Genomic DNA, 72,089 nt, shown 5'->3' with positions numbered 1-72,089 from the left:
TCTTTTACCCTTATATTCAATTTTTGGAAGGTTTCAATGTGCTCCATCATTGAACCCTTTTGTTTGAGATTTATCAATTGGCTAAAAAAGGTGTTTCTTTTTGTATCCTCATAATGTGTTATCATTTCTTTCATAAAAAATTCCCAAGTGATAAATTATTTATGAGAGCAAAGCCATCGATACCATACAAACTGATTTGATGCCAAATATAAAGTTTCAATATGTACCTTTTGTGTGTTTTGCACATTATGGAGATCGAAATATTGCTCCATCTGTAGTATTCATGTTACGGGATCCTTGTCATCAAACTTCCTCGTATTGATCTTTGGAAAATGGTAGATCTTCAATCAAATGTTAGAGTCTATGAAATCATGATTAACATTTCTTTTGTTCTCATCATGAGTTTCCTTTACTACCCTTTCGCCATTAGTAAGCATTTATTGTAGCAACTTTGTCAAATCTGTCTTCAAATCTTCCATGTTTCCTTTCAATTTTTCTTCTATACCATCCATCTTAGCTTCCACGCCCTTTGAATTCCTTCAAACTAATTTTTCAATCAAACTTATCAAAAACTTTAAAAAACTACACACCCTTTTTCACTTTGTAGGAGCTCTATATTGAATCTATTGTATCTATGTAATTTCAGATCTCCAAGGTTTGAAATTGTGTACTATGGTAGCTATCTGCATCCTCTTTCCAACCCTATAAGTCTGATCAAGATTAGATTCTCTAAGGAAGAGTTATGCTAAATCTCCCATGATGACCTGACTATAGGCTGGTTCAGTAGAGCGAACTTGTACGAAGTGCCACGTGTCATTGTTTCAAACTTAGGACTTGAAACCGATACATAGAAAACTACATGTCGTGCTCTTTCTACAACTTTTTATGAAATTTCAATATGATGCTCAGAGAGAAAGTTATGACTATTTTCCCCAAGTCACATGTTTGGGATGTAATTCGGGATCCTGCAAAAACCCTAAATGTCTTGGACCATATCTCCAAAAATGTAGTGAAACACGCTTTGAAATTTGGGCTTGAGCTTCATCAAGATTTCAGCTCAAATGGGTTATAATTTCAGAGTCTCAACCTTCATATAAAAAACATTATAGCGAAAATTCCACGATGCCCTGTTTGAAATGGAATTATGGAGCTTGCAAAATCTCCAACTTCCTCAGATCATGTGTCCAAAAATATAGTGAAACAAGATTTGAAATTCGGACCTGAGGTTCAAAATGATTTCGGCTCGAATGGTTTTTTTTTAGCTTCTAAAACTTCGTAGAGGAAAATTTATATCAAAAATTCCACGATGACATGTTTGGAGTAGCGAAACCCTTAGAATCCAAAGCTCTAATACAAAATGTTATGAAACCAGCTCACAAAAAGATAGAAAAGATAGATCAATGACTTAAAAATCAGCCTCTTCGAGGGGGAAACCTCCTTTACATTACACAAATTAACAATTCTTGGATGATACAAATGACAAGACCTCCTTTCTATATATATGAGTCTAAGGGGTCCCAATACAATTAGAGTCTACGTAACAATAATATTGTAGGGGCACAACAATAACAATAGTGAGCTTCTATGGGGCATAATAATAACAACATGGGGACTATATGGATAGAATAATAAAATAAGGGGGTTGCAATAATAACAATAAGGGGTTACACTAGTAGTATAGGGACCTAACACATTACCAACAGAATAAGGATAGGTGACATCAGGAATCATTTTCTAAGACCTCTAGAACAAGAGATGTTACTGGAGGGAGAGCCATTGACTAATAGTGAAAAAAATTCTGAAGTCACACATTCCATTATCCAGTTGACCACCTCCAATCCTAGTCATATGTGAAGAAGAACGAGTCTAAGATAAGTCCAATGGAATCTGTCAAATGCTTTGTTTAAGTCCATTTTAAGAATCAAAGCATTTAGTTTTCTGGTTTTTATAGTATGAAGGACCTCCTATGCAATCCCAATGGCATCATGAATCTGCGTGTCATTTAGAAATCCAAATTGATTATGGGAAATATTCTGAGCAAGAATATGCTTGATCCTATTTGAGATAACCTTCGAAATGATTTTGTAGACCAAATTGCATAAAGAAATGGGCTTGATATGTAGGAAGGATTTGGTCTTGGGGGTCTTAGGAATCAAAGCAATATAAGTAGCATTAATGTCCTCTGATATTTTCCCAGTGATCCCAGATTCTTCCACCATTGAGCAGAAGTCTGGTCCCATCAACTCAAAAAAGAAGAGGAATAATTCGACCGACCAACCGTCTTGTCCCAAACTTTTGTTATTGGAAAAGTGTTTAAGAACATCTTTGATTTCCTCTAGTGAGATAGAGTTTATGATCTGGAGAGATTCTTCTTGATTGAAAAATCTCAGGTAATGATTAATATGCAAAAGTTGAGTGCTAATATTTGATGTTCCTGGATCTCTAAAGAGTCTAGAGAAGTGTGTAGTAGCATCAATCTTCAACTCTTTTGTATTAGTGACCTTCTTCCCATCTATATTTTCTAGTTCCCATATGGCATTTATATTTCTTCTATGATTAACATATTGATGAATTTTTTTTGTATTGGCATCTCCCTTCTTAATCCATGTCACCCTACTCTTTAGACGCCACCTGTCACACTCCAAGTTTAAAATCATCTTTTTCCTGGATTCCAGGCAACTCATTCGCTTTGCCAATACGACCGAGAAGTTTTCTAGAGGGAAGATCCTAGACAAATGATCATATTCTGACTCAATATATATCAACTCCCCATGGAATTCCAATTTTCTGTTATTTTCCCAACTAATAACAACCTTCCTAAGCACCGATAGTTTTCTAGTCAAGGAGACCATAACAGAGATGAAATTATCATTACTGACTTTCTGCTAGGTATCTTTCACTAGAATTTTGAAGGACTTCTCTCCTAGACAATAGTGGTTAAATTTGAAGGGATAAAAATATTTGTGACTGTCATAATCCATCTCTAGGAAAATAGGAAGGTGGTTAGATAATTTATATTGAACAGTCCAAGATCTCAGCCACCCCATATGACTAGCTAACTGATCTGCCATCAGAAATCTGTCCAGCCTTTTAGAAATTCCCACCTCCCCCAATATACCATTCCTTCAGGTGGGAGCCAAGGGATATGGGGCTATGTCACAGAGAGAATGGACTGTTAGCATATAATTTATCATGGGATCCGATCTAGATTTTTTCCCCCAAGATTCACTATCAGCAATAGTGAATTTTAGGTCTCTCGCCATTAATAAAGAGTGATCCTCAATAATTCCACTTATTTGAACCTTGTCCCAGAAAATCTCTCTATCACTATATGGCCCATAATAGTTCACACGAGAGATAGGAAAATAAAAGCCGCTAAAGTGACCTTTCAAAATGATTCCAACAGAGGATGAGAAAGCTATGAAAGAGGCCATATTAGGATCCCACAGAGAAAGAAGTCCCCCTAATAGTCCTTTTGAGTCAATGGCACAAGAGTGCCAGTCCGAGCAAATCTTCTTGAAAGTATCTCTAGCCTTTTCACTTGATACCATTGTTTCTTGTAGTAGAATGACAAAGGGATGATGAAGTTTAATAAGTCTCTTGAAGGAGGCAATTTTCGAGGTGCCCCCAACCCCACGAATATTAAGGGATAATATGATCATTAAGGTTCGAAGGAAGAGGGAAACTATGCTCTAAGGGCCCAAGAAGAAGTACATGCAATAGAGGTCGGGGAGTGGCTCAATCCACCCAATATACACTCCAAGAAGGGACCCTACCTGGCTTGGGATTTTTTGTTGAGTTTCTTCTTCCTAATAGTTACATTTTGGAATGAAAAGGAGGGATCCAGCGATAATCGCTCATCAGAGGAAATCTCAGGAAAGGTAGGAATCAGAGTAATCATAAGGGAATTCCTATAAGAAGACTGAATGTCAGGACCAAAAGGGGCTGATGAATCAGCAAAAGTGAGGGTAGCGGAAGCTCGACTAGCAGTGTCAAGTGAGGCTTTAAAAATGGAAGACATAGATTTACCATTATGCTGCAGGATAGGGTTATGATAGAGAGTAGAGGCTGAAAAATTAGGACATGCCGTCTCAGGGGAATGCTTTGGATTCACATGAAAATAAGAAATAACAATCTTAGAATCTGAATTTTGTAAAGTAGGAAAAGTGGAGGAATAATTTACAACATTCATCTCTAAACCATCAATTAATGAAATGTCTTATGCCAAAAGCTCTTCAATGTAAATATTAGAGCCAGTTATGGCCTTACCAATTATGTTATCGCTGCCAATAGGAGGGGCCATATGAGGGTTGATGATCTGGTCAGAGTTGTGTTGATCAGTTTCTCTTGTAGCATCCTCTCTAGATGCAGACCCATTAGAAGACCCAAACTCTTTCATCAACCCATGGTTTGAATTAGTTTGCTACTTCCCAGCTCCATTTTGGAATCCATGAGTAGAAGAATACGTAGGAGAAACTGAGATGATATGGTTCTGAGAAGGCTCCCAAGAAGTATTAAGTGGTCTCCTGTAATTTTGATTGCCCAGATGTGAAGGGGGTCTGTCCCTTCTAGAATTCCTAGAACCCGCTCTATTCCTCTTTGGTGTTGTACAAGAGCTTATTAAATGATCAACTCCCCTACAATTTATACATGTGAAGGGTATCTTCCAATAATCCAAGGGATGGAGAATAGTTTTATCTCCCCAATTAATTTTTAGAGTTTCTGGTAAGCCCTTAGTGGTATCCATCTCAACCAGAATCCATGCTTACCTATTATTTGCAGAAAATAAGGAGGCTTCATCGAATAAAATGAGCCTACCAAACGATTGTGAAACTTTCTTGAGGATGTCCTTTGACCAGAGTTCTATAGGAAACCCTGGAAGTAGGACCCACAAGTGCCTGAAATGTTGTGGATCAGTCTTGGGGCAGAAAGATGGAAGCCATCTCTAAAGCCACAACGAACCAATACCTACGACCCATGTTCTCCCAAGAAAATTTTCTAGGTCCATCTCTGATATAAAGTGGAAGTAACGCCAATTATTTACCAAAAGATTGATTATCGACATGTAACCAACTAATGACTTCCAGTTTTCTCTGACTCAAATCTGCAGTTTTTCATAGGACATCTTGAAGTAGCTGAGCTTACTAACTTAGGCCCGCTTGGATAGTGATTCGACTTTTTCCATGTTAATATCTTGACCCAAGGTAATTTCTTTCATGGATTTCGTTTCCTTCGTATGTTTCTGGGCCCTCCTATGCTTGGTGATATGAGTCTTTTTTGTAAATATCTCTCCTCCCACTGCATTCTCCTGACAATGATCCTCGACAGACAGGTTCTGACCTGGACCTAAGGAATCAAGGAGGTCCAGGTCCTGAGAAATCTGTCCCCAATTGTTTATAGTAGAGGTCCCGACCATTTGTTGCCTCGACTCTCAGCATAAGCTTTCGGCTCTCATCTCAGGTTCTTGGCTCTCGGTTGGGCTCCCCATCATAGTTCAAGAACCAAATGTGAAAAGAACCAGAAGACTCAGAATCATACTGTATATCCTCTCAAAAATTACTAGAATAGGAACTGATAAACCAAAACCTATCTTTTAAGATAATTGGAAAATATCCAAGTAAATCATGGTACAACGAAACAAAACCCTAGACGTGTATAATAAAAATACAAAGGCGAATAGCCTTTTAGAAACCCTTGGAGGGGTTTAGCCTACCGATTATCAATAAATTTACAAGTTACAGTTCATCCAATTACAATACAATAAAACATAGAGACTCTCTATAAAAATAGAGCCCTGAAAATTTCGGATTGCCAAAAATCTGAGCTAGGTTCCTGGATATTTGTACTCAATTATGGAAGATAAATTGTTAAGATCAAATTCCATTCAAACCAATTAAGCCCTTGCTTAGGTCGAGAGAAATGACAGAACATGGAAAAATATTTTCGGAGTGAGAACTTGTACACCACAGTAACTATCACCTACAGCCGAGACGAGGTCATAGGGAGCTTAGATGAGATAAGTGAGTAAGACATACAAAATGACCCTAAGGTCGAGACACTTTCTCTGTCCAAACAGTTCCACTTCCTCTGTCGAAAGGGGTGAATGAACCATGTATTTACCGCTTTACAAGGAACCCTGGATGAGAAAAAACCTCCTCGCTGGAAGAGTCGAGTTATAGTGCTTGAAACCCAAACTTCTCGAGTTCCCGAGTGGTGTTGTTGTTAAACACAGCCCTGGTGTAGAAACTTCTTGACAGGAAACACTATATGAGCAAAAATATCCTCACCGGAAGAATCGAGTTGCAGAGGTAGAAACCCTAGCTTAAAACTCTGAGCTCTTGCAGGTGGCCGTTGACAGTGGAAAAAAACCTAGAAAGCGACGACCAACAGTCCTATAGTCCAGACCTCTCCACCTTCACGGAAACCTTGGCACCCCTCCTCTATTCGGCACTTGCCTGGAGCCATCAAGTTTCTATTCACTACTTAATATGGAGATGAGTAAAAAAACAATTTACTTTTTACTACGAGCAAGAAATATAATTTCTTCACTACTTAATATGGAAATGTAAGGAAATAGTATTATTGATGTTACATGATGTGAAAAAAGTAATTTAAATGAAAACAAATTCTTATATTTTCACTTTCTATAACTAGGGAGATGTGCAATTTATTTTATTTCTCATATGGAGTTGATATATTAGATTTAAAAAATAATAATAACAAAGAAAAATTTAATGTAGATTATAAATAAAATCTTTCAGTAAGCAGGTTGAGTAAAATATTTTAACATGAAACATATATAGAAAGAGAAATATTGAGAGAATTTCAATTAATAGTTGCTTTCTAATTCAATGTATGAGAGATATTTTGTAATCCGTTCGATGCTTAATATGGATTTGATATATAATATTTTAGAAAATATTAATAATAAAAATAATTAAATGTATGAGGAAAAAATATGAAGGGACATGTTTTAACATTTTAATGTGGAGAACTTGAATTATAAATAAAATATTTTAATGTCAACTACATATATATTATACTAGCTTAGATCCATCTTAACTCTGGATCTACCAAGCGCAAAGAGATCAAATATCTTTTCACTCTAAAAGATGACTGCATCATAAGAGATTTGATGCTTGGTAGATCCAGAATTAATATGGATATAGGCTGGTTTAGTATTTTTAGAATTATGTTTTATTTTAAATTTTGATATATATATTGTATATAAATTGATTATATTGTTTTAATATTTCATTTATTATATATATATATATATATATATATAGATATCTATCTATATATATATATATATATATATATATATATATATATATATATATAATACTTTTTTTATCATTTTTATATAAATATAATCATTATAGATTCATCTTAAGCAAGAATCTAACATCAGCCGAGAGGGATCAAATTGGGATAAAATTTCTTTAAGTGCAAAATATAATGTGTAATTTTTCATTGTTTAAATTGTATTTTTGAATGCTATACAAAATACTTTAGAATATTTTCTTTTAACAATTATATATGTATAGATATATATGAAGTTGATATGGACAAATATTTTTGAAAGTATGAGGTTTAAACGTCTTTCTCACATTTTTTTGTACTTCTAATTAATTTACATGAAATTATATTATGTCATATGGACAACTAACTAAATATGCATAACATATTCATTTTTGTTTTTTATTATAGCCGACATTGCTTTTCTATTTAGAGAATGTTTTAATTTTATTTTAAGAGGGATAAATGTCACATCCACATTACGGAATTACACATTGCCCTCATATTGGGTTGTAAATGAGCCTCTCCGCTCAATAAAATAAGGAAATATATATGTGAGGAATTATTAGTCCCTGCCAAGGTAAGACTCTAGCAATCGATTTGAATGTTGACCACTTTTAGTTTAGCATTGGCCAATACAACTTATAATGTTTAAATTTGAAAAACAAATATCTATTTTTCAATATTATTACAAAAAACATTTTTCAAACATTTAATTGGGCCATAAACTTGAAGGTGTCATTGTAGCCTTTATGTCATGTGGACATCTGCCTCATATTTTTCTGCCATAATATCTATTTTTCAATATTATTACAAAAAACATTTTTCAAACATTTGATTGGGCCATAAACTTGAAGGTGTCATTGTAGCCTTTATGTCATGTGGACATCTGCCTCATATTTTTCTGCCATAATTTTTGGATACAGTTGCAATATTTATGCCATGAATCTTATATATTTGTGGAGTGATTTTTCATTGTAGGGAAACCAACCAAAATTAAAATCTTTGAAAATTTAAGCAAAATGGATAATAATAAGATGTAAACAAATACAATTACCAAGAGAAATTGCAGACCATTATTTATGTGTTCTTTAGCACTTTAATAAGTAGATGTAAAAATGTAAATGTGCAAATTTACTAGTGCTTACTATGTACCAAATTCATGCAACTCCTTGCCCCTTATTTGGCAATTGATTTTTCTATTTCATACATCAATTTGCAATTTTTATGAAAGCATAATTTCCACTTAAGTGGCAAGGACTAAGTTGTCATGACCATCTGATGCATTTCTCTCCATTAAAAGAGAAATTGATTTTTTTCTCTCGACACTCTTTACTGGCTAAACTTTTTTTTTCCTTGCATGCTCTATTGACTATCCCATAACTAACATAACTGCATAGGAATAACTACAAGTTAGAGTATGGTTGTTCTTATCCATTATGTGGAGAACATGGATGTTAAGCATTGCTTTTAGGTTATGTGCTTATTGAATCAGAAACTTTCTCATTACAAAAGTTGTTAGCATATCGGATACTGCTAAAGGATAGAGCATATAACATATATAGAGAGTGGAATATTAGATTTTTTTTTGCAGAGATTATATGAAGAATTACAAATATATACTTTACATTCACAGTCTTGATATAGAGAGTGGAACTTAAATTTTTTTTTTGGCAAGAATATATGAAGAATAAAAAATCCATAGTTTATATTCACAATTTTGATATTATTTATCTTAATATGCCTCAACTTCAAATTCATTCATTGATGAAATGTGTAAAATTGTATCTACTAATATCCAAATAAACCTGAAATATGGAAGGAGTAGCAAGTGAATGTCTAGGAGAGCATTGTCTAAGAAAGGGTGCATTTTCTTCTGTCAAATTTGGCATATGGGAAGGGCTTCCCATATGCATTGCTATATGTAAATTCTTTCCATGCAGATTGTGTGTATCTAATTCAGATTGTGTATTTGCAAATTCCTTCCACATTTATAATTTATATTGGAATAAAATTATCTTTATAATAAAATAGTATTTGATTTGTTAGTGTGGAGACTGTTTTATTTTTTTTCCAAGAAAATCATTTTATCTATTAATTAGATTTAACTAATATTATTATTTTGAGATAGTTGTTCATGAATAATCACACCATCAATTATACCTGAAAATTTATCTCAAAACAATATGAATCACAGAAGTTTGAACTCAAAGATAATATTATTATATGTTTTTTTGGTTGATTGAAAAGAATTTGCATTCAGTTTCTTTGAATAGAGATGGTTAACTAGTTTTATGGAATGCAGATTATCAACCCACAAGACAATCTCTCGTTTCATCATTAGGTCGAAAAATACAAGGAAAGTTTGACATTTAGACACTTACTAAGTTGTTTTTATTAGCCTTTGTTTTTTTTTTTCAATGAAACAGGTACAAGACTACCCAATAGAACTAGAACTCATTTATATGGTTTTTTTCACAATTTTCACCAGTAGAGCATATCTCGAGAGGTATCCTTGTAGAACTAGAACTCCTTTATATGGTTTTTTTCACAAATTTCACCAGTAGAGCCTGTCTCCAGAGGTTTGAACTCGCCATGGCCAGAAACACAATACGTGTCTCTATCACTTGAACTCAACTCCTTTAAAAATTGTTATTAGTCTTTGTTAATAATGTGTATTGAATAATATTTATAACTTTTCCATTTTAATATGTTAATATGATTTTGGACATAATTTGTTTTAATATTTATTGGTAGTTTATGTATATTTTGTTGTTAATTAATAATTAATAATAATTAATATTACTAATTGTGATGTATTATTTTACTGCCAATTAATATTATTAATTGTTATTATTTAATAAATACTAACTTCTTATTAAAAAATAATAATAATTAAATTATATATATATATATATATATATATTCAAATATTAGCATACATTTAAGTATTTTTATATTTAAAATTATTTGGCACGGACCTGCATGCAATCCTTGTTCTACTAAGTTATTAATCAAGTTGAAATAGTTTTTTGGTTTTAACGTAAGATTTAAAATTGTTTTTAATTGGTTAAGAGATCATATTCCTCTAAAGTAAGGAAATATGTTAATGGCCTAACATATATATTTAGGTGTGTGAGGATTTTTTTTTTTGAAGTTATTATTGAGGCTGAAATAACTTTTTGGTTTTAAAGGAAGATTTTAAATTGTGTTTGATTGGTTAAGAGTTCATCTTTCTCCAAAGTAAAGAAATAGGTCAATAGCCCAAGTGAGTAGAACTCTACCCCCTTACAAACCACTAAAATGTAATTTCATGTGGTATGGTTTTCCTTAAATAAAAGAGGTGAATTAACTTGAATTTGTAAATAACAACCAATACCGATAATCTTTTAAAAATTCTCCTCATTATTATTTAACAAATAACTTAATAATATATATATATATATATATATATATATATATATATATATATATATATATATAGATATATATATAATTTAAAAAATCACTTTTAAACAAATAAATAATAAATATAATAGGAAAACGGGATTTGCCACTAACAACTTTTTCAAGATTCGTAGGTAACTGCCTTGGTTTTTTGTTTCTTAGTATCAATTTTTTTGGTACATTTTTTAGTATTTGGAGGTTTATTAGTAATATTTTACAAAGTTAATAAAATAAGTTTCTATAAGATATATACTTTCATTTTACTCCCTCTTTTTTTTTTTTAACTAGGTTAAGTCTAGGCTGAGGCCAATCCATTTATTGGATGGAAGAATGATCTACCCGTAGTGGGATCTTATCACCAAGATTGTGTAAAGCTTGATCGAGATTGGATGCCCCTTGGGATAGTTTAATTTCCCCAAAAGTGACTTCCATTCTCAATACTTTTCAATGAGGTTTGAACCTGAGACCAAAATGTTTTGTACAACACTTTAAATTTTACGTCATTATAGATCCATCTTAACCCTAGATTTATTAAGCCCCAAGAGCGATCAAATCTCTTGAACTGTAAACCTATTTTAAAGTGTAAAACTTGGAGAAAGATTTATACATAGAGAAATTTTATCCCTCTTCACCCTTGATAAATATTGAGTTAAGATGAATATATGCTGGAATAGGTTACACCTCTTTCATATTGTGCAACACACCAATAAAATGTTTTAACCATAAGAAATTTGTTATTTTCAATTGTGTTATATAATGTATACATAGTTAACATTGAAATATTTTACTTAACATATAGGCATTGAAATAGTTTATGTATCACCCACATTATTTTTATTATTAGTATACATATATACATACATACACATATATATTAACCACAATGAGAAATTTATATTGATGAAAATATGCTTGAAGAGCATAGCAAGTACATCCATAAAAGGCTAAGTCAAATGATAATCTAAGAGATATTATTAGCCATGGAACATTTAGTTCCTCAAAATTTCTTATTTTTAAAGAGTCTAAACTACTATATCAATATGGATATATGTAGTAGAAAGCATTCAAAATTTTACAAAATTTTTAGTTCATAATTCTTCATACAGAAGGAGGAGGAGCATTCAAGGCAGAGATCTCTTTATCACTAGAGTTTCCAGAGGAAGAGTTATCCTTAATGAGCTTGTTAATTAAGATTTAAAATTCTTCCATTGGTTGATAAAGGTTATAAATTTCATCTCCATTCTTATTCATCATGGTTCAAAGGTCAGCTAATAGGTCCATGATTGTTGCTACACTTGATATTGTCTTGGTTACTTTGATTTGTAGGTTCATAACATCCTACTGAAGAGTTGAGATGCACTCCATTAATTGATTTATTTCCTTTCTCAATAAGGACATTGTAATCATCCCTATGCTTGAACAATCACAATAGTCTCATAAGAGAGTGTTAAAGTCCTAACCTAGATTTGTGTCAGGTTGACTATCTAGAATGCTCACAAAATTAAAACTAACCTTCTCCATCACCCGCTGGTGCTTTGTCTCACCAAATAGGAATTTTCAATTTTAACCCAGACTAACCCAAGTATTAACACCTTATCCCTCCTCAACCTAAAGATAAATAAGAAAATGTTAGACCAAACAAAATTATTTTTCCACCATGCTGGTCAGATATAGGAAGGATAAATGGTAAGAAAGTTTACATGCCAACTTTGAATTGACCCCTCAATAAATTGCTTTAAGATGATTGATTTGGAAAAATGAGATCAAACTTTTTGAGTCCTTTGGTCCCCAATTCCCCAAGTCAGGAAAAATATGAACATACAATCACCTCCATCATTTGGACACTTGACATATTCCACACATTCTTCTAATTACTTATCTACCCAAATTCTTTCCAACCTTAATTTGCACACCAGGACACAATTGAAGGCTATTTAACCAATTGGAAAGAGGCTTCCTTTGCGTCAAAACTCCCTTTCTCCTCCCAGATCAAAAATTACACAAGTAACATTTCCATCACCTAGCTTAATAATGCAGACTTCAAAGGAGGACTAGACACCCTGTATCCCCAAATTGGGATCTAAGAAAATGTAGGAAATTGACTAGACTGAAAAACCACAACCATTCTTACCTTTCCAATCAGATAAATTTCCAAAATTAAACTTGTTCCTTTTCCCCCATTTCCTTAAACTTTGGGATTTAAAGATGATGGGCCTATGTGGCTACATACTAGCATAAATGCAAATATCTCTCTAAAGATTAAGCTATTTCATGTCAACTATACTGGTAACCTCCCCTTGGACTTGTTCGCACGGATTCAAGTTGCCCACTCTGGTTCAAGCCTCCTTAATCATGTTGTCATTAATTCTGTTCATTCTTCTTTTATCACCAAAACACTAGGGATTTGACTTGAAATTACAAGTGATGAGTGCCATCACATCCATAATCAACAAACTAGATTGGGATAGAATAAGTTTCATTATTACCGAGTACTGATTATGGATTCAGAGTAATAACTCCAACAATTTAGGCTTGACATATCCATTCAACCCTCACATTCTTCATAATAACTTTGCATACTCTGACACCCACATAGGTACCACTTGGCACTCCATTTTCTTAAAAAAAATTGCTTCTTGTTCTAAGGTAGAGGCCTTATAAATTGCATATTGTTGACCTATAATGTCCCTTGTTCTAACATGGTGGCATTTTTTGCCGATGAGTCTACTAGTGTCAGCCGGATAAATCGTTCTTGCGGACAAGACTGATCTCCCTAGTATCTACAGATATCTAGCGACAAGCAAAACAAGCAAATTCTAGCTTTCTCTAAATATTGCGATTATAAATAAAAGCCAAGAGGTGTTTTAGACCCTACCTTAAGTCCAATGCTAGTTTGTGGCAGCCACGCTTCGACCGTCCAAATGAGTTTCCTTTTGAGAACCTACAAACACAAACAAGCACACATCAAATAATACCTGCATAGCCAATATAATAAATCATATTCATCATGATGATCAGGGAATTCATGAAATAAATCATAGAAGACAGCTTATTAAGAAAAGTAAACTTGATTGTATTAACTTTAAACAAAGAAGAACTTTACAACCTTGGTGCCTTGATGTTGTACAAGGTCCTCCCAGGGTCCAGCAAGAATCTCCTCTACTTTGACAAGCTTCACACTCTTCCTAAAAAGATCAAAAGGTATGTAATCTCTCCTCTCAAGCTCAATTAGGAAGTCTAAATTCCAACAACATTTACCCTAAAACATATTCAGCTTTCAACCTCCTTAGTAACCAGCCCAATGCCTCATTTTATAGTGCAGAGGAAGGAAGTTACCAGGTCCACCTTCAAAGGGATAGAGTCCTCCTTCAAAGGGATAAGCTCCGCACATCAAGGGGTTAGCTCCTTTAGTTATGGGATGCATGAACAACCAAGGAGCAAACTTATCACCTCAAGATTCCCTCTAGAAGCTTCCAGAAATAACCCAAAGTGAGTTTTTAAGAATGTACTTGTGCCTTTTTGACTTTTACAGGGGTCCGCACCCATTACACAGAAACAGAGCGGGCAGGTCTGCAGGGAACATGACCAGGGGGTGCGGGACCGCAGGTAATGCTAAGAGAAAGTACGAAACCAGAGTTTTAGAGATTTTTAAGGACTTTCTCTCATTTTTCAAGGCTTGACATGAAGAGTTGAGGTTTAAGACTTGCATAGGAGGAAAGTATGAGTGGTGATAGACTCACACTGATTGCAGAATGTCATGGTGACAATATTTTGTGCAACAGATTGCCCCCTAAAGTGTGAAATCTGTAATAGATAGTATTTGTCATCTAAAAAGAGTGAAGTACTTTATCATTTCGAGGATCATCTTGTGGAGAGCCTGGTTGGAACCTGTAAAAACATTCAATACAAAATATATATATGTGATCATATCATCGCTGAGGTAGGCATTCCCATACTCAGATCAAAAACTGACTAGAAAACTAACTAAACTACTCTGATATAGGAATGATCTTGTAATACATCACAAGTATAGACATGTGTAGACACAGTATGGGCGCAACCATCTGTTTATGAATAGTCCACTGTATAATGAATAACAAAATTCCTCAGAACCTGGATGGTGGAAAATAGATCCAGGGTCTTGATTTCTACTTCTCGAACTAGTACGATTCTATCCATGTGAATGAATGTGTCGAAGTCGAACATGGTAGAAACCACTTGATTACCAGTCAATGATGTAAACTATTAACAAGTGTGAGAGAAACCACCAGTAATGTCAATGGCTCTCAAAGTACTCAGTACAATCCATGAAATGTGAATAGATGAGTTGATGTCGAACATGTCATGGAATCCTTTGATCGAAGGTCAATGATGCAACCTGTTGTCGAAGGCGAGAAACTTGCCATTGAGGCATGCAGATTTCAAGGTACTGACGATTTCTAGATCATCTTTCTAGATAATGAGCTGAATTCGATAGAAAGCGATCCGTCGTAGGCAAGCCCACAACACGAAATCATAGATCAAGTTTGAAGAAATATATTTGCAAGGACTAACTCAGGGATGGTCAAGATGGATGACAGATATTTTGCAGATGAATGGTTTATTTGCACTGACCTCTTGAACACATAACGACACTGCAGATGGTTTGGTGATAATTGACCCAAAGATAATACCCAGAAACCGGCTGAAGACTTTCAATATGGTTTGATTAACTGTTAGGCAAAGGATTTCCCAACCCAGGTGAACAAAAAGTGTCATGTTCAAGAGTGGTTAAATGTTTTTCTGAGACACAAAGTATAAAAAACAGGTTCATTTTTCTCTCTTTTCCCCCACCATTTTTGGCAAGTACCTCTTTATTTTTTAACAAGCTTGAGGAGGATAACATTTGCTTGGTTATAAGCTCATCCTTCGGATGAGTCCAACTTAGTTTAAATTCAAACCCTAAGAAGGAGTGGTCCGTTCCTGTTTGTAATTGAACAGGTCCTTTACTGTTAAATTTGAACAAGTCCAGTATAGGAGAAACTCGACGTTTTTCAATTTTAGGGAGTTAGAATAAAAACTTAAGAAAACTCCATGGTTGTCCTTTTTCGTAAATTTGTGTCTCCCAAGACCGAAAAAGTATAAAATAATACTTAAGAGAACCACTTGACCATTACGATCAAGGAGTACTTTTCATAATTAGTGTCTCTGATCTGAAAAAGTAAAAAGTGATCAACGACACGTCGTTTTACAACCAATATCGAATTTGAAACGACAAAAATCTGGCAATCTTTTTATTTTTATACGGTCAGAAAAGAGCTGTAAATGGACCGTCCTTTTAATTCCGTTTTAACGAGCTTAAAAAGAAAACTCGGCAATATTTTCATATTTTAGGAGTCAGAAAAGAGCTTAAATATGACTCTAATGTTTTTGTTGAAAATGATCAATTTTTCCTGAAAAATCAGATATTCTGCACAAAAACTCAAACATTACTCATACCTGTTTAAAATAAATAAAAATGCATCAAAAGTTACCTCTTTAAAGTGAAAAATAAACAAATTAAAAATTTATTTATTCAAAAAAGCTTATAAAAAGGGCTTTTGTAAATTCATTTTTATCGTTTGACTTCAGAGTGAGAAAAGAGAGCTTTTGGGTAAGAAACTTCCCGTGAAGATTGCGGAAAATCCGTCCGTTGGAATCGAAAACCGTCACCTCTAGGTAATCCACATCACTTTAATCTTGCATTTCAACCGTTTGAATTTTGTTTTTAGGTTTCTATTTTGATTTTTAGGAAAAATTTAGTTTAAAAGACTGCTTGCGGGGGTCCGCAGGTGCAGCATGCGAAACCTGCAGACCCCGACTTTTTCCTACACAGGAAAGAGCTAGGGGCCCACACCTGCTGTTTGGGTAGAGTGCGGACCTACGCATTGTCTCTAACTGGAGAGTGCGGTCCCCGCGACATAGGTTTTATAATTTCAAATTCTTCAATTTCCGCCCAAAAACTTTGATTTAAAATGTTCTAATCCGCCTTTTCTTTCAATGTAGGATATACACAATGCTCAGTTGGCGAGAATGGGAGCATGAAGATGTGGACCTTGCTGCAATTAATCACCAACCTTCAATAGATGCATTGAAGGCATGCGGGTTATTTAAATTCTGGGCCATACCTGGCATGAGAGCCCAAGTGGACTTTTTGCAGTGGCTGGTGGATAGATGGAATATACAGGACCAGTGTCTCATTATTGGTGGCCACTAGCTCGAAATGGAGCCAGAGGACATTTACTTTTTGACTGGTTTGCCTAGGAGAGGTGAACATTTGACTCTATTCGGGACTAGGCTAGGTGGCCAGTCTGTCAATAGTCTTCGGTTAGAGTTTTGTAATGACCAAACCAAGGACAAAGGGATTGATATCAAAACCATCTCCCGTCCTGAACTCAAAGTGATTGCATTTACTATCACTAGACTCTGCGGAAGCGCAACACTGCATATGGCCACCGGATCCCAAATGCGGATGGTAGTAGACTGTTATCGAGGCACCATCTTCAACTGGTGCAAAGTTGTGTTGGCTAATGTAAAAGGCCAACTGACTAGAGCAAAGAACGGACAACTGAAAAACTTTGGATATGGTTTTTTAGTTGTGAGCTTTGGTCTAGAGAGGGTCCCGATGTTGGTCCCACAGCATCTTTCCGTTGGAGCTGGACTTCCCCGAGAGCCCAAGCTGATGTGTTGGGTTGCAGTTATGGCCCGTCATCCTGAGGAGGGTTCAGAGGTTGTTCGATTTCCTCCTGAGTATTTTCATTGGTTGGAGAACCAAGTTTTCATGATTCAGGATTTTCCTTATGCTGGGATGGATTATCGTGGTGACCCAGACATGGCTTTTCCACCAGGAGAGCAATGGGATGACTCAGGTAAAATCATTTTCAACATTTTCTAATTTAATTTTTTTTTGTTTTTAAATCGTCCCAAAATTGATAGTAAAAAGTTTCAAATGCAGATGTAGGTCCACAGCAACCAGCCACTCTCTGGCCTTATGAGAGGAGACACCCAGCTACAACAGTACTAGCCCCACGGGACGAATTTACAAATACCTTGGCTGAATTGGAAAACCATCTAGAGCGTTTGACAACAGACATTCCAGAGACTAGCATAGATGACATTCCTCTTAGGTTACAACGCTATGTGATTGGGGTCCCAGGACCTTTCAGGAGGTTCCTTTGTAGGGTGGCCCGAGTAGTGGTTTCTTATCATGATCATCACCAGTGATAGGATGATCGCCTTTTGTAGACTCATATGACATTTTTGCTTTTTGTACTATCATTTTTGCCGATCATAAGGTGTTTTTCAACCTATGATCGAAGACGATGTATATTTGACACACTTCTATGCTATGCTATATCACTATTACTGGCTATCTTGTAAAACATGTTATGGAATGTTTTTAAATTTACTGTTTGATTATTGCAAATGTCTACTTAACATTCGAGAAGCAATTGCATCTGCTAATGTATTTAAATATCTTGGAATATGCTGATATTCAATATAGTCAAATTCACGTTCCAAGAGACGAACTCTCAAAAATAACCTTAATAACACAGGATTTCTAATGGCATAAACTCTATTAAGCTGCAATACAACGAGTTCAGAATCTAACCTCACAATCAAACTCTGAATCCCAAATGAAATGGATTCAGATAATAACTCAATCACTGCACTATACTCTGCAATGTTGTTCGTTGTTTGACTGAGGCTTACCCCATGCATAGATACCAACTCATCAGAGGGTGAATAGATAACCCAAGCTGCGGAAGAAATGTTCCGTGTATTACGACAAGCACCATCAACAAAACCAATGTATGTTTGAAGAGACGCCGACATCTGCAATATCAAGAGTAAAATCAAGATAAGCAGGAATAATGACAAACACTCTCTAAACTAAGCACACTTTTCTAATTTAAAACACACCAGCTAGAAAGAAAACTAATCTAACTAAAATCTCCACACCCAGATTTAAGCATAATATCTCTTCAGATAAATACCATTTCTGGGATTACCTAAAGAGACACCGTCAAAATCTACCAATTCATAGGCCCCTTTTGCCAGCTTTCGCTTAACAACATAAGGACCATGCCACATAGGTACGAATTTTCCAGTGCCTAGCTTATCATTTGCTTGGTCGTATAGTAATACTAGCTCTCCTTCCGAAAAATTACGAGGTGTAACATTTCGATCGTACTGAGCTTTAATTCGTTTGGCATGAGTTTCAATTGCTAGTGCAGCATCACGTCGATTCTCATCTAGTTGAGCCAAGTACAACAAACGTTTCTCCTCTTTGGAAGTGGCTGGGAGTAACTCTATGGCTATTTGCAATGACGAGATTTCGCATTCAATGGATAACACAACTTCCAAACCGTAAACTAGTTGGAAAGGAATGAAACCGGTTGATGTTTTTACTGAGGTTTGATATGCCCAAAGCGCTGAAAATAACATGTTATGCCAATTTGACCTATGAATCCCAATGATTCGTCGGATCATAATGACTAGAACTTTGTTGATGGCTTCAACCAGACCATTAGCCTGTGGGTAATATGGATTAGAACTATCGTGACACAGACCAAGTTGATCTGTTAGTTCAGTCATCATGATGTTTCGAAAATGACGCCCATGATCAGTGATAATCGCTTGTGGAACACCGAACCTAGTAATTATATGATTGAAAAAGAAAATCGTAGCAGTTTTACCGTCTGCTGAAAATGTAGGCATCACCTCGGCCCTCTTGGTAAAATAATCTACCGCAAGGATGATATACGCATACCCCCCGGCCGAGTGAGGGTTACATGTAATAAAGTCAATACCCCACTTTGCAAAAGGACCGACGGCAATTATAGGGTGGAGAGGAGTAGGTGGAGCACGCATCTTTCGATAAAAAATTTGACAATTGTGGCATTTTCGGACCGCGTCAATACAATCTTTAAACAAAGACGACCAGAAATAGCCAGCGCACAATATCTTTTGGGCTGTGGCATACCCAGACATATGACCGCCACATGCTCCAAAGTGACAGTCATTTAAAACCTTTTCAGCTTCCTCATGAGTTAAACAACGTCGGAAAATAGAGTCGGCCCCACGACGATAGAGTGTATCTCCAATAATCCTGTATTGTTGGGATTGGAAACGTATTTTCCGTCGCTGAGATCGTGAAATTTCAGGCCGAAAAGATTGGGTTTGGAGATAAATAATGATATCTCCATACCATGGGTCAAGAGTGCTGATAAGAAACAAGGATTCGTCCGCAATGGGCTCTTGCGCCACAGTTTCAGTATGAGCACGCGGGAAGTCACACATCAACTCCGCAAAAATTAAATATTTCTTTGACTTAGATTTTTCAAACTCCAAGTAAAATTCCCGTAGGATAACAATCCATTTGGAATACTTGCCCCCTAGCAATTTTTTTGTCAAAATATAAATCATAGGGTTACAGTCAGAAATTACAGTAGTTTTGCGTAGCAAGATGTAATGACGTAATCTTTGGACAGCTTGAATAACTGCCAAGGCCAATTTCTCCACATGCGAATATTTTAGCTCAGTCGGATTCAAAGTTCGACTAATGTAATAAATCACATGTTCACTACCGAGTTCATCTTCCTCAACTAACACCATCCCGATGGAGGAATGAGAGGTGGCGAGATACAAGAAGTAATCCTGGTTGTAGTTGGGAGGATGCAATAACGGTGCACGGGCCAACGCGTGCTTAAGTGCATCAAAAGATTTGTCAGCTATCTCATCCCAAAAGAATGGAGTATTCTGTTTCAACAACCTGGTAAAACCCTTTGTTATCTCGGCGTAGTTAGGAATGAATCGACGTAAAAAAGTTTGCTTTCCCTTGCAAAATTTGGAGTTGGCGAAGAGTCGAAGGAGGAGGCAATTGGACAATAGCTTCAACCTTTGAGGGATCGACACGAATGCCAGCTTTCGAAACAACAAATCCCAGTAAACGACCCGTTTATATACAGAAAACAAATTTGTGTGGATTCAACCTAATTCGATAATGCCTACATCTCATAAAGATTGCTCATAAGAAAATATAAAAATTCTTATCCTTAAAACATTTCATTGTTGTTGCTGGATGGCGAGGCAGGGATTCGACCCTGGTCCCCTAGGGCTAGGGCCTAGGTAGCTTAGGGTTTTCCTGCAAGCTGACACGTAGGTACGGTAGGTGCGGTGCTGGCATACACAGAAGGAGACGGGTGCATCTGCGGTTAAGCGGTCTGGGCCGCGTGGGTCAAAGGAGCTTTTCACACAGTCGGGCGGGTTATTGTTACCAAAGGCGGATTGAATGAGCGGTTTATCGAAAACCCGTGACTTTTACCTTGAAGCTGTTCCGGCTTTAGCATTGTATGCGTTTTTTAGGTTGTGCAGGCGGTTTTGCAGCTGGCATTTTCGGGCGTCGGATTGGAAGGTTTTTACCATTTTACGGACTTATAGGTTTTTACAATGGTTATTGCTAGCGAGTCGGTGGAACTTGACCCTTCGCCAGAGGATGTGCTCATTGTGTGGGGGAAGGATTTAAGCGAGCAGAACATTGGAGAACTGATCGAAAAGCTCGAAAGGAATGGAGTTGGAGCGGTTTTGACGGCTGGTTCTAGGGCAGCAAGCTTCGCTAAGGGACTGTTGGAGGAAAGCTGGGATCTATCGGGCATTTTGGGCGCCGATGGCAGGAGAAATGAGAAGGAACCCTCACTGTCAGGGTTGAGAGACAAAGGTTCCGTAGTGCCGTCTGGTAAGTTAACCTCTCCAGCCAAGATTTTTTGCCCATCAGGGGGATTAGAAGACATTATAAACTCAGTCCAGAACAGAGGGGTGTGGAGATCGGTTGAAGGCTTAAACGTTTCAGGGAAGGAGATCAGGAAGGGCTCCTATTCATCTGCAGTAAGCAAGGGGCTTTTTACAGAGAACCCTCCTTTGGGAATCGGTGGGTCGGTAGGATTGCTCTCCAGAGCAGGCGGACAAGTTTCACAGGGATCGGTTTCGACTTCACCGGTAGCCGGGACTGTTCAAGAAAAGGTTACCTCGGAGCTTGAAGGGGTAGGTAGTCCAGTTGAGGGTTTGGTCGAAGCCCCTACATCGGATGGGGACGTGCAGGTTACTAGGCAGGAATTGGGGACCCAAAGGGATGAGGGTTTACATGATCCAGAGCTCGGGGATCAGAATGCACACCCGGAGGTGACAAGGGTTGGGGAGAAGAGAAAGAAAGCAAAACCCTTAAAGACTAAGACCCTCTCAGAACTCGTTCTTGGTATGGATTTGCATGTGAATGGCGTCCTAGAGTTCGCTGAAGTTACTCTGGTGGGCAGAATCAGGGGGCGGCCCGTTTCCGGTAAAGATCTTAGACAGTGGGCATCGTGTCAGTGGGCAAACACCCCAACGGCTTCATGCAAGATCAATTCTCTGGTCAAAGGCTGGTTCATGGCCTGTTTCAGCAGTAAAGAAGCCATGGAATGGGTTGAAGGAAAAATTTGGGAATTTGGGAACAGACCGGTTTTCTTTAAGCGATGGACGCCGCTCTTTGATGCTGCAAAAGAAAAGGTTGATGAGTTTCCCATCTGGGTAAGGGCTCCGAGTCTCCCTCCTTATCTCTGGGCGGACTCTGTTTTCAAGTCTATTGGGAACCACTTGGGAACATACCTGGACGCAGATAGATTGTATCTTGACACTTTCGAAATGGGGGTGGCAAGGATATTGGTGAGGTTAAATCCAAAGGAGGGATTGGCAAAAACCATCCCGCTGCGATATGGGGAGTACGTGGTTGAGCAGCCGTTGGACTATGAATTACTCCCTTTCCGCTGTCATTGCTGCCATGAATATGGGCACCTGGCTCGAGACTGCCCGATGGGTAGGAGGAAGAGGAGGACCTATAGAGATGAAAAGGAATGGGAAAGGAGTAGCAGGCGGGTCGGGAGCGAGCAGGAGGAGGTCATTCCAGATGGAAAGCCTGTTGAGGAGCAACCGCAGCAGACAACGGAAGGAAAAATCAAGGATGTCGGAGACGCGAGGACTTTGACTGTGGACCAACCAACTCTGGACCCCTCTCCTTCTGTTCCGGCCGCGGTCTCACTGGAAGATCAATCGGGTATGCTTTTCCCTCAACATACCTCTGTCTCTTGTTATGAATCTGTTGAAGGGGGGGTCTCAAAGTTAGAAAATGCTAAGTCTGTTATGCAAAATATTGAAACTATTACGTCTGTTCTTCCCTCCTTAAATCTGAACTGTGAGGATTTCCCCCCTTTGGTTTCCGGTGTTGGAGCCTCCTCTGGCGGCTGTCAATATAATCTTAGATCTCATAGCAAAAAACCGGGGTGCTCAAAGGAGCTTCTGGACCCTGTTGGAGGTTTGGGCACTGAAACCCCAAAATCCTGCCCAAAGAAGGGCAGAGGAAGAAAATCTATGTTGTCAAAAACTCAAGCAAAAGCCGTTTTTGATGTAGCAGATGGAAAACAAATGACAATACCCGGGGCGCTTAGAGCAACAAAACCCCCTGAGTCGGTTATAAAATGATTTGCCTTTCTTGGAACTGCAGGGGTTTAGCTAGTAAACCCAAAAAACTAGCTTTAAAAGACCTTATTGCTCGAAACAATCCGGACATAGTCTTCCTTCAAGAAACTCTGGGGAAAGGTCTGGATGTTGAATCCTCTTTGGCTTCTCTCTTTCCAGGATGGGTATTCATAGCTGCAGATGCTAGTGGGCATTCAGGAGGTCTAGCCTTGGGTTTTAAAAAGGGAAGACTGAAGGTTTTAAGTTCCTGGGGTTTACCAAACGTGCTGGGTGTGGAGGTGGTATCCCCTGAATTCGACATCCCTCTGCTGTTTGTAAATGTCTACGGCCCTTGTCAAGGGCGGGTCTCTTTCTGGAACGACCTTCTCTCAAAAGATTTGTTAAAAGACAGAAATCTTATCATTGGGGGAGATCTAAATTTTTCGATGGGAATTGCTGAAGCCTGGGGGCCACTTGCGAGGGAGGATCCATTGACTGACTTCTTCTCAAATATTCTTCTCTCGCATCATCTGATTGATGTCAATATCATTAAAGCAAAACCTACTTGGAGAAATAGAAGAACGGGGGAAGACAAAATTGCGAAAAGACTAGATCGTTTCCTTATAAATGAAAGATTGGCCTCTGGTATTCCTCTGTTCCGACAATGGGTGGGTGATGGGGGAAACTCAGACCATTTTCCTATCTTTCTGGAGTTCTCTAAACCACCCACAAAACCTGCGGCGCCCTTCAAATTCAATGCTTCCTGGCTTCAGGAGGAATCATACATAAAGCTTTTTAATGAGACTTGGAGACATGCAAGTCAGGAGCCCTCGGTGAATAAAGCTGGCCGGTTCTTGGAGAACCTTAAAAGACTGAAAAAAGCTACTATTGAATGGGCAGCAGCTAGGAGGAAAAAGCAAGTGGAAGATTTAGTGAGTATTGATGAGGCATTGGGGACTCTAGAAGATCCAGCAAACGATTCTTACTCATCTCAGGAGTCGAAAGAAAGAATTCTGGCTCTGGAAAAGAGAAGGGCAAAGATTCTATTGGATAGAGAAGAGGAGTGGAGATTAAAAAGCAGGGCTATTTGGTTGAAAGCAGGGGATGAAAATACTAAATTCTTCCATAACTATGCAAAAGGGAGGAGGAATGCAAACACGATATGGAAGCTAAGGGATGCTGAAGGCAGAGAGGCCTCCTCTTTTGAGGAACTGTCCTCTGTGGGGAAATCTCACTTTCACTCTCTCTTCTCGGACCCGGGGGACATTACTTTGCCCGAAATCATTAGAACTGCCCAGGCCTTCCCCAGGTTTGTGGAGGAGGAAGATGCGGATGACCTTTTTAGAGAAGTGACAAAAGAAGAAGTAGAAAATGTAATAAAGTCCATGCCAAAAGACAAAAGCCCAGGACCCGATGGATGGACCATAGAACTTTTTACACATTTCTTTGAATCAATTGGGGCTGAGCTTACTGAAGTAGTCGAAGAATCTAGAGTTAAAGGGGAAATCTATGGTCCTTTCAATGCAACTTTCATTGCACTTATCCCTAAAACAGAAGATCCTGGCTCTTTTGAAGATTTTAGGCCTATCTCCCTGTGCAACACCATTTATAAGATTATTGCAAAGATCATCGCCGTTCGTTTGAAACCCTTTTTATCTGGCTGCATTTCAAAGGAACAATTTGGTTTCTTGGATGGGAGGCAAATTCGTGAAGCAATAGGGGTAGCTCAAGAAACTATTCACAGTTTAAGACAAGCAAACAAGAAGGGGGCAGTGCTTAAAATAGATCTATCAAAAGCTTATGACAAAGTTAGTTGGATGTATTTAAAGCTTCTGCTGACACATTTGGGGTTCCAGGTGGGTTTCATAAACTGGATCATGGGATGTGTCACCAATGTAAACTTTGCTGTCCTGATTAATGGAGCTGCTTCTCAATTCTTTAGAAGCCAAAGAGGTTTGCGCCAAGGATGTCCACTTTCTCCTTTGCTCTTTCTACTTGCAGCGGAAGGATTGAGCAGGCTTATGGCAAAGGCAAAACAATAAGGTTTGGTAAAAGGTTTGGAAGTTGCTGTCAACCTGTTTATTACTCACCTGCTCTTTGTTGATGATATTCTTCTTTTTACTAATGGGAGCATAAATGAAATTTTAGAGATTAAGCGCATTCTTGATCTGTTCCTAAAGGCTACAGGGCTTCAAATAAACGAGAGGAAGTCACAACTTATTTTTGAAGGGTTCAATAGGCAGGAGGAGAATATGATCGCAGGCCAGCTGCCATTCGGCACTTGTAATATGGAGCAGCCCTTCAAATATCTGGGTTTTTGGCTAAAACCATCTTCTTATAGAAAGCAAGACTAGAATTGGCTTATAGCGAAGATTGAACAAAAAATAACCCATTGGAGCTTTAAGTGGCTTTCAAGGGCGGGAAGGCTTACTTTGGTAAAGGCTGTTCTCCAGGCTATTCCGGTGTTCTGGGCTGCTCTGACTTGGATTCCAAAAGGAACACTTCACAAAATCAAGCAGATTTGCAGTAGATTCTTATGGTCTGGATCAAAGGAAGATTCCGTGCTCCCATGGGTGGCATGGGACAAGATAGCAAGACCAAAGGACTGGGGTGGTTGGGGATTGAAAAGCCCCACAGATTTCAGTCTGGCACTAGCTGCAAAATCGGGCTGGCGGGTTATCACTATGGAAAATCTCTAGACAAAGGTGGTAAGGCGAAAGTACATTGATCCCACACCTCTAGAAGATTAGATCAGAATGCCAAATAAAAAAGGAAGAAGCTGCTCTGTGATTTGGAAAGCCACTACGAAGGCTTTCAAGATTATTGAACAAGGGCTAGCTTGGAGAGTGGGAAATGGAGAAAATGTCAGGATTGGAAGGGATCCTTGGGTTGGGTGTAACGAGGGTTTTGCTCTCTCCCCTGGTTTGCTAAATCATCTGGATGAGATAGGTATCAGGAACCTAAGGCAGATAGCATCCTTGGATCAGTACTCCATTTGGGGTCAGGTTTGGAGGACTGAGGTCGAGATTGGAATTGATCCTGTTTGGAGAGAGGAATGGCAGGCCTTCATCCAAGAACTTAGAAGATCAAATATAAGAATTTCGGACAGATCAGATACTCTGGTCTGGGCACATGCAGAGACTGGCTCATATTCGCCAAAAGCCGGCTACAGTTTTCTGATGAAGAATAAAGGATGGAACCCGCCAGTCTGGTGGTCAAAACCTTTATTTAAGCTAAAATGCCCCAAAAAAGCAAGAATTTTCTTCTGGTGTGCCTTAAATCATAAGATCCCTACATGGGAAGTCTTGCAAGCACGCTTCAAACAAGGACCGGGTAGATGCCCTTTGTGTTGCGTTGAGTCTGAATCCATCTCGCATCTGTTCATCCTTTGCCCCTTTACAAAACAGGTGTGGGCTGAAGTGGAAAGACTAATAAATGTAAAAATCAGATGGGAAGGTGACTGTTTGCCCACCGCTTGGGAAAACTGGTGGAACCACTTTCAAGAGAGGAATTTAAGGAATTTACCTCCCATTATCTGCTGGGGTATCTGGATTGCTAGGAACCGAAGCATTTTCCGTGAGCAGCTGACTCCGGGGACAGCTATAGCCATCCAAAGCAGTGCCATCCTTGAAAGCATTCCTATTAAGGAGGCTTCCACAAACGCTATCCCGCGGAAGGAACCAAGCATCAGAGAAGGGATCCCGTGGGCATTCTTTGATGGGGCCGCTCAAAACGACTACACGGGGGCCGGTTTGTGCATACACCTCAGTGGCTCACATTCTCTCAAAGCTTCGGTGGGAATTGGAAGGGGGACAAATAATTTCGCTGAACTCACTGCCCTTAAACTTCTCCTATGTTGGCTTGTTCAAAAACATATCCTCACAGTTCAGATTTTCGGTGATTCGTTGAATGTTATAAATTGGGTATTGGGGAAGCATAGATGCCAGAACTATTTGTTGTTGCCTTTACTTGAAGAGATCCAAACTATAAAACAGCAGTTTAATGTTTTCTCAATTGCTCACATATACAGGGAATTCAATGAGGAAGCGGATAGATTTTCTAAAGAAGGCTTGCGGCAGTCTGTGGGTGTTTGGAGAATAACAGAACAGGAAAATGATCAGATCCGTGTGTCGGATCAAGCTCCAAACATATAAAATTTTCTCTAAAGATGCTCTATTACTTAAGCTGTTTTTTCCCTGTTAGCGGATAAAACTTGATGTCTTCGCACAAACTGATATTACTCTTATGGTTTTTTTGTTTTTAAAAATGCTCTGGTTTAAAGAGCGAACTATATACTGGTCAAACTTATATGTTTTGATCCTGGGCTGTTTTCCATATGTATGGAAGCCCAGGAAGCTCTGCGGTTTCTTATATTTGTCAGGATATGCACTACAGGAATGGCTGTAAAAGCCGGTCTCAGTTGAAGTTCTTAGAGCCCTAAAGGGACGTTAATGCTTCTAACAGAGGAGTCTTGGCTCCTAAACAGGCAGTCTATGCAGAATGTTAACTCAAAAGCATTGTAACTTTTTTATATCTTATAAGAAAGTTCGTTTTTTTCCTGGGAAAAAAAAAATAAAGATTGCTCATAAATGAATTAGATGATCAGCTCTCCGTAATGAATGAGTAGGTAAATCATCGAGATAAGGTTGCACAATATGCTTGATGTCATGAAACGCGTAAGACATAGCTCTTTGAAAAGTTGCTCTGACATTTTTCAACCCAAAAGGTAATTTTCAATAAGCAAATGTCCCCCATGGACAAATAAAATCCGTTTTTGGTTGATCGGCAGGTAGAATGTTAATTTGATTGTAACCCGAAAAACCATCCATAAAGGAGAAAATTTCACTGCCGGCACAATCATCAATGATTTGATCGATATAGGGAGTTAGATAATTGTCTTTGGGACAAGCTCGATTAATATCCCTATAATCGATACATATTCTTATCGTTCCTTGCTTTTTGTTAACAGGAACAATATTCGATACCCAATCCGTTAAGGGAATTGGATAAATGAAACCTGCTTTAAGTAATTTTTCAATTTCTGCTTCAATAGCAGCATCTTTTCGCGGGTGGATCTGACGCAAACGTTGCCGGATGGGTCTAGCATCCGGGTAAGTTTTGATTTCATGAACAACAATTGCTGGATCAATTCCTGGCATTTCTTCATATGACCAGGCAAACATGTCGCGAAATTTTTGAAATAGGGCCTTATATGTTTGAAGTTCATTTCCCATACAGGAGGCACCTATATGAATGTTTTCAATGATTCCAGGTTTAACTGAAATGTCAATAGGAACTGTTCAAGAAATATTTCCCAAATTTAACTCAGAATCAGGATTTTTCAATGGATTCTGTGGTTCCTTGACATAATTAGTAGTAAAAATAGATGAAAAATCATTTTCAAAATGATCAATCTCAGGTAGGAACGAATATCTTCCCATGGTAAATCATCAACAGAGAAAATTTCACGAATTTGCTCATCAGTATGAATAAGTTCGGAAAAAGTTGTTGAATATGAGTTTGATGTTGAAAGTGATTTTCCATTGACCACATCCATTAAATCAATTTCGGTTGAAGAAGGGTCGAAACACGACTGTACAGCCTGATACACAATTTCATAGGGACTCAAAGGCATAGCATCACCAAATGAATCCACCTCAGACTCGGAAGGTACGATCCAAGGATCATCATAAACAATAGTGTCTGATGAAATCATATGAATGGTTGCAGTAGAAGGCGATACGTTAGGAGGAGGAAAGGAAAAAGTTCCTAGTAAACCAGAATCTTTAACCAATCCTACCCCAACATCCTTATAAGGGATAGTTGTTTTGCCGACATGTTGGATACTTTTAGAAGAGGTTGGGTTGGATGAAAAGTAGGTTTGCTGGTCTATAGTTATGATCTTTCCATTATGAGGAAACTTTATAAGCTGAAAGACCGATGAAACAACAACAGTCATAGCGTAAGACCAACTACGACCTAAGAGAAGGTTGTAATCTAGAGGGGCATCAACCACTTCCACATCTAGATTAACAGTTTTGCCTTCAACCCCTATAGGTAAATCCTGTAGAATGCCAAAAGGATGGAACCCACGGCCATCAAAAGCCTTTATAATCATCGGGGATTGATTAAGTGTAGGAGAACCAAGCGATCTCCAAAACTGGATCGACATAATACACATTGAAGCTCCCTCATCAATCACAGTCCTAAAGCAAGGTCTGTTTTTTACTAACACTGGAATCTGGAAAGCCATTTGATGAGGTAAACAAGGTGTACTATTTTCTAAATCGAATATTATAAGGTTCGAGTCCTGAATATCAACATCTCCTATAGCCGACAATAGCAATTTACACTGTGCTAGACATGATTGCAGCACCTCCAAAGTCGACATTGCTGAAGGGGAAATAGCTAAATCTTCAACAATGTTATAGTTCTGAGCAGCTCTCGCATGTGGATTGAAAGCTGACTTTCAAAGTATACCCTTAGCAGGCAGTTTGATTACTAAGTCTGGGTTAGGTTTCTCGATTTGTAGCAGATCAGAACCAGGAGTTGAAGTTGATGGGTTCGAATTAGAAGATTTTGCTTCCTTACCACCAACAGGACTTTTACTTCCATAATCTTGCGATCGTGTCACAATCCTAACATGGGACATCATCATTATGGGTTCTTCCGAGGCATTTGAGGAAGAACCAATCATCTTACTGTCTTGACTAGGAAAAGGATCCTTCAAGACAGCAGGCGTTTGAGAACCTTTGACAATTTTCACAACCTCAGCATGATGAGGGCAGTCTCTTGTAAAATGCTCTTCGTCACAAATGAGACAAGGATAACGAGGTTTACGTTTCTCATCAATAGATTCCGTTTTATCTGATTTCTCTTTCGAATTTTGCTTATTTTTCTTCTTCCCCTTCTTTTTACCGCCGGATTTTGATTTGGCCGTAGATGATTCTACGACATGAATATCGGCAGGAATTTCAGCGGAAGAGTCTCCTGTTGGGGAATCTGGTAGAGTTATGATAGGAGAAGAATTCTTTGAAGATTTCTTCTTACTTTTGGTGTTAACTAAACCAATCATACCGTCAGTGGCAGTTATTTGATTTTGTTTCGGAAGGTCGGGGATTTTCTCGTGTAAAGTACCCGACTACGTATAGACGAGGTCAAGGTACTGAGCTTGAGAAATTACTTGCTCTTCAGTAACAACTTCTGCCTTAGCTACATCCTCAGTGATTTTAGGTAATAATGATTTAACAAACCATTCTGCTAAGATTTGATCCGGAATAAAAACTTTCACTAAACGCTATTGACGTCTCCATTCATGAATGTGATCTGAAATATAAGTGGACGTTGACTGTTTTAATGAAGTTAATAATTTCGTGCCATTGTCATATCTGACAGGCAACTGAAAATGAGTTAAGAATGAAGTAGCTAGCTGACTAAAGTTATAAAAAGAGGCTTGTGGTAACTCAATGTACCACTTGGACGCAAGACCAATCAGAGTGCGTTGAAAAATAAGTAAACGAATTGAATCATCTATAATGGAGTTAGACGCACACCAGAGGTGATAAGTCATCACATGGTTTGACGGATCCTCTCCTGATTTACCTTCAAACTTTGGGATATCACTGGGCAACTTATTCGGCATTGGCGGCCAAAACGGAAGATAATTAATTGGATCGTTCATAAGGCGTGACAAATCAGGCAAGTCCAAAGTTGCAATGAATGGTAACTGACGATTAGGGTCTCGAAAACCCTGGGTCATAAGACCAGCCCTAGGAGGAGGATATCCAGGATAACTTGGAATTGGAATTACATTTGGGATATTATATCCTCCCGGAAAACTAGGATTAACTGGACCATACTGGGGTTGTTGAGGTTGTTGATAATTATATCTAGGGTACGGTTGATACTGATAGACTGGGTTTTGCACAGCAGGACTGAATTGGTACTATCCTTGGTACGGTTGATAAGTAAACTGAGGTTGACTTGTGACAACCGTACTTGGACCAGGTTGTCCTGCAGGCATCTGAACCGAAGTCTGAATTGTAGGTCCAGACTGAGGTGAAGATGCTTGAGGAGTTGATGTAGGAACAGTAGAAACTGGAGCTGCCGATACTCCAGAAATAGGTGGGGTAGATTGAACAGATGCTGCAGTAGTTGCCGTAGTCATTTGAGGCAGAGTTCTAGGAAAACTAGGCCCAGGCTGGGAAACTACACCAGGTGCAGAGAGTTTGAATAGTAGGCTAGACAGGTTGCTGGGTTGAACCAGAAACCAAAGGTTGTCCAGATTGAGATGACAACTGCACATTTGGTTGCAAGATCTATTGAGATTGAGATGGATCCCACAATACGTTCATTTCGGGGTATGGACCCATAGAAGGTTGAGCATATTGAGGACCATAACTGGGTTGAGGGTAGGGTTGATAATTCAAAGGTACATTTCCAGCTCCTTGGACAAATGATTGACCTGAAGGTGGTTGGAAACCTTGGGTTGGGTACTGACCTTGAGGTTGATAACCTTGAGGCACGTACTGAAACTGGGGTTGACCTTGAGGTACATATTGATACTGGGGTTGACCTTGAGGTACGTATTGAGTCTGGGGTTGACCTTGAGGAATGTACTGACCCGAAGGTATGTACTGTCCTTGAGGTTGCCCCCTTGGCGGTAACTGGAACCTTGAGGTTGCCCCCCAAGTGATAATTGAGTACCTTGAGGTTGCCCCCCAGGCGGTAACTGACTACCTTGAGGTTGCGGATTTGGAATGGTACCTGACATCATAAGAATATATTCTACACTCAACGGTTTAGTTCCGTTATTACCAGTTGATAACCCGTGTTCAATAGGTTGAGGAGATGCTCCTGAAAAAGTACCAGTGAGTGACTGATACCCAGAAGGAACAGAAGGACCGCCATACAAAAATGTTTCTGGAGATTGAGAAAACATGGATGACTGTCTCGACATATTCAAAGGAGGATAATAACCTCTAGGTGTTGGATGAAAAGGAATGCGAGGTGGTGAAAAACTTAGACCCGGGTTTTCTAAAAAGTTGGTCAATGAAAGATACCAAGCGTCCCTCCTAGGTGGACTGTAAAAGATCGATTCACGCTCCCTAAGTTCTATAGTTGGTTGATTTTCAGGGATAGATATACCTTCTTCCAGAGTAACGAGTTCTTCAATAGCAATAAGTCCAGAAGGAAGATTTTGGGTAATGATTCTTCCTACCCTGGGTGAACCAGGACCACTGGAAGTTGGAGAAGCAAATCCTGACGATGGAGTAGCAGCAGGTTCAGTTTTAGGTTCAGAAATTTCAGGTTCTTCAGCTAATTCACTAGTAGAGGAAACACTACCAGTAACTTCGGAAAATGAAATTGGTTCAGAAATATATTCTGTTGCTTGAACTTGATAATCAGGATGAACAACTAAAGAAGATTCTCCTTCTTTCGGTGACCCAACTCTACTCTCACTAGGAGTTACAAGAGCTCTTAGCCCTTCAAGCTGGCTTGGTGAAGACTCGAGAGGTTTCCCCGGAAGTCTACGGGGCTGTCTCGATAATTCAACCACGATTAAATATTTAATTACTTCACACGCAAATAAAGAAAAATCTCAATAAAACCACCTAAAGTCTCTAAAGAACCAAACAATTTAAATCATAGGCCTAAAGAATCTAGGAGTTCAAACCACACACAAATAGTAACTTTCCGTACCGAAAACACTAGTTGGTGATGAAATCCAACGTCGCAGAATTCAATACAGAAATGGCGGTTGGAACAGTTACCCCGACAACCTGCTTAATGAAACAGATTGGCACAAGTTTCTTCACTAAACCGTCTCGAGTGAAGAGAACCCCCTAGAGAGTCCAAGTGAGTCTAGTCGACGTCTGCTCTAGGTACAGTGGGATCTTCCCTCCACCGTCACCTTAGGAAAGAATCCTATAGATAATGGTCACTATGGTTACTAATAGAAACAAATATACCTGGGGGAACAGTCTGTGATCCGATACACACGCAAGGGCAGAGTAGCAAAGCTTAACCCCCTTGAAGGCTCCTTGACATAATCCAAGGTTTACCAACAAGTGACCCCAGGCTCCTCGACAGTGGTTAATCTGAGGTTTACCATTTTTAATACGTGTATATCTTCTATCGTTCCCAATGAGGAAGGATTGATTACCCCACTGGTTCGGATATGATCTCGTGCTTGACTCCTATAAGAGGAGCTTCCCAGAGCATAGATGTAACAATTGGAATTTATCTCCTACCGCAAGATATAGCTACTTGTTTGTTTTAACTATCTTGGAGAGTTAATTACTCCCTACTCCAAGATACTAGCCTAAGCTATGTTGGTGATAAAGAGCCCTAGAAATAAAAAGATTGCTAGATAAATTTTACTTTAAGCGTTATTTTTATTGGTTGTTTCTTAAGTCAAAAGGTGTGGAGATGAAACTTTATGGTGTGAAGACTCGACTCCAAAACACTAAAAATGCACCTAAGATGATAAACAATCCTTTTTCTTCAATGAATTTCTAGCTAAAGAAAGAGTTGAGAATGCAATTGCTTGAAAAACAAATCTTTCCTTAACAAACAAATGAAAAGAAAAACTTTTTTGTCTTTTTCAATAAACTCAAAAACGAGACTACTAATTATGCTCATGAAAAATATCCCTTTCTTTTCAACACTCAAAAACTACAAAAACAATCTTTTTCAAAAGAGATTCTAAAATTTCTAGAAAACACTCAAAACTATGAAAAATCTAATCTTGAGATCTACAAATTCTAAAAACCTAATTGAAGCAAAAGCTTACAAAATTTCTTTTTGAGGACGTTTTACTTAGTTATTCAACAAACTAAGGACTAATTCGTTCAGAATAACAAATTAATCAAAAAACACCCATCTTATGTTTTCTTTTTTAAAAAATGAAATTCAAAACTCAAACAAGTTCTTTCAAAGCTTTGCAAAGAGAAAACGAGATGTATTCCTCACCAAAGGTAGATTTCACAAATCGGTCAGACTCATAAAGAAGACCAGCAAAAACCAGGGTAATCTGAGGTTTCTTAGGCTTCTAAACTCTGAGTTACTACAAAGACCAAACGAAAATCAAGCCAAGCACACAAAACTTCTAGAAAATCACCTAAAACCAAAATGCCAATGGAATTCACCTACAAGAAGTTTCTGACAAGACACATGTAGATCTGGGCAGAGGCTAAAAAACATAAACAAATCCTAAGCATAACTGGATGAAAAGATTTTAGGTTTTTTCAAAAATTTGACAGGGTCCATAGGCCTTCGGTATAACCAGGTGCAGTACTGCTTTGTGTAGTAAAGAAACAGTGCGGGGATGTCCACACTATGTTACAAACAAAGCGTGCGGTCCTCTTTCAAAAGCGTGAAAAAAAAAAACAATTCAGGATCTAAAAACTACCCAATCCCACACACATCAAGCAAAAACTAGAAACAGGGAAAAGTTTCTCAAGTCAAAGTAAAAGTAAAGGAAAAAAACCAAAATTCAAGTCCCCAGTGGAGTTGCCATTTTGTCGGCCAGATAAATTGTTCTTGCGGACAAGACCGATCTCCCTAGTATCTACAGATATCTAGCGACAAGCAAAACAAGCAAATTCTACCTTTCTCTAAATATTGCGATTTATAAATAAAAGCCAAGAGGTGTTTTAGACCCTACCTTAAGTCCAACGCTAGTTTGTGGCAGCCACGCTTCGACCATCCAAATGAGTTTCCTTTTGAGAACCTGCAAACACAAACAAGCACACATCAAATAATACCTGCATAGCCAATATAATAAATCATATTCATCATGATGATCAAGGAATTCATGAAATAAACCATAGAAGACAACTTATTGAGAAAAATAAACTTGATTGTATTAACTTTAAACAAAGAAGAACTTTACAACCTTGGTGCCTTGATGTTGTACAAGCTCCTCCCAGGGTCCAGCAAGAATCTCCTCTACTTTGACAAGCTTCACACTCTTCCCAAAGAGATCAAAAGGTATGTAATCTCTCCTCTCAAGCTCAATTAGGAAGTTTAAATTCCAACATCATTTACCCTCAAAAATATTCAGCTTTCAACCTCCTTAGTAACCAGCCCAATTCCTCATTTTGTAGTGCAGAGGAAGGAAGTTACCAAGTCCACCTTCAAAGGGATAGAGTCCTCCTTCAAAGGGATAAGCTCCTGACATCAAGGGGTTAGCTCCTTTAGTTATGGGATGCATGAACAACCAAGGAGCGAACTTGTCACCTCAAGATTCCCTCTAGAAGCTTCTAGAAATAACCCAAAGTGAGTTTTTAAGAATGTACTTGCGCCCTTTTGACTTTTACAGGGGTCTGCACCCATTACACAGAAACAGAGCGGGCAGGTCCGTAGGGAACATGACCAGGGGGTGCGGGACCACATAGGTAATGCTAAGAGAAAGTGCGGAACCAGAGTTTTAGAGATTTTTAAGGACTTTCTCTCATTTTTCAAGGCTTGACATGAAGAGCTGAGGTTTAAGACTTGCATAGGAGGAAAGTATGAGTGGTGATAGACTCACACTGATTGCAGAATGTCATGGTGACAATATTTTGTGAAACAACTAGGAAATTTGTTTTATTGCAATATATGATGAAGCTCATCAAAATTTAAAAAAAAAATCTCCATAACTTCTTGAAAATTTTCATGAATGCCATATATTTCTAGAGAATCTCTTTCATATTGGGTTGGAGAGCACCTCTCGACATACTAACATAACCTTAAAACTCTACCATACTAGGTTGGAGAGTGGCTCTTGGCACAATAAAATAAAAAAATAAAATTGATAATTATAGTAATTAATTAAAACATTTTGGCTCAATCAAATTACATAAAAATAAAATAAATAATTATAATTATTAATTATTAATAATCAAACCAAGCTAGATTAAATCTTATTTTGGCAGAGACGCGGTAAGAGAGAATCATCCACTGAGGAGGAGGTATCACTCAACCACTTCCCATTTTGCCAGCCATGCTTTGCACCAAGACCATTAAGAAAATATGGGAGTATATCAAGGAAAATAATTTGTAACAAATCCTAATCTTAAATATACACAACAAGCTCAACCATGGCTGAGGAGACATGTTTGCATGCTCAAATGACAAAGGGTCTGAATGACAAGCCCATTATGAGGTTTTGGTTCAACAAATATGCACCTTTAGTTGGAATTAGTTTGCTTTCTCATTAGGATCTGAATAAATCTATCCAACTTCATGATCTCACTAGCATAGGAGTTCTTATTCTCTTCATAATGTTTCTTGCAGCTCAAATGAGGGTTTTATACTAGAGTTGGTGAATTTTATGATCTTTGTACATCCATTCTCAAGGGGTTCCTTTTGCATGTTGGTTAAGGCCTCAAATCTCATCTCTTCACTCGGCACCATAATCTAGGATCGATTGAGAATATCCTCTAGTAGTTTTTGGTTCATATATGGTAGAAGTAGCTTCAGGACCTCAAATCCCTTAGAGAATATGGCATAGCTAAGGATTCCTTTATTTTTATAATCTCTAGAATGAGAGGTGGACCTAAAGGATGGGGGGCACAACATTCATATTTGAACCTCTAGTAAGGGGGAATTTCAAGCCAAGTGGGTAGAGGGAGCACATGTAGCCATACCTCTAGGTGATAGGTGGGGTGATGTGAAGTATTAGTCCCAAGGGTGCAGAAATTTGGGTAGGGTCCATTGAGAGGTTTTGTCTCATGAATCATTACCTTGCTATGGGAGCCCACAATACATAGTAGCAGAATGGATAAATAGTGGTTGATGTAGTCAAATATTAGAGTGATATAGGCAAAGGCTAGCAATATTCAAATACTGGGGAGAGTAGAGCAGAGTTGACAACAATGCAGATGGCACAAAGCTAGAGTTAGCAAAAGCACAATGTTTTCAGTGGATAGAGGTAGAGCTAGTAGTAGTCAGAGACTCAGGTGACAGATGCATCATACTAATTCAGTTTGGATGCCTTTTTGTTGTAGATGTTGCAATAACAACAACAACAGTGACAAGTGTTGCATGTAGAAGATTCCAAAGGTACTAGATCAGGATAGAGTTGAATTCCTTTCTTGTTGAGAGGGAGTGTTGAAAATATCAACAAGAAATGTTAAAAATAACATCTAGAAATTCCAATTTAATTTGTCCTTGAATTAAATTGTGAATTAAATCGAAATTCTATTCTCATAGTAACTTGTAATAGTTAATTAAGTTAAACTGACTTAATTGACTTAGAAAATTTGAGTTGGAAGTCTATCTAGAGTCATGTAGAGTGATCCCTAAATTTTAGTAGCCCAGGTTGAGTTGTTATGAGTTGTAATTATATAACTCAGTTTAACTGAGTTATAGTCAGTTAAACTAGTCCTAATTGTTGGAGGAACTAGTAGAGGTCTAATAGTGGAGTAGTGCACTAGTGCATCACCAGTACCACACCAGTTAACTGAAGATTCACTCATAAATAACTCATGCATGTTAGTTTAGAGGAAGACCCAATTGAGATTAGAGTTCAAGGACAATGTACTATCAGTTGAATAATTTTCTGAATTTTATAGATGGTGCATGCAATCAGTTGAGGGCCTAGTTTGGACTATGTAGTTATGGAGAAGGAATTTCCACATTAAATAGAGGCTAATTCCCTTAGGGATTGCACAAGGAAGTAGGGGATTCAAAAGCTATTAAATTGGCTAAGTGTTGGCTAGAATCAACCTAGGAAGCAGAGAGTTAGATTGTACTAGTGTAGGAATTGTTCAGGACAAACAAGCATTGTATTTTCTTCTCATATCTTTTGGTTAATGCAATATATATAGTCGGGGTTTTTAGCAGTTGCTTTCCCCAAAGAAATATCATGTTATGTGCGATTGATATCCTTCCTTTTTTTATTATTGTTTTCATCAATCAATTTTGATTTCCGCTGAAGAGTAGAGTAGATTCTTGTCTTGTGTTTTAGCATATCACATAAGTTGTTGAATCTACAGTAAAAATCTACCACCCCCCCCCCCCCCCCCCCCCCCCCCCTTCCCTGTACTAAATGAGGTCAATCCCTTTCATAATGTAGATTTGGTGGGCATAATTTGGATAGTCGAATCAATACATTTATGATGAAATCACCATAGACCCTATTTCCCTAATATTTTGGATTGAGTACCTAGTAGAACCCTCTGGGGTTAAGGTCTTAGGACGACATGGTGCTTGGCCCCATTCAGTGGGATATGCGTTGCATGGTGTGAAGACGTTGGTGTATGGGTAAAAGGGAGTTGAAAAATTCAATGCGAGATTCCTAATGACACGTAGCTCGAAAGATTGTGCCTGGAAGTTTTAGCTGGGAGTAGTGTCGAACCTTGTAAGGATACAACTCTCTAGGTGACATAGCCATAGATGGCACACACCAGCTTAACCCGCATATTCCTATGTGCGAGTGCTCATTGGTTTGGGAGGGTAGGGCATATTAGCAGGCCAAAATATTACACACACACACACATAGGATCCAAAACATGAATGTGTTGACAATTGTTATGTGTCTTATGATGTGGAAAACCATGTGGGGACTATGTGGGTTCCATGGAGAATATCTAATGACATGGCATAATCTGATTGGAAAAGAATTTAATTGGTCATATCTTTTTGATTTGAAGGTTGGATTGGAGAAAAATTTATATCATTGGTGTTAGGTCCCTATACTACTAGTGTAGCCCCTTATTATTGTTAATGCAACCCCCTTATTGTATTGTTGTGCCCATGTAGTCCCCATGTTGTTATTAATGTGACCCATAGAAGCCCACTATTGTTTATTGTTGTGCCCTTACAATATTATCGTTATGTAGGCTCTGATTATATTATGACCCCTTAGATTCCTATATACAGAAAGGAAGTACTGTCATTTGTATCATCAAAGAATTGTTCATTTGTGTAATGTAAAGGAGTTTTCCCCCTCGAAGAAGCTAATTTTGAAGTCGTCGATCTATATATTCTTTTATTTTGTGAGCTGGTTGCATAACCTTTGGTATCAAAGCTTTGGATTCTATGGTTTCGCTACTTCAAACAGGACATTGTGGAATTTTTGTTATAACGAATTTCAGATCTTGTCTCACTATATTTTCAGAGATATGAGCTAGGGAAGTTTGGGTTTTTGCAGGCTCTCGAATTCCATCTTAAACAGACGACCTTGGGAAAATCATCATAACTTTCTCTCTGAGCATCAGATTCAAATTTTGTAAAATGTGACATAAATAGGACAAATTGTAGTTTGTTTGATATCATTTTTTAGGGCCGAAGGTCAAAAAAGTGACACGTGGCACTTCATATAAGTTCACTCTATGGAAATAGTCTATAATCAGGTCATCGTGAGAGATTGGGCATAACTATTTCTTGGAGAATAAAATCTAGATCATGCTTGTGGGGTTGGAAATAGGACACATAGGTTTACCTCAGGATGAAATTTCAGATCTTGGATATCCAAAATTACAGAGATACAAGAGATTCAATATCGAGCTCCTACAAAATGAAAGAAAGAAAGAAAGTGTGTAGTCTTTCTAAAATTTTGCATAAGTTTTGTTTTAAAAATTAGTTTGAAGTGATTCAAAGGGCATAGTGAAGCATAAATATCATTAATTCATGCCCCAAATAAATAAAATTGAAACACCTATTAAGAAACCCGCAAGCTCTACTATGACACATGAATAAGAGGAAGAAATGAAACATGATATATCAAAATTGTGAGACCAAGTGCAAGAAATTTCCCTCTCGCAAAAAGTAAAAAAAAAATGAATTGGAAGCCAAGATGAATGTTAATATAGATGGTATAAAAATGGACATGGGAGTTTTGAATTATGGTTTAAAATCAGACATGGAAGCAATGATGAATGTTAAGATAGAGGGGTTGAAGGAAGGCTTGGAAAATTTGCTAGAAGAAAGGTGTCCCAGTGGTGACAAGGAAATCCATGAAAATCATGATGAAGACAAAAGGAATATCAATTACAATTTTAGAGACTCTAATGTGGGGTTTAAGAGCCACCACATTCCAAATATAGATATGAGTAAGTCTGATGGCAATGATCCGGTAACTTGGATACTACAGATGGAGCAATTTTTTATCTACATGATGTGCAACCCTCACAAAAGGTATGCATTGCATCATTATATTTATAATCCAATTAGTTTGTATGGTATAGATGGATTTTTTCTCGTAAACCATTATCACATGGTCAATTTTTATGGAGGAAATGATGGCACATTATGAAGATACGAATTGAAACACCTTCTTTAGCCAATTGATAAATCTCAAACAAAAGGGTTCAATGGTAGAGCACATTGAAGACTTCCAAAAATTGAATATTAGGGTAACCGAATTCTAGAGGAGCATAGGATTAGGACCTTAAAAGATAACATCCAACATGAGGTTCGGCTTTGGGAATCTAATTCATTGGAGAAGGCATTTGTTGTGTGTGGAGCATGATTGTTCAGAGGTCTTTTGTTTCAGCCGGATGTATGCCCCAGGAAGTTTGTACACCCCTCCACGTGGGGGGTTTGATCCCCCCCGGCTGGGAGGTCCGGGGGCAGCGCCCCCGAAGCCAAAAATAGATGTAAAATTGCCTTGTAAAAGTATAGTAATTTCTAGTCAATCTGGGCCGTTCATTAGGCGAATGATCTGACGGTAGAACTTATGTTTAGTTTAGGGTTTTTTGCCCTAGAAGGCAACCCCTCTCTTTGTATGAGGGCATTGTATTTGAGGCTGTGATATAGATGTGTATTCTCTAAGCGAGAAACAAAGAGGTGAGACTGTGAGAGAAAACAGAGGATATTACAGCGGATTTGCTGTAGGTTGTGTCTCTTCATTTTGCTGGATAATAGAAAGGAAGGACTGGCTGTTCAGGGTGGACGTAGCCCAAACTGGGTGAACCATGTATATCTGTGTCTCTCTTGTTTTATGCGTTTTTCTGTGTTTATATTTCTGTAATATTTTATGTTTTCCATTGCTCCGTAATATGTAATTTTCTAACAACTGGTATCAGAGCCGAAGGTCTATTTGGCTGATAAACTCGCAGGAAAGAAGGGCTCCTCGTTCGAGTGGGAGCAATGGCGGAAGATGGTAAGTTTAGGGTTGAGAAATTTAACAGCCAAAACTTCTCACTTTGGAAGATGTAGATGGAAGATTATCTATATCAGAAAGATCTGTATCTACCATTGAGCAGAAAAACAAAGAAGCCGATGGCTATGACAGATGAAGAATGGAACCTTCTTGATAGAAAGGCACTCAGAAGAATACGGTTGTGCCTCGCTGCATCAGTCGCCTTCAACATTTCGAAGTAAACAACGACGAGGGTTTGATTCAGGCGTTGTCGAAACTATATGAAAAACCCTCGGCCTCAAACAAGGTATTTCTTATGAAACGGTTATTTAATATGAAGATGTCGGAAGGTGGATCTGTTGCAGATCATTTAAATGATTTTAATACAGTTACAAGTCAGTTAAGTTCTGTAGGGGTAAACTTTGAAGATGAAGTTAGAGCTCTGTTATTCTTGTGCTCATTGCCAGAAAGTTGGAATGGTTTAGTAATGGCCATTAGTAACTCTGTCTCTAGATCTAGTACTTTAAAGTTTGATGATGTTGTCGGTGCTATCCTTAGCGAGGAAATGTGACGGAAAATCTCCGGTGAGACATCGGGTAATGCTTTGAGTGCAGAGTCTAGGGGAAGAAAAATGGAAAGAGGAAAGAGCTCAGGATATCACAGTAAATCAAGCAAAGGCAGATCCAAGTCTAGATCAGGGATAGTGTGCTGGAAATGCAGAAAGAAAGGACACCTAAAGAAAGACTGTAGATCTTGGAAGGGAAAAGAAGGAGATGCACAACAAGAAAAAAATCATGAAGCAAATGTGACAGGTGAGGTGTTACAAGATGCTTTGGTTCTTTCTTTCGAAAATATCACTGATTCCTGGGTGGTAGATTCAGGGGCCTCATTCCATGCCACACCTGATAAGAAATACTTTCATGACTATGTTCAAGGAGATTTTGGACAAGTTCGTTTGGGTGATGATAAACCCTGTAAAATTGTTGGAATGGGTAAGGTTCTTGTAAAACAACAGAATGGAAACCAATGGCTATTAAAGGAGGTAAGGCATGTTCCAGATCTAAAGAAAAATCTGATTTCAACAGGGCAGTTAGGCAGTGAAGGTTGTGTGACAACTTTCACAGATAAAGCTTGGAAGGTCACCAAAGGAGACCTGGTAATAGCAAAAGGCGAAAAGGTTGGTACATTGTATTTATGCAATGGTATTTCTAACTCTGTTAATGCTTTAACTTCCAAAGGAGCAGATGCAACATTATGGCATCATAGGCTCGGACACATGAGTGAAAAGGGGATGAAGATTCTTCACTCAAGGAATTTGTTGCTGGGTTTGAAGAATGTTGATTTGGACTTCTGTGAAAATTGAATTTATGGAAAACAGAAGAGAGTCAGATTTCTCAGAGTTGGGAAAGAAAAGAAGAGCGAAAGATTAGAGCTTGTGCATACAGATGTATGGGGACTTGCTCAGGTATCATCTCTCGGTGGCTCTCGTTATTATGTTACCTTTATTGATGATGCAACTAGAAAAACTTGGATTTATTGTATTAAGAATAAATCTGATGTATTTGATACTTTCAAGAAATGGAAAGCTTTGGTTGACATTGAGACAAGAAAGAAATTGAAGTGTCATAGATCAGACAATGGAGGGGAATATTGCAGCAAAGAGTTTGATAGATACTGTTCAGAGCATGGAATTCGTAGAGAGAAGAAAGTTCCAAGAACACCACAAGAAAATGGTGTGTCAGAAAGGATGAACAGAACAATCATGGAGCATGCAAGCTGCATGAGATTGCATGCAGGATTGCCTTTACAATTTTGGGCAGATGCTGTAGATACTGCTGTTTATCTAATAAACAGAGGGCCTTCAAGTTCCTTGGATGGTGGCGTTCTAGAGGAAGCATGGATAGGTAAAATGGTAAACTACTCCTTTTTAAAGCCTTTTGGTTGTGCGACATTTGTCCATATTGATAATGAAAATAGAACAAAGCTTGAGGCAAAGTCAAAGAAATGTACCTTTATTGGATATGGTGTTAATGATTTTGGTTATCGCTTATATGATTATGAAAGTCACAAAATCATTAGGAGTAGAGATGTAATATTCAATGAAAAGGTCTTGTATAAGAATCAATTGTAGGAAAAGAAGCAAGAAAAAGAAAATAAGGAATATGCAGTTCTTGACGAAATCATTGAAAAAGTAAAGGTGCCTGAAAATAATACTAATCAACAACCACAACAATAGCAACCACTACAACAGCAACATGCACCCCAAACACCTGAAAGTGGTGTTAGAAGATCTACCAGGATAAGTAGACCCCCTGAACGATACTCTCCTTCATTATAATATTTATTGTTGACCGATTCTGGTGAACTCGAATGTTATGAAGAAGCAATGCAGGTTGAAAGCAGGAAGAAGTGGGAGGCAGCCATGGAAGAAGAGATGGACTCCTTATTGCATAACCAGACTTGGGACTTAGTCAAGTTGCCTGCAGGAAAAACTACATTGAAGAATAAATGGGTTTACAGGCTGAAGGAAGAAGATGTAGGAAAACAGAGGTACAAAGCTAGACTTGTGGTGAAGGGGTTTGCACAGAAGAAAGGTATTGATTTTGATGAAATATTTTCTCCTGTTGTTAAAATGACTTCAATCAGAACTATTTTAAGTCTAGTAGCAGCTGAAGATTTGCATCTTGAACAGTTAGATGTAAAGACAACCTTTCTCCATGGGGATTTGGAGGAAGAGATATATATGCAGCAGCCACACGGATATGAGGTGAAAGGGAAGGAGAAACTAGTGTGCAGGTTGAAGAAGAGCTTGTATGGCTTAAAACAGGCTCCAAGGCAGTGGTATCTAAAATTTGACAAGTTTATGTCTGAAAAAGGTTATACTAGATGTCACTATGATCATTGTGTTTATCTGAAAAAGCAAAATGATGGCAGCTATATTATATTGTTATTATATGTAGATGACATGCTTGTTGCAGGGTCTAACATGCAGGAAATAAATGTGCTCAAAAGAAAATTGGCAAATTCATTTGCAATGAAGGATTTTGGAGCTGCAAAACAAATCCTTGGTATGAGAATCACTAGAGACAGGAAAAATCACAAATTAACATTGTCTCAGAATGAGTACATACAAAAGGTGTTGAAAAGATTTAATATGCACAATGTAAAACCAGTTAGTAAACCTTTTGCTAGCCATTTCAAACTTAGTAAGGAAATGTGCCCAAAGACCCAAGAAGACATGGATTATATGTCTAAAGTTCCATATGCATCAGCAGTTGGAAGCTTAATGTATGCAATGGTCTGCACAAGGCCTGATATTGCACATGCAGTGGGAGTTGTAAGCAGGTACATGAACAATCCAGGAAAGGAACATTGGATGGCAGTGAAATGGATTCTCAGATATTTGAAAGGTACCACAAATCAAGCATTATGCTTTGGTGGTTCAAACATTTCTCTACAGGGATATGTTGATGCAGATATGGCAGGTGACAGAGATAACATGAGGAGCACTACAGGATATGTATTTATTGTTGGTGGAACAGCTGTCAGTTGGGTTTCAAAAATCCAAATTGTTGTTGCGCTTTCAACAATAGAAGCAGAATATGTTGCTGCTACAGAGGCTAGTAAAGAAATGATTTGGTTACAAAGGTTTATGGGTGAATTGGGTAAGGAGCATGATATGGACACGTTATATAGTGATAGCCAAAGTGCCATTCATCTTGCAAAGAACTCAACATTTCATTCTAGGAATAAACACATACAGCTCAAGTACCATTTCATATGATCAGTGTTGGAAGATGGAGAGTTGAAGTTGGAAAAGATACACACTAGCCAGAATCCTGCAAACATGCTAACAAAAGTTGTAACCAGGGAGAAACTGAGAACATGCTCAGTTTCAATTGTTCTTCAAGGATGAAGATGAAGATGAGAAACAGCCAGGTCGAAAGAGGAGTCATTGTCCAGCAAATGAAGCAGCGGTGGAGTTTCTACAATTATTCTCCAAGTGGGAGATTGTTGTGTGTGGAGCATGATTGTTTAGAGGTCTTTTTGTTTCAGCCGGATGTATGCCCTAGGAAGTTTGTACACCCCTCCACGCAGGGGGGCCGATCCCCCCCAGCTGGGGGGTGCGGGGGCCAGTGGTCCCCCGGCGGAGGTTCGGGGGCAACGCCCCCGAAGCCAAAAATAGATGTAAAATTGCCTTGTAAAAGTATAGTAATTTCTAGTCAATCTGGGCCGTTCATTAGGCGGATGATCTGACGGTAGAACTTATGTTTAGTTTAGGGTTTTTTGACCTAGAAGGAAACCCCTCTCTTTGTATGAGGGCATTGTATTTGAGGCCGTTGTAGAAATTTACAGGGTAAGTTCCACAGAAAGAATACCAAAAGGACACCGCTCACAACCAGATCTCAAATCAATACACCAGTATTTTTGACGTGGTTAAAACCCTCAGAGTGCAAGGAGGGAAACAGTCCACGGCCTGTCCCAACGTGGGTACTACAGGCAATTTATTAATCAAAGAATGAAAATTTACATAAGCTTCTCTCATGCACGGATTACCTGAACAATGACCCTCCATGCGCTTTAAATAGAACTCATGGACCAATCGGGTGTCAAGCCACGGATCAAGTGTCGGTAATACCGAGGTGAGAGTGAACCGTCGGATCACTACATATCGTGACCGTCGGATTGTAAGTTACAAAATGTACAACGGTAAAGAAACACACTTTACCTAACTCTAACCTAACTCTATACTAGACCAAGTTGAACTTAACTATATCCTATGTGTCGGAATATCCTAACATCCCCCCTTAAGAACAACTTGGGATAGGATTGAAGGATTTACAAATATGACACAATAGGAGAAGGAAGGAGGCACTAGAGCCTATCCCCCCTTAGTGACAACTTCCTGAACTCCAAGCATATATCGAAGTTTAGTGAACTTCGCCTCTGTGAGAGCCTTTGTGAAGATGTCTGCAACCTGATCATCTGTTGGACAATATTGCACTTCAAGAACATGGTCATGAATGAGCTTTCTGATGAAGTGCATGTGTAGTTCAATGTGTTTGCTGCGCTGATGCTGGACTGGATCTTTGCATAGCTGAATGGCACTTTGATTATCACACCAAAGTGTGGTTGGATGCTGCTGCTCAAAGCCAAACTCTGATAGGATCTGACGAAGCCACAAGGCTTCCTTACTAGCTTCCACGGCACCACGATACTCTGCTTCTGCTGACGAAAGAGAAATGGCAGCCTGTTTCTTACAAGCCCATGTAATAGGTCCTGAACCAAGAGTGAAGACATAACCGGCAGTAGACTTCCGATCATCAGGGTCACCAGCCCAATCAGAATCAGTGAAACCAACTAACAGAGGAGCTGCTTTGGCACTGTAATGAATCCCAAACTGTACTGTACCTCGAACATAACGAAGTATTCTTTTAGCTGCTTTCCAATGACTTTCACGGGGGTTTTGCATAAAACGAGCAACAAGGCCAACAACAAAGGAAAGATCAGGACGAGTATGGGTTAAATACAAGAGTTTTCCGACAAGTTGACGGTATAAGGTAGCATCAACTTCAGGAGAAGTACAAGAGACTGAAAGTTTGACTCCAGACTGAAAGGGAGAAGGGGCTGGCTTACAGTCTTCCATGTGAAAATGACGAAGAATATCACAAGCATACTTGGACTGGGAAAGGAAAATACCCTCTTGGATTGCAAGACTTGAAGACCGAGAAAATAGTGTAAGTGTCCTAAGTCTGTCATTTCAAATTTCTTTTTAAGGCTGGACTTCACATGGTTTATAAGGTTGGGATCACTACCAGTAAGAATAAGATCATCAACATAAAGAACAAGGATGATAAGAGAGTTGCCCACTTTCTTGGTGTAGACAGTATTGTCAGAATGACACCTAGAAAAGCCAGATTCTAAAAGAAAGCTATCCATTTTGGCATACCAAGCCCGAGGAGCTTGCTTGAGGCCATAAAGGGATTTCTTAAGTCGACAAACAAGGCTGGAGTCTGTTTGTATGAAGCCAATGGGTTGTTCCATATAGATTTCTTCCTGCAAGTCCCCATGCAAGAAGGCAGATTTAACATCCATCTGATGGACTTCCCATTTTAAAGAGGCAGCAAGGGAAAGAACAAGGCGGATAGAGTTCATTTTGGCAACAGGGGAGAAGGTTTCAGTGTAGTCAATGCCTTCAACCTGTGAAAAGCCCTTAGCAACGAGACGAGCTTTATGTTTATCAACTTTCCCATCTGGTCCATACTTGGTTCTGTAAACCCATTTACATCTAACAAGTTTGCGTCCCTTTGGTAGAGGAACAAGATCCCATGTATCATTTGTCATCAATGAATGATATTCTTCATTCATAGCTGCTTCCCAATGTGGATGGCCTGAAGCTTCTGCAAAAGTGTCAGGATCATGATTTACTGGAGCTTGAGCCAGTAAAGAAGAGGCTCTTTCAAACTGAGAACGTGTACGTCGCTGATCTGTAGGATCACCGGCAAGATCACCTGCTGCATCCCGAGTAGCACGGACCCATCTTGGAAGTTGAGGATCCTGAGAAGGTGGGGGAGGATTATCATCCTCGCTTTCATCATCTGAAGAAGAAATGTTTTCAAAAGTAGAAGAGATAGGAAGAGGTGGCACATCCGCCGGACTAGGCTCGCAGGCCGATTTATTTTCATCAAATTTTACATCTCTTCTAATGATAACATTTTTGGACTTAAATGGAATAAGTCTATAACCTTTTACATCTTCAGAATATCCAACAAAAGTACATTTCTCACTCTTAGGTTCTAAAGCTTTATGCTTTTCATCTGGAATATGGGCCCATGCTTCACTTCCAAACACACGAAAGTGACTTACATCTGGTTTAATGGAACTCCAAGCTTCTTCTGGAGTGATATTCTCTAGAACCTTAGTAGGAGTGCGATTGATTATATAATTTGCACAATTAATTGCTTCGGCCCAAAAACTAAGACTGAGTCCTTTAGATTGCAGCATACAATTAGCCATTTCCTTTAAGGTGCGATTTTTCCTTTCAGCTACACCATTTTGTTGTGGAGTGTATGGAACAGTATGTTGCATTTGAATTCCATTTTCGGTGCAAAAGTTGATGAATGTGTTTTTAACATATTCTCCACCATTATCAGTTCTTAGCTTAAGAATTTGATGTCCAGATTGTTTTTCAACAAAGGCTTTGAAGGCCAAAAAAGTGTTAAATACTTCGCTCTTGAGTTTTAAGAAGTATACCCAAGTGCGTCTGGAGAAATCATCAATGAAAGTTAAGAAGTACTTGCAGCCAGAGAATGAAGCAACAGGAAGAGGACCACATAAATCACTGTGCACAAGCTGTAAAGGGGCTGAGGCGTGCCAAGAGGCACGTTTGTCAAAACTGTCCCGATGATGTTTTCCGAGTACACATCCGGAACAAACACCATCTCTGCAAGATACCATAGGAAGACCTGTCACCATATTTTCTTTACATAGATGCTGAAGGGAGCGATAGTTTAAGTGACCAAATCGCTCATGCCAAAGTTTGCTCACTTCATCATTATGAGCAACAAATACTGAGGGAAGATTTGATGACCCAAAGTTGTGAAACTTATACAACCTTTTGGAATCATCAGCAAGACCAGTAGCTAGAATCTGTTTAGGATCTTTTAGATCCTTGATTACAACATCATGAGGTGAAAATTCAACAATTTTACCTTCACCTGAATGAGTTATCTGATAGACAGATAGAAGGTTGCAGGATAAGGTTGGAACACATAATACATCATTAAACTGACCATTGTCTAGATGAACAGTTCCAGTCCCTACAACATTAAGAGATCTATCATCACCAATATATATATTTTTGGTGTTACAATCATTTAAAGAAGAAAACATGGCTTGGTTTTTGGCCATGTGACAAGAGGCTCCAGAATCAATGAGCCACTCATGAGAATGAGAAGAAGAAGAAGATACATTTAATGCATAACCAGACTGAGATGATTGACAATGACATGCAGAAAGTGCCATTCCGGAAGTTGAAGTTGAAGTAGGCTCCACATGGATGTTATGTTTCTTCATTGCGGCTTCCAAGGCTTCCATCTTCTTAAAGCATTTAGATTCTAAGTGGCCATCTCGATTACAAAAGTTACAATGTCTATCAGTCTTCTTCCATTTGTTTTTATTGGTCTTATCATTTTGCTGAAATGATCTTTCATTTTGAGGCTGAGATGGTTTAGGACCATTCTTTTGAGGATATGACTTCTTAGGATTCTTTGAATTTGGTTGCTGCTGGGCGGCTAACGCTTTCGTGGAAGAGTTTCCAAGATTAAGAAGACCAAGGTGTAAGAGTTTTTCTTGTTCTCTTATTAAGGAATCACAAAAGGAGTCAAAGGAAGGGGCCTTGTAGTCTTGTCCTTGACAAATGAAAGCTTCCCTTGTAGAATGGAAAGTGGAAACAAATACAGAGTAGGCTGGTCCCAACTTAGTAAGGATGGAATAAATAAGGTTACCATCTTCTTTCTTAACTTTAACACCTTCCAAGAGATATCTAAGGGTCTTGAATTTGGACAAGAAATCTTCAATGCAAGAAAAATTATTAGGATCCAAAGTAAGCAGCTCATTTTCAAGTTGATGGGCTCTAATTTCATTTTTAATTCCAAAAACTTTAGCAAGTTTTTCTAATGCTTCATGAGGAGTCTCAAGTTCTGCAATGTGGAATCTAAGATCAGGAGAAACAGACATCCCTATCAAACCACGTGCTTGATCTTGTCTATTTTCCCATTTTGCCGCCTTGTCTTCATCTTTTGGTTTCTTCTCTTGGTCTGTGGCTATTCTGTAGAGACCTTTACTTCTAAGTAAATCTCCCATGTAGGCTACCCATTGGAAGTAGTTAGTGCTGTCAAGAATGACTTGGCATGGACTTTCCATTTTAAAAAAAAAAAACTGAAGCTGAAGATGCTGAAAGTAAGTGTTCCAATGGATAGATCTCGAAAAAATAGGCGGTTTTAAAAAAAACGGCTCTGAAAAAGGCTTCCGGATGAAGAAGTTATGGCTTTTTGAAAAAAATTGTTGACGTTGCCGGCAAAGTGCGCGAATGTGCGGGAATGAAAAAATCCGCCCCCACAAAATGGAGACTTGAACCCAAGACCTCTACTCTCTTAAAATAGCTTTGAACCAATTGATCTATACAAAAAATTTGAGAGAGAGAGAGAGAGAGAGAGAGAGGGGGGGGGGGGGGGGCCTTGGTTTGCGTGCTTGCCTTGAGAAAGCTCTTTTTCCCTACAAAACACAAAACACAAAACCCAACACGAATATGCAAAGAAAAACGAACCTTACGGCTCGAAGTTAGCTTTAGCCAAAAAACTAGAAATTTTAAAAAAAATCTCAAAGTTAGCTTTAGCCGAAAAACTAAATATTTTTCTCAATGTTTCTGATTTTCCGAGATCACACTAAGGTGCAGGGAAAAGAGCATACGCATGAGAAAAATCCTTCCTTTCTGTTTCTGATTTGCCCAGATCGCACAGAGTCGCAGGGAAAAGAGCATACGCAGAAATGAAAGGTATAGATCCGGTTAAAAAAAAGGCTAAATAAACTGAGACCGAAATAAGCAGAGAGAAAATAACAGTAAACTGCAAAAAAAACACTGTATACCTCCCGATCTGAAAAATGACGCAGCTAGGGCTACCGGAAACCTTTTCGCGTGAAACGAAAGGGATTCCTCACTGGAACAGATGCTCCGAACGCAACAGAGCAGTCCTCTCGACCCGAAAGCAGTCAGAAACAGCAGATCTAGGAAACGACAGCCGCATGCAGTTCTACCGGCTTCAGATTTGGATCACCAATGGACGCGGCCCTCAAATAGCTCTGATACCATGTAGAAATTTACAGGGTAAGTTCCATAGAAAGAATACCAAAAGGACACCGCTCACAACCAGATCTCAAATCAATACACCAGTATTTTTGACGTGGTTAAAACCCTCAGAGTGCAAGGAGGGAAACAGTCCACGGCCTGTCCCAACGTGGGTACTACAGGCAATTTATTAATCAAAGAATGAAAATTTACATAAGCTTCTCTCATGCACGGATTACCCGAACAATGACCCTCCATGCGCTTTAAATAGAACTCATGGACCAATCGGGTGTCAAGCCACGGATCAAGTGTCGGTAATACCGAGGTGAGAGTGAACCGTCGGATCACTACATATCGTGACCGTCGGATTGTAAGTTACAAAATGTACAACGGTAAAGAAACACACTTTACCTAACTCTAACCTAACTCTATACTAGACCAAGTTGAACTTAACTATATCCTATGTGTCGGAATATCCTAACAGCTGTGATATAGATGTGTATTCTCTGAGCGAGAAATAGAGAGGTGAGACTGTGAGAGAAAACAGAGGATATTACAGCAGATTTGTTGTAGGTTGTGTCTCTTCATTTTGCTGGATAATAGAAAGGAAGGACTGGCTGTTCAGGGTGGACGTAGCCCAAACTGGGTGAACCACGTATATCTGTGTCTCTCTTGTTTTATGTGTTTTTGTGTTTATATTTCTGTAATATTTTATGTGTTCCATTGCTCCATAATATATGATTTTCTAACAACATTCAGGGTGGCAAGAAAAGTTGAAAGAAAAACTATGGAAACTATAAATATGGAAGTGTTGCTGGTCCTAGTCTTCCACAACCTACAAGGTTGACACCGCAACAATTGGAGGAAAAAAGAGAAAAATGGATTTGTTATAGTTGTGATAGAAAATAAACTAAAGGTCATAAGTGTGCTGAGAAGAAATTATTGACATAGATTGTGAAGAGGAAGAAGAAAAGGAACAAGAAACATCAAAAGAGGAGGATATACACCAGGAGCCAACCCGGAGAAAGAAGAAATGAATCTGACCATATCTTGTAACTTATTGGAGGGAATTACCACTCCTAAAACTCTCAAGATAGAAGGACATATCAAGAAGAAAAAGGTAATAGTGTTGATTTGTTCAGGTTGTACCCATAATTGTATTCATTGTAAGATAACCAAGGAATTGAATTACTTCCTATATCCAGCACCATAGTGTCAAGTGATGGTTGAAAATGGAGGAACCATAAATTTCTCTGGAAAGTGCCATAATATCAAGCTATCCATGGGATAAGATGTATTGAATATTCCAATGTTTTCAATTCCAATGGGTGGCGTTGATCTTGTACTAGGAGTCCAATGGTTGCAATCTTTGGGTACGACAACTTTCAATTTTCAAGAACTTTTCTTGAAATTTTTTGTGAAGGAAAGGAATTTGAATTAAGGGGTATCACAAAGAAACTAGGAAAGATAATCAACTCTAATGGCATGAAAGAACTTCTAAAGAAATAACAATGGGGTGTAATTGCACAATTATGTTCACTAGAGGTTCAAACAGTGAAATCATATATTTCTACAAATCTCCAAAAAGTCTTGGACAATCATTCTAAGGTTGAAGTAGTGGAAGATAATAATTGAGCATCAACAACAAGTTCTCCAACTCTTAAAGGATAACCTCACTTATGCATAGAATCGAATGAAACAACATGCAGATCAACATCACAGCGAAAGAAGTTTTGATGTAGGCGATTGGGTATTTTTACGGATACAACCATACAAACAAATGTCCCTCAAGCAAGCTAAGAAGGATAATAAATTATCATCAAAGTACTATGGTACTTACAAGGTGTTGCAAAATATCGGTACTATGGAATACAAATTGGAGCTTCCTACATCTTCCTGTGTGCACCTAGTTCTCCATGTTTCATGCTTAAATAAGGTTATAGGTGACAAGCTCTCAGTTCAAACATTATTTCCGGAACTTGACGAGGAAGGAAAAATGATATTGGAACCTGAAGTAGTCATGGAAATGAGAACCCAACAGCTACAAAATTGATCAATTTCAAAGTATCTCATCAAGTGGAAGAACTTACCCGCTGAAGGTTCCACATGGGAATATGAGAATTTTATACAAAAGCATCCAGAACTACTCAAACATTGAGGACAACATTTTTTTGAAGGAGAGGGGCATGTTAGGTCCCTATACTACTAGTGTATACCCTTATTGTTATTACTGCAACCCCCTTATTGTATTGTTGTGCCCATGTAGTCCCCGTATTATTATTATTGTGTCCCATAGCAGCCCACTATTGTTATTGTCATGCCTTACAATATTATTGTTATGTAGACTTTGATTATATTGTGACCCCTTAGACTCCTATATATTGAAAGGAGGCCTTGTCATTTGTATCATCGAATAATTGTCCATTTGTGTAAGGTAAAGGAGGTTTCCCCCTCGAAGAGGCCAATTTTGAAGTTGTTGATCTATCTCTTCTTTTATTTTGTGATTTGGTTGCATAACAATTGGAAAGGTCGCAATGAGATGAATGTCGTTGGTTATAAGTTTTTAGGGAGTAAAAAAAGGTAGAAAAAATTAGACCCCATTTCCATAACTGAACCATGGATATTGGGTAAGCATAGTAACTACCTCCTTCTACCCTTGATTAAGGCTAGGTTTAGTAGGGGGTATATTACAAAGTGGTATTAGGGTTCAACACCTGCATTGGATGCTCTCTATCACATAAGGAATATAGATGAAGGTACACCACTGAGCCTTTGGGAATCCAATGAGGTCTAAAAGCCTCGTGATAGGTGTTAGAAACCTTATTGTTGTTGGGAATGGATTGTGTGTATGGTTTTGTGTGTCTTTGTATGCTTATGATATAGCACTAGTAATGTATTGATCTTATTGATACTAATGTGCTAATCAAGGTGTAATGTTGCAGCTAGCTACGCACTAGCAAATTCCCATCCACAAGATAAGATGATAAAATTTATTTTGCATTGATATTTTTTTAGAATCTAATGGTTGTGTGTGTGAATGACAACACATGAAGTTTAAATACCATGTGAACAACAAAGGATGGTATAATATAGAACCATCAAACCAAGGAAAGAATAGTAAAATGGTGCAGTATAGGTCCCCAACCAATCACAACATGGACATGAAGTGGAAATATTAGTTGAACAATGAGAGACTCTCCTGATTATATGGACACATTGAGAAGCATGAGATTAGGAATACAGAGTTGTAAAGCTGACAACTAGAGGCTTGTCAAAGCATAAGAAAGGCAAGTTGGAGTCAATGAAGTCATACTACAAAGCCTATCATACCTACAAAGACAAAGGAAACATGAGTTGGGGACCAGCAATAGAGGCATGCAAAGCCAAATGGGTCAGAAAGAAAAACTAATGGGTTGAATGAGAGTAGATCTAGAAATATGCACTAGTTGTCCAATTAAGACATCATGAAAGGAGGCACTATGTTAAGTACCCGAAAAGGGAACTCAAGCACCCATGAGCAATGGTATGAGGACACTCATAGAAGGCCACATCGTCATCACTATCATCATCATCATGGAAGAAGAAGGGAAAGAGAGTATATACCAAAGGAGTTTAAAAATTCTAAGCCTCCTACCTTTGATGGTGAAATAAGGAAATTAGAGATGTCGAATCCTGGCTATTGGGAATGAAGAAGTTTTTATGAATCCACAATTATTTAGAAAACATGAAAGAAAAGGTAGCCAATTTCAACCTAAGAGGCAAGGTTGATATATGGTGGGAAGGTTTGAAAAATGTCAAGGGCATAAGGGAAGAAAAATTGTCTTGGGAGGAGTTTGAGGAGTATTTCAAGAACATATATTTATCTGAGAGATACATCGACAAAAAGGTGAAAGGAGTTCTATGAGCTCATATTGGGACAAATGAAAAATGATGAGTACACCACTACATTTTTAAATTTTCTATGGTATGTTCCCTACCTTAATGGAGAGAAAGAAAATATTTAGAGGTATGTCAGTGGACTACCACAACCATTCAAGGATATAATCGAGTTTGATGAGCCCAAGTCAATAAAGGATACAATTCAAAAATTAAAGCAATGTTATGAGTAAAATAGGTGTAGGCCTTAATATAAATCAGATTGGAAATTCCAGTGAAATGCCAAGTTTAGAGGGAAAATGCAAAAGGAAAGCAAGGGAGCGAGTGCAACCTCTGTTAACCAAGGAAACCAAAAAAAGTTCAATGCTACTACAAAGGTCGTTCTACTCAAGATGAATCCAAAAGTTATGGGAAGGGTCCATATAAGTGTTGGACTTGTGGAGAAAATAACCTAAGGAAATATTTTCCACAACACAAGCATGCTTGCCTCAGATTGTACAATGCATAGGAGGCGGTGACAATCAAGGGCGTACGCAATAGTGGATAATCATCAAGTTGACCATTAGGTAGTGATTATAGAGATGGAAAGTATGATTCATAATCAAAACATGTCAATTTTGATTGACCCTGGTTTAAATTTTAGTTACATAAGTCTTGCTATTGTTGAGTGATGCACACTAAATAAGGATGCACCCAATGAGTCTTAGCTAGTTTAGCTAGTCATAGGGACAAAAAGGAGAGTGAAGTATTGGGTGAAGGCTTTCCCAATCAAATTAAATGGAATGAAAACAGTGGAAAACCTTAATGTCCAACCATTGGTTGCATATAACATATTTTTGCGCATGGATTGGTTGTATACACATCGGACAAAATTAGACTGTTATGAGAAATTTATTGAATTCCATGATGAAGATGGAGAGAGAAGAATTTTACAAGGAAAAAGAAAGATTATTTTAGTGAGAATGATTACAAATATGAAAGCTAATTGCAACTGCAGAAAATAATGTCTTTTATTCATTATGCATATTTCCAATAATGCTCAAACAAATAACAACGAAGGGAAAGAAGTGTAACACCCCCTCCCATATTTACCCAATTTCATGAGCCTACTAGGGTAAACATGAAAGGAAGAGTGAATATGACATGACTTGACCTCCAAGCTCCAGTTATGGAAGTGGGGCTGGCAAACGGACAACTCACAACATCCCTTGGGGCTACAGGACACTCAGAGGCCAAAGGACCACCCCAGGTGACCAAACCCTGAGTTGGTGCTCTTTTTCAATGTCCTAATCCCACAACTACATGCATGAAAATACCATGTTGTGGTTATAGGCCTCCAACTACATTCACAACACTGCCTCCATGCAGTTATAGCCCAAAATATCTAGTTCAAAGGGTGTGGTCCTGAGATCTAAGCCACCTTTCTAGGTCAGCCTCCAGCACACTACCCAAAACTTCTTGTAACTTCTCAAAATGATAAATAACGTAATGAAAAATATTTTCATACAAAACTTGAACAAGAACTGACCTAGGACATGCCTAGTCCATAAAAACATTTCGTCAAACACATGGAAAACATGTAAGCTACAAGTCATGAATGCATGTCTGGTCATAATAGTATGAGATTCATCTAAAATCGCCAAGTAGACCCTATGCCCTCTCCACATAGCTTCAAAAACACTTATTAGTCCATACATTCATCAAACAATCAATAACTAAATAGTTGATGACAAGAGCCATAAATAATACACATTATATAACCAAGACATAACCAAAAAATAATTAGCATAGAAGCCATGGAAACTCAGCCACAATATTGTTAACATAATCACTACAAATGCTACTATATCACAACAAGTAAATGTCTCATATTAACATATGAAAATACGAACCAATTCAAGGACTTGCACGTACCACCCGACCATAGATTGGGCTGAACCAAATCTCTCTTATATCCAATCACCCCCGAACCATATTCCAAGCATGAATGTGGTATCTCATGGAATAAAGCAAAACAAAACCAAACCAGGGCTTCCAAAGGGCAAATCACCTCAACCTTCAACCTCAATGATTCCACCTCAATGGTCGGACATCACTAATACCAACTAGATCAATCTCTACTTAAGTTGTCTAGGGCTCTAAGAACTAGTAACTCAACCCACAACCTTCCCGAGCTCTAGAGTGTTTGTCCAACCTAGCTCCAGGGACTAGTAACTCAACCCACCAAGGGATCTAGAGTGTTTTTCCCAACCTAGTCTTTAGGACTAGTAACTCAACCCAAGTTGTTCAAGGGATTCTAGAGCGTTTGTTCCAACCCACAACCATAAGAACATGAGCACCGATCAGAAAAACAATCAAGTGGAAAAAACCCACAACACCATGGTTATCTAGGAAATGATAAGGCAAGGTTAAAACCACTTCCAATCCTGGAAAATCCCCATACTAATTCCAACACATAACCATAAAATCACATGCATATATTATGCATCCAGAAATTAGCAAGGAAATCACACATGCAACCTACTACCTGCAAATAAATATAGTTGTAGTTGTTGATCCAACTATTCACTTGCGCTTTCTTACTTTCCTTTTCCTTATTTCTCCAAATCCAAGTGAATAATATCATGCTCCAAGCATGCTCCAAGATTTCTGTAAGTGTGCAAGAGTATGAGAGAATGAGAGAATCAAAAGGAGCTCCAAAGCTAAACTGAAAAAAGGTTGTGAATTGACCCTAAAAATTCTTTCTATCATTAAGGCCTCTATTTTCTTCATTTTCCCTCATTTATTCTTCAATTTCCCTCTCATGCAAATATGTGTCTCTTCACCATCCTTTTCTCCTATTTTCCTTTATTTCATACATAAAATGTCAATTAATGCCTCTTTTCCTTCATCAATTCCTTTTCCAATTTCCATAGCCATTAAATAACCGAAAGTGACACCCAAAAGGATGTTTTTTCGACTATTCAACTTGGAATGCATGTCCCATGACATTGGTCTTATATTTTTTACATGGAAAATAAACCAGGAGTTGTTACAAACCCCTCCCCCTTGGGGGAACACCATCCTCGGTGTTCTAAGACACCTATGAGCAACAAATTGCTGGAAAAAAAACATACTTCCCATGGATCTTTATTACCTAGCTCATTGGAGTATTTATAATGACCACTGCTGAAAACATGACAATCATATCGTTTACTAGAGATTTATAACACAACTCATTACAATATTTTCAATAACAAACACATATATACTCATGCACATTCTCTTCAACTAGCAAATAAGCATATTGTCTATTGAGCTTTATAACCATAATTCGATACAATATTTATAATAATATACACATATACATAAGCACATTTTCTCTAACGAGAAAATAAAAGGATACAATGCCCACATCAGTCGACAAGGGAATCCATAGGCTCACACCTCCACCCTCAAAAGTAGTACTAGGATTCACCTTCTTCTCAAGACATCCAGAATCCACTACCAAAGTCAAACCTGCATCCAATGTCCAATGCTACGATCCTTGTGCTACTTTTTCTTTCATTGAATAGTTACTGACTCATTGTTCTAGGGCACACTCATAATGTGCTTCTGATTCCATCTAGAAATGTTAATGACCAAAACAACTTCATTCCCCAGCCTTCCCTTCTCTACTACACTGTCCCTCAGGAAATATGGTCACCCCCTTTCGTGCAGTCACCCACCTTCCAGGTTCCCTGACACCCCCTTCTCTGCTACACAATCCCTTGGGCGATCCATCCCTTGGCAAGGTTTCCTCGCATTAGAAGGTCCAAAAACCAAGGCATACCCCTACCTCAAAACCATCATACTAGTCATAGCATGCTCATGGAAATCAATGGAAACTATTGGGTACAATGTCCCACAATGGCCCTGCTCCTGAATACTTTACCATCATACTGTTGCATGTTCCATTTCCTTTCACTATTGCTACTAACACTCTATGGTAGCCAATTCCAACAACCCAAACTGGTCATTTCCATGCTTTCCCACTCCAAGCACATAATTTCCATTATACTAAAAAGAAAATTAAATCAATTCAAATCATACCTCATTGGTAGCTTGTCAATAAGGTACACCTGCAATTCTTTTTACTTCCTGTCACAACAAGTCAAACTAGTTCTTTGATCAAATCATCATGTATAAATATATCACATCTGGTTAGCTCAAACACAACCATCATAAATTAGAATCATAGATCACATGCATAATAAAAACTAAAATAAAATATTGATACTTATCATTCAAATAATTCTTTTCTGTGCCTTTGTTCTTTACCCTTTTCGTACACACACTAAATCGGTTGTCAAACCTAGAAAGCACCCAGTGCCTTCTCTCCTCTTCAATCATGTACACATACACACAATGTACATCACAACACATACACCCACACATGGGGTACCACACAATACATACACCTACACTCGGTGTAAAACACAACACATACACCTACACCCGGTGTATAACACAATACACATACGTACATAGAGTAAAACACAACGAATACACATGCCACAATACAACGAATACACAATACACATAACACAATACCACATGTATACAACACAACATGCGACATGTACACAAATCCACATGTACAACATATATAATGCACCACTCATACAACATGTACACAACACCACATGTACACAAAAACAAATGTACACAACACGCACATGTACAACATGTACACAACACCACATGCACAACATGTACATATCACCACATGTACACAACACGCACATGTACAACATGTACACAACACCACATGCACAACATGTACATATCACCACATGTACACAAAACCACATGTACAAAATATACACAATACCACATGTATAACATGTACACAAAACCACATGTACAATCATGTACACAACACCACATGTACACAACACCAATACTGCACATCTAGAGACCACACTGTCTCTACCAGGGAACCTTTCCTCTAGTGTCTTTCCCATGCCTTACTGCATTCATCCATAATCCAAATCCCAAGTCTATGGCTCTTTCTACTATCCATGCTTGTCTGAGCATGCCGCAAATCACACTGCTTTCATTCTTTTGATATATCCCTCAGCATAGCCCATCCATTACATAAACATAGACATAATTGTAAGCATGTAATATGAAACCATATCCACATGATGCTAACCTCATAGATCTTTTAAGTATACTCTGCCCACTTGATTCCTCATAATACTAGGAACCTCTTCATGCCATTCACCTACATAAGCAATCATTCCTCCACAAGAACGATCCCTAACAACCCTGTCAGACAATGGCATATATATATATATATATATATATATATATATATATATATATATAAACTTTAGCATAATCATGATCACAACATAATTATGAGATATCATAAGGTCAAGGTTAAGAGAACTCCCTTTAGTCGTGCACAACATGCACAACCTTGAGAACAACAGTTCCTAACATATCCAAGGCATATGACACCTCAAATCCATTTACTATACCTTTCAGTTACCTTTCTCATGATTGTCCTACCACCGCCCATTTATCCCAATGGACCCAACCAACCCAATTGGTTGTCATATTCTTTCCCTTAGCTACCCTTATACATGCATTGGGAATCATCGGGTCTTACATTACCTATTGAGTTTCATTCATCTCTCCCTGAGTTCCATTAAATTTCCTCTTTCCCCAACCAATTCCCAAGACCCTCAAAACATAAGAGACCGCAACAAGAAAAAACAAGAAGAAAACCATAAAAAACCAATAGCAATATGACACCACAAACAAAGTGGCATGGTCATGCACTAGACACAAACAAAACTGCAAATCAAGCACAAAAAAATCACAAAAGACTGAAAACACAAAATTTTCAACATACACCATGACTCAATCCCCATGGGTTCCCAATTTCTCCAAGGGAAAACTCAACCTAAGCCTTCTTCAAGATTTCATGGTAGCCTCTTTTTTCATACAATTCCCCGCATCATATTGCCATAATCACACAAATGTCAGTGCATAAATAAATATAAAAATATAACAGTTACCTTACCACGTCATGCTAAGAGCATTTCTTGTAACTAAACATGTACATATACCATCTCTCAAGGGACTCCAATTCCTTGACGAATCCAACCATAATTGAAAACTAGTTGTTGTACCTATCAAATAGATGTTCATGAATATCACATATCCACACAATATTAGAAAAAATCAAGGTTATGAAGACTTTGTGTATTCATGCAAAGTACCCATTCATTTACTCAAACCTATTTACTATACATTTCTTGTTACCTTTCTCATGACTGTACTGCCACCATACATTTATCCAAATGGGCCAAACCAATCTAATTGGCTGTCATATTCTTGCCTTTAGATACCCTTATACATGCATCAAACTTCATCGGGTCTTACATTACCTATTGGGTTTCATTTAGCTCTCGTCGAGCTCCATTAGCTTTCCTCTTTGCCCAACCAATTCCCAAGACCATAAAAACATAAGTGGAAAGAACAAGAAACAACAAGAAGAAAACCATGAGAAAATTATAGCAATACGACACCACAAACAAAGTGGCATGGCCATGCACCAGACACAAACAAAAATTCAAATCAAGCACAAAAAAATCACAAAAGACTGAAAGCACAAAAAATTCAACATGCACCATGACTCAATCCCCATGGGTTCCCAATGCCTCCAAGGGAAAGCTCAACCTGAGCCTTCTTCAAGATTTAATGGTAGTCTCTTTTGTCATACTTGTAGAAATTTTGAATAATTTAACACATATTCAATGGAGATTATCCTGATCATGTACTAATGCGGAAAACATACACAATACATAAGCTCCTCTACGTTGATCAAGAATATAGCAGCATCAATAACAATAAAACATCAAGAGCATTCACACATTAACACAGTATGTATCACGGGGAAAGCATCTCGCTAAAAACCCCACACTATCTGTATATTAATGATTGAGTCATGTAACATTACACAGCATAATACTTCTCACAAGTATCTCCACCTCTGTTACACGCAATACAGCTCAGATCTGATCTCCAAATCTCTTCCACTGCTTGCCTGCCTCCACTGCTCAATACCTGCTCAAGAACTGATGAGAATTGCTTCCCAAACTCGATTTTCACCTGCAAAATAGTCACTCACTCTTTGTGGACGTGAGCAAAGGCTAAAATGCGGGCCAAATACGTGAGCAAACTCATTGGCATACTCAATCCTTTGATTGTGCAAGATCTGGTGCACAACTATAGTCACAACTGATAGCAATCTGATTCTCTACCACCTGTCCCTGTTGAACTGAACATGCACTGACATGCAACTGAGTTAACTGATGTATTCTTTAGTTGTATTATGAGTTAATAATTAGTTTAACAACTCATCATTAGTCTATCTGCAGTTAGACTAACTACAACCAGTTTAACTAAGTTAAACTGAACACAACTCCATCAACTGTACCTCCAGTCCACTAAACTCAACTCACTTGAGTTCTAACTGAAGTCATGCATGCAACAACTCAACTGACTCATAAGAAAAACGAATTTCCTTCTGACAGCTGCATGTGCCACTTCCGTAGCTCAAACTGAAGTGCTCCAAGAGAATAAGATTAAGTTTATAGTCCAAATATTATTGTGAGATAATAATATTTGACTTTTCTATTTTTGACAGCCAGTCTAAAAATAGACTTGATCACTCACACTGTGATCACTCACACTTTCATCAAAAATAGAAGTCCATCTATTTTCCCAACTTGATCAATCATCCATAAACATAGACATGATCCATATGTCTAAAAATAGACATAGTCTAAAAATAGACTTGCGCCAAAAATAGCCTGCGGGCCCACTTAGTGAAGGTGACTCTTTTCACTAAGCTCCATCATCTTGTTGCAATCTCAACACTCCCTCTCGACAAGATATGGATTATCAGCAACCCCTATCCTGCCTCGGTGGTACTCGAATTTGCTCCTGGTGAGAGCCTTCGTCAGAATATCAGCATCCTGATCCTCCGTTGGAATGTACGAAAGTAACATGATCCTCCGCTGCACACAATCTCTGATATGATGGTACCTGATGTCAATATGTTTAGATCTATCATGAAATACAGGATTAGCCGAGAGTTTAATGCAACTCTGGTTATCACAGTAAATCACAGTAGGATCCAAATGAGAACCGAACAAACCAACCAGGATCTTCCTCATCCATATAGCCTCGCATGCAGCCAAACTTGCTGCCATATACTCGGCCTCCGCTGAACTGAGTGCCACAGATCTCTGCTTCCTGCTGTACCAAGAAACTGCTGTCGATCCGATACTGAAGACCCCTCTGATGTGCTCTTTCTGTCTGTTGGGCTCCCTGCCCAATCTGCATCCGTGAAGCCACATAGCTTCACCTCATCCTCCTGTCTGTACCACAAACCATATCCCGATGTGCCTCTCAAGTAGCGCAATACATGCTTGCCCGCCTTCCAGAAGAGCTTGGTAGGCTTAACCATAGCTTGTGAAAGCTGGTTAACTGCATAGCATATATCAGGTCGTGTATTGACCAAATACATCAGCGACCCCACCAACTGTCGATAAACAGTGGCATCCACTTCTTCTCCCGAAGTGGCATCCTCCTTCCTCCAACCTCCAGGAAGAGGAGTATCAACAGGCTTGTAGCCATGCATGTTGAACTTCTCCAGTATCTCCCGAGCATACTTGCCCTGAGAAACAAACAGTTCACCACTGCGCTGCCATATTTCCAATCCTAGGAAATAGTGAAGGAGGCCCAAGTCCTTCATCTCAAACTCTGTAGCAAGATCCTTCTTGCATGACAGTATCAACAGCTCATCACCCGTTAGAATCAAATCATCAACATACAGTACAATGATAAGCAACTTACCCTCCACCACAATCTGGTATAGGTTCGGATCCGCCTCGCTCTTGGAGAATCCAAGTCCTGTGAAATAGCTGTCTATCCGTGTGTACCAAGCACGTGGTGCTTGCTTCAACCCATACAGCGCTCTCTTGAGCCTGCACACATGCGACTCGCTGCTGAAGACTTCAAAGCCTTCGGGTTGCTCAATGTACACCTCCTCCTCAATGACTCCGTTGAGGAACGCAGTCTTCACATCCATCTGATGAATGTGCCATCCCATCTGCGCTGAGAGAGCAAGAATCGTCCGTATGGAAGAATACCTTGCGACAGGTGCAAAGGTCTCCTCATAATCGATCCCCTCAATCTGTGAAAAGCCTCGGCAACAAATCTTGCCTTGTACTTCTCCACACTCCCGTCAGCTGCCTGCTTAACTTTGTAGATCCATCTCGAACCCACCACTGATTTCCCTTCCGGTCTAGGAACAATCTCCCATGCACTGTTTCTGACAATAGAATCATACTCTTCCACCATGGCGTCTACCCATGCGGGATCCTCCACAGCTTCCTCGAAAGAGGATGGCTCAGTCACAACACACTTGCTCATAAGAGCCATGTATCCAGTGTACCGATCAGGTGACTGTCTCTGCCTGCGTTGGGCTGTAGGTGGTCCTACAACTTTCTCTGCATCTTGAGCCAGTCGCTCAGCTTCTGTCAAGCGCTTTCGCCCTCTGATGGTTGGCGCTGCATGAGTGGTCTCTTCCACTCCATGAACCTCGTCCTGTGGCTGATCCACGTCCTGAAGCTCATCCTTAGGAACTAATAGCTCCTCATCTGCATGCAAGTGTAGCTCCCTCTCAAGCGAACACTTCATGGCTTTCTCCTCCTGAAATTTTATATCCCGTCGCACAACAGTTTTACCACTGTCTGGCAAATACACACGATAGTTGTGGGGCGTATCAGTGTACCCCACAAATATCCCAACCTCTGCAGTCAGTTCCAACTTCTTTCTGGCATCCTTCGTCACATGCATGTAAACGTTAGCACCAAAAATCCTCAAATGAGAAAGATCAGGCTTCTTACCAGAATAAGCCTCCTCGGGTGTACTCATGCCAAGTATCCTATGAGGACAAAGGTTCTGCACATAAACTGCTGTATTGCATGCTTCCGCCCACAAGTGAAGGGGTAGGCCCTGATCATGCAACATTGCCCGTGCAGCACCCACAATCGTTCTGTTCTTCCACTCAGCTACCTCGTTCTGCTGTGGGTTATGGGGAGCTATGAGCTCTCTACGAATCCCTTCTGCCTTGCAGAAATCCTTGAACTCGTCCGAGATGTATTCACCACCATTATCGCTCCTAAGAGCCTTCACCTTCTTCCCCGACTCCTTCTCGACCAGTGCTTTGAATTCACAGAACTTTGAATATGTCTCGCTCTTCTTCTGCATGAAGAAGATCCAGCACTTACGAGAGAAATCATCAACAAAAATCACATAATACCTGTGTTTTGCTGTCGAAGCAACTGAGAAAGGTCCACACACGTCTGTGTGAATTCTCTCAAGGATCGTCGTGGCGCGACTATCCTTCTCGTGAAAGGTGGCTTTCACAAACTTCCCCAAAGTACACCCCTTGCATTGATCTGACTGCGCAAGTGTGCCTTTAGGAAGCCCTGTAGTGATCTGCTGCAGTATCTTCAAGGCTCCATGGTGAAGGTGACCCAATCTCCTGTGCCACAACTCGCCATCATCCCGGCTCACCAATCCTTCTGCCTTGCCTGCCATTGCTGCACATCCATCTACATGCAACTGATAAAGGTTCCTCACTCGAACCCCTATCTTCCGGGTCTCACCAGTTGTCTTGCTGCGCAGGAAGGCCTTTCCCTCGCTGAAAACAACATCATACCCCTTGTCTTCTAACATCGCCACTGAGATGAGATTCTTCTTCAATCCTGGAACATGCATGACTTCCTTCAATACAAAGGGTTTACCAGACTCCCTCTCAAAGGAAATGGTACCGATACCGGTCGCACTGTATCTACCATCATCGCCCATCTCGATGTGCACTCCAAGATCTTTGTCCTCCAGATCAGAGAACAAATCTCTATCTCCCGTCATGTGAAAAGACGCACCACTGTCCAAGAACCACACTGATCCCATCACACTTGAAACCAAGCATGCGATCAATGAAAAATCAAGCTCAAACTGAGAAGCTAAGGCCTCTCCCCCTGCAGATCCAGCAGCTTGCTTGTTCTTCTTCTTCTGCGGACAATTTGTGGCATAGTGTCCATGATGGTGACAGTGAAAACACTTCACCTTGGACATATCCTGCTTCTTGCCTTTCGCATCGGAATGAGAAGCTTTCTTGTTCTTCCCCTTCTTTGCTTTGGCAACCAAAGCACAATTCTCTTCATCAGATACCTTTGATGAGGATCCATTCTCACCTTTATTGTTACTGAGTTTATCCTTGAGCGCCAGGTCGCTCTTGCTTTGGAATAACATTTGCAATCCGTTGAAAGACATTTCAACAACACTGCTGCAAATTCGAATTCCACCAGCTACCAACTCAACTGCTTCCGATCAACCCTCGCTTGATATCCTGTAAAAATCTCTTCTACAAATCAAGCTGCTCCGATACCATGTAGAAACTTTTTTTTTTTTTTTTTCTACAATTATCTAGCTCTGATACCATGTAGAAATTTTGAATAATTTAACACATATTCAATGGAGATTATCCTAATCATGTACTAATGCGGAAAACATACACAATACATAAGCTCCTCTACGTTGATCAAGAATATAGCAGCATCAATAACAATAAAACATCAAGAGCATTCACACATTAACACAATATGTATCACGGGGAAAGCATCTCGCTAAAAACCCCACACTATCTGTATATTAATGATTGAGTCATGTAACATTACACAGCATAATACTTCTCACAAGTATCTCCACCTCTGTTACACACAATACAGCTCAGATCTGATCTCCAAATCTCTTCCACTGCTTGCCTGCCTCCACTGCTCAATACCTGCTCAAGAACTGATGAGAATTGCTTCCCAAACTCGATTTTCACCTGCAAAATAGTCACTCACTCTTTGTGGACGTGAGCAAAGGCTAAAATGCGGGCCAAATACGTGAGCAAACTCATTGGCATACTCAATCCTTTGATTGTGCAAGATCTGGTGCACAACTATAGTCACAACTGATAGCAATCTGATTCTCTACCACCTGTCCCTGTTGAACTGAACATGCACTGACATGCAACTGAGTTAACTGATGTATTCTTTAGTTGTATTATGAGTTAATAATTAGTTTAACAACTCATCATTAGTCTATCTGCAGTTAGACTAACTACAACCAGTTTAACTAAGTTAAACTGAACACAACTCCATCAACTGTACCTCCAGTCCACTAAACTCAACTCACTTGAGTTCTAACTGAAGTCATGCATGCAACAACTCAACTGACTCATAAGAAAAACGAATTTCCTTCTGACAGCTGCATGTGCCACTTCCGTAGCTCAAACTGAAGTGCTCCAAGAGAATAAGATTAAGTTTATAGTCCAAATATTATTGTGAGATAATAATATTTGACTTTTCTATTTTTGACAGCCAGTCTAAAAATAGACTTGATCACTCACACTGTGATCACTCACACTTTCATCAAAAATAGAAGTCCATCTATTTTCCCAACTTGATCAATCATCCATAAACATAGACATGATCCATATGTCTAAAAATAGACATAGTCTAAAAATAGACTTGCGCCAAAAATAGCCTGCGGGCCCACTTAGTGAAGGCGACTCTTTTCACTAAGCTCCATCATCTTGTTGCAATCTCAACAATACTATTCCCTACATCATATTGCCATAATCACACAAATGTCAGTGCATAAATAAATATAACAATATACCAGTGACCTTACCACATCGTGCCAAGCACGCTTCATGTAACTTAACATGTACATATACCATCTCAGAAGGGAATCTAATTCCTTGACGAATCCAGCCATAACTAAAAACCAGTTGTTATACATATCAAATACATGTTCATGAATATAGCACATATCCAAACAATATCAAACAAAATAAAGGTTAAGAAGACTTCATGTATTCATACAAAGCACACATTTGTTTGGAATTGTGGTTCCAAACACAGCCAAAGGATTTTTCACCCAATTCCTTTATTTTACATTTTTCCTTATTTCAATTGAGTCTTATTATATGCTATCACATCACCCAACTATTAGTTATACAAACAAATCAATTTTTACCTTGTCACACTAATACCAAGCATGTTGCCCTAAAACTGTTCACACATGTCAGTCACATGCTCCAAAGATCAAGACATCGTGTCAATTAATTTGAAATAAGCCTTTACCAAGACTAACAACCATGTGATATTCAATTCACATTCATTAGTCATAATACTACAACTAGCACCCACTTGCACTCAAGTACATATAAGTTGTCTCAACACATATTGTGTTAGTACAACCGTCTTAAAACAAGGTCATTCCTTCATGAAATATTATATACACATACTCATATAATGAAATTAATCAACCATTCAAACAACTTGAAAACATAACCCCTTACTGTCCATGGTCCAAACTAGTGTAGAAAGAGGAAGCTGCCATAATGGCCCGATCTCCAATGTCCAACTATGGAAATGGGATCTCCAAAGCTCTACTAAGTTTAACCACACTTTCCAAAACTTGATTTTCATTTCTCATACATTTTGTACCTAAAAACATGTCGCATAATCATGCCACTTTTCCATTCTATCGATTTCACATCAGACCTCTAAAGGGAGTCATTTGAATCATATTCCATAACTATTCTCTTCATCCCTGATCTTCTATTTCCTATGAACATACCATGTTAAGTTAACCATATAGAGTACATAATCAAAACAATACCTCAGTATATCTCAAGGGAGGCTATCACATTTTCACAAGTCAGTCCATATTAGTAGACACAATATCACAAATATATCGACCCATACATGAATATCATAACCATAACCATCTACACAGGCCAATCCAAATTAGCATGATACATATAACATCAATATCTTAAATGAAATGACCATAATAATCATGCATATGACTGAAATCCATATAAAAACAACTTACTAACATTCATAACTATCTAATGTACGTGCATATGACCACACTGATTAACCATCTATCATGCATGTAACCATAACAACAATAGAATGACAGGAATGTATATAACCATAATGCATATAACAACCATTAACCATCATACCTTATTTCCCAACATACAAACATGTATGACGATCTACTCTTACTCCAAGGTCAAGTGTTGCAGCCTTACTATGATAATTTGCATCTCCTGCTCCATCTCAGCCAAAATATTAGCATAATAACATGCCAACAACATCATGATGACACAAAATACATAATGACCTGATCTGAAAATGGAGCTCTTAGGTTTCTTGTCTAACTTACAAGAACCTCTCCCACTTCCAAAGCTTAAAATTTTCCCAAGTCTTAATGATTACCCAGTGCGGAAGTTAGGAATGCTTCGAAATATGGGTGTATGCCTGTATTTGTTTCAGCTGATTACCTACTTTAAAATCTGTTGTTTGTGCTGATATGGGAAGGTACTTAAACTGATACATAAATGCACATAACAGTAGTTAAAGCAGAAATAAAAACAAACACATGAGACAACAATATAATATGGAGTTCACCCTGATATCTTGGGCTACATCTCCTTGAGCTCTAATCAACTTGATTAGGCCCTATGGAATTATGGCAATAGTTCTTTGACAAGTGATACACTTAACTCCAATGTTTTGTACAGGAACATTGGGCTCAAAACACCCTCTTATCCCTTGGCTCTTGGAGCTCTTCAACTTTCTAGCTCTGGCTCTTGGCTCTGGCTCTAGCTCTTGCTCTGGCTCTTGGATCTGACTCTGGCTCTGGTTCTGTGGCTCGGGCTCTGGTTCTGGCTCTCAACTCTCGCTTTTGGCACTCACTCTGGCTCTTGGCTCTGGCTTCTCTAAGATTTTTTTCTCTTGGCCTTTGTATGCCTCTGTGAATTGCTCGACCTCCGAGCAACTCCAACAAGTGAGTCAAAACATTGGCGAATCTCATTAATCCCTAATATGCAAATTATAAATGTTTATTGATATATTTGTATATAGTCTCTATATAATTTTGGCGATTTTTAAGGTAAAATAATTTTATATTCTAAAATTTGGGCGAATCGTCTGTTATAAAATTGGAAATTGGCGAATCGACAAATCATGGAAAATTAGCCCACTGGGCGAACATTAGCCCCTAAAATTTTCCATTGGCAACAACAATATGCTACTGTTAGTTGAGCTCTCTGGCTCTGCGGCTCTACCTCCAACGTCTGGTGGCTCTGCCTATTACAGTGAGCTCGAATTTGGTTTTTCTGCTTCCGGGTCTGCTTACTGCTTCCTCCCTCTTTTTTTTTTGTTCTCTCTGTTCATGGCTTTAAAGCCAATCTGTCTTCGACTATTAGCTTCCATTTTGGCTCCTCGGATTGCCTGCCTCTGTCCGCTTGGAATTCCCTGCTCAGAATCATCATCACTGTAATGCTTCACAGAGAGGTGGCCACTTGTCTCCTCACGAGCTGCTCCAGCTCTTCCTCGTCGGTTCGGTTTTCTGGTTACACTGTGGAATGACTCATCCGCCACCTCAGCGGTCAGATCAGGCATCAACTTCTCCCTGTCGCGGCTTAATCCCCCATCAAATCCAGTTTCCCCATCAGGTGCAATCTCCACTGTCAGATCTGGAGCCCCCAAATCCTACAACATTCGCTCACTTCGCGTGGTTGACTTGCTCGACTGTTAGCACGCGATGAGTGGCAGTTTTCTCTCTCCTCTGCCTGCCACGCGTCGGGCGCTGAATGGAATCACTCATTTTTCTTCAAACCTGCTTACCACCCAAGGGTGCCCCCAATATACTGCCGGTTTTGAAGTGCAGGACCCGCCTTTTGCCTTAGTGCTTTCCCTACAGTTTCCCAGCTTCCTACACGACCGAGCGCTCAGGGCTTTTTCCTTCTTGAAAGGTTTTTCCTTTGCACTAATCACGCATCAGAAACGACCGTCGTTTTCTGATCTGGATTTTCCAAGTGCTAGTTTGCGCCACTGCGCGATCTCCACGAACCTCGATCAACATGCTTTGACCGAAGGTCCTCGTTGCTCTGTGCTGGCTGCAAATCATTGTTGTTCAGAGGTTATTTTTGATAGGCTTTAACATCCATAAGACTTTAACTCTGGTATGAGTTTTTACAGAGTTCGGGTAGCTTTAAGAGAGTTTAAGGATCCAATTTTGGATCACTCCTTCCCACTAAAAGAACTTTTGGTCCACCAAAAGACTGATATACTGATCTGAGTAGTAAATGAGAGTAACAACACCCTCTTCTTTCAGCCTCCCTACACTTGCCTTCGCATAGTGCCTCTGAGCCAAAATCCCTAACCATTTCCCTACTTGGATGGGTTGGTCATCTCAGGAAGAATTGTTTTCCTGCTTGACTTCATGCAAAACTTCTGCTGTGAAGTTTACAGAAGGTAGATTCAACTTATTTGCCTTGATCCTTGATCCAAGGTGGCTCAAACAAATGTGAAGTACATCTGCTCCACAAAAATTTCATTTATACTTGTTTGAAAAGTTACCAACAACAACTGTTAACAACAGCAAGCATACAGACAACAACTGCATGGACTAACTCCTACTTCAACAAAGAAACAAATTTCACATCTTGTGAACCCTTCCATGTCTCATCTCTGTATACAAATGATTAGCTGGATAATCAAGCTAACAAAACATGCCTTTACAACAAATGACCCTTCAAGTCAAGCATGTAGGAAAAAGACCTTTAGGACTCTTTTCCAAAAGATGAAACATTTCATCATTATCCCCATTTCGGAGACCAAGTTAACTTCTCCCAAGCCAACATCTCATGCTCATGCATGCATTCCATCTATCAACTTTCGCTTAAGTACACTGTACTTTCATAGATGAAATAAACATATTGTTGCAACAATAAAGTGCTTTTCCTACTCAACTTCTTTCTATTCACCATTTGGTAAGATCCCGCAACTTGAATTTATTCCAAAAAAAATGCAAACAAATGCATCAAAGGACATGCAGTCTTAATAGGAT

This window comes from Pinus tabuliformis, chromosome 6 (genome assembly GCF_031772625.1).
Source record: "Pinus tabuliformis cultivar Carrire ecotype Pingquan chromosome 6, CPIR1, whole genome shotgun sequence".
NCBI classification, from domain to species: Eukaryota; Viridiplantae; Streptophyta; class Pinopsida; order Pinales; family Pinaceae; genus Pinus; species Pinus tabuliformis.
This window is presented reverse-complemented; position numbering follows the sequence as displayed.